This window comes from Equus przewalskii, chromosome 1, assembly GCF_037783145.1.
Source record: "Equus przewalskii isolate Varuska chromosome 1, EquPr2, whole genome shotgun sequence".
NCBI classification, from domain to species: domain Eukaryota; kingdom Metazoa; phylum Chordata; class Mammalia; order Perissodactyla; family Equidae; genus Equus; species Equus przewalskii.
In genome coordinates this window covers 182,427,028-182,499,116 of record NC_091831.1, presented here as the reverse complement: position 1 = coordinate 182,499,116, position 72,089 = coordinate 182,427,028, and the positions used below count along the sequence as shown (strand labels likewise).

The 72,089-nt window shown below is 40.6% G+C and overlaps 1 long non-coding RNA gene across 1 annotated transcript; it reads left to right on the top strand.

Moving 5' to 3' along the window:
- The first annotated feature begins 26,164 nt into the window (after positions 1-26,164).
- Positions 26,165-71,773, top strand: LOC139084876 (uncharacterized). Its single transcript, XR_011542754.1, has 3 exons — positions 26,165-26,314; positions 53,285-53,436; positions 71,406-71,773. It is a non-coding gene; the product is annotated as an uncharacterized lncRNA (long non-coding RNA).
- Positions 71,774-72,089: the final 316 nt, after the last annotated feature.

Below are 72,089 nucleotides of genomic sequence, written 5' to 3'. Positions count from 1 at the left end.
CTGCGATGAACATAGGGGTGCAAGGGACTCTTGGGATTTCTGATTTCAGGTTCTTAGGATAGATACCCAGTAAAGGGATGGCTGGGTCATAGGGTATTTCTATTTTTAACTTTTTGAGAAATCTCCATACTGTTTTCCATAGTGGCTGTACTTAAATTTATTTTATAAAAACAAATTTCCCTTACTCTAACTGTTATGTGCCATACATAAAAGGCAGAAATATAAATTAGATGCCTTCTGAGTACTTAAGAAGAGTTTGAAAACACATTACTGTAATATATAATTTAATCTACAATTATCTGGTAAACACATTGGGTTGATTAACTAAAAATTAATAAGCAAGTTTTCCGAATTTCACTATTTTCCCTCCTTCTTCAAAGTTGTGTGTAGAAACAGCCTTGGATAAGGGCATCAGCCTTGAGCACTCCATCTTAGGAACCGTGCCATCTGCCGCTCCTGACATGCTTCCTGATAGGCACTGCTCTGCACAGGGCTCAGGATTTGCCTAAGATGCCAGGAGTTATTTTAACTGTAAAACAAGTCTTCAGATCTAAATTCTTGTGTAAAATTGTACCAAATCCAAGCTAACGTAACATCATAGGAGTGAGATATAAACTTATATTTTCATGAAGTTAGTGCCAGAAAGTAGTCTCCAAAGCTATGTGGTATCATATACGGCATTAAAAGTTTAATTTTTAACATGAATTATTTGAAAGCAGTAGACAGACTGGAGAATTCAACATTTTTTAAAAGATAATTCAATCATGTTTATGTGAGCGCATATATAGAGCCAAGGAAAGTGAAGGTGTATCTTACCTGAATTAGAGAAAAAAACCTATCAAGAAGTGAGTATGTGTTCGTGCTAAGAAAAGAGTGTATCTGACAGTGTGTGAAACTGTTCTCTGCTTGTGGAGTGGAGAATGCTCACAAAGAGAATATTTGGATTTCAAAATTCAGCTGGTTCACTATCTTACCCAACTGAAAACAGCACAAAGGTAAGGGGGCCAATTGATCTGATTAGTTTGAAAGCCCTGGACATTCACTCCTCCTTGTTGTGAAGAGAATGTCCCAGTAGTTTTCTTGTTTCTGAATGGTTGCCCTCCTCACTATGAATGCTTTGGGTGTGATCAGCCATTTTGGCTAATTCTGAGTTCACTGGAGCTGATTAACAAATCTATCTACAATGAGCCTACAATGAGTCTTTTGCATATCTTCCTCCATGGGACACATTTAAAAAATAAGTTGGTGTTAGTTGCAAATCAGCATCTATACAGAAACTATTATGTATTTATGCAGCTTAGAGCATTCTAAGACAAATGCTGTTTATGAGGTTAATTAATTAATTTCCATGTGGTAGCCAACACTTTTGTTTACAGACTAAAAATAGGGTCTCACATGACAAATGGGATTATTTGCTCTGAAATCTACTACAGCTTACTCTATATAAAAGATGCATTCTCATTTTCAGTTTCTTTATCCTATTTAAGCTTTAAAGTTTCTAAAATCCACTTTAGGATGCAAAAGTCTACATGGACATCTTTATTTCTTTAAATTTTATTTCTAAATTAATTTTTTAATTATTTTTATCCTTGTGATTTCTAGAGAGTCATTAATTTTAAAGTGATGAAAAGCACCATATTTATTAGGATTATCCATTCTTGAAATAAACATTATTTAGAAAACTCTCTCATTTTTCAGTCGTAAGTCCTATTTGACATCATCCCCCTAGTCGGTTCGTGCAGCACACAAAAGTTGTCAGAGAAGATTGTGGAAAACTCCCTCACTGAAAGGTAATCTTTGATTCCCCCCCACCAGCCTTCCCTTGTTCTCTGAAGTGATTCTTCATGTGGAGGGCTTTCATTTATAGATACTAAAGCCGCTCTTCAGGCTAATGACAATGGATCCTAAAGACTTAGAGTTGGACAACCTGATAAATCCACTGGCTCTTCCGAATGGGCACTCTTGCTGGTGTCGTCGGTACAGCAGTCACATTCAGAGAACCACTGAAGTCACTCTTCCTGCGAGCATGTTGAAAATGGATGACATGGAGCCCTTTCTGAGGGCACTCGCTGTAACAAAATCTCAGAAGTTGTGTCATCTTTACAGCACAGTGCCAAAATCATGATGGCTGATCTCCATCACTGCAGAAAGAGTAACGCTCATGGGATATTCCTGAGTGCCGCCGTTTTGATCATATAAATGTGTTAAGCCCTCCTGTCTTTAAGTGATAAAGGACTGGGGGGTTGCATTTTCAAAGAAAAGTGCCCCCATGAAAATATGAGTGAGCATTCCAAATCCTCAAGAATTACAGAGCTAACAATTATGCTTGGAACACTCTCTGGGGGAGAGGGGATGGTTCGCTTTGTTCTGAGGTTCTCGTGTTCCTGTAGTGGAGCTGTGATCTGCCGTGTTTGAAAGTCTGTTGAAAGGCCTGACCTTCTCTTTCCTGTGATCCTTTGGTTAAAAGAAATAAAAGGACCTTTTCTTCCTAGTACGATTGTCTAACAGGCATTGGCAAGCTTTTTAATTCCTCTGTTGATCTAGGTGGGGCATGCTGGAGTAAGATATGTCCCTGCTGAGTAACCTTTACCTGTGACCTGACATTTTAAGCATCTCTTGTTCTATCCTCTGGGGCCCATCCCTATTTTCAGAGTAGAGGTGGAATCTGATAGAAGAAAATGGAGAACAGACGTGGATGGGAAGAGATACTAAGCCTGGATGGGTCAAGTGGCAGCTGGTGCCAGACCAGGGAGCCTTCCTATTACCTGCTAAGATACTTCCCCTGGATTGGACAAACCTGGGTGGAGAATCTGAGGTTCCTGCTTATTATTTGTATTTTTTAATTTATTTTTCTTAATCTGTTCTTCTGTGGCATATAAATCTCCTAGTTTATTTCCTTGATAATGGCATTCTGTGGTACGAAGAAAGTAGTGGTAATTCATCACCACCCCAAAGCTTTCTTATGTCATTTCATTGGTTAAAAACATTTGCTGTTTTCTATTTCCTGCCCTAGAGAGTAAGTTCAAGCTCTTTAGGTCCCTAACCCAAGACCTTTTACGATCAGCCCTTAACTTACCTTCTTAACTTCCTTCCTGCCCCATCTCTCCACCTACTCCGTGCTCCAGCCACAACGAGCCATAAGCAGACCTGGTTTAGAGTTAAGTTTTGTGCTAAATAAGTCAGAGCCAAAGTTCCTTTCCAGCATCACATGCTGGCAGTGGCTCATCATGCTCACGCTTATTTCAAATCTGCTTATCTCCTTGCCATAGCTCTGTCATCTCTTTCGCTGAGCGCTTTACAGTTGTTAGTGAATTGTTTCTGTTCTCAGTGTCGTCTGCTCCGACCTTCATATTCCTCATGACTTTTACCCTGTTTCCTTGGCCGTTTCCTTCAAGGTGGTTGGCTGCAGTCTCTGGCATTTCAAGGTCTGTGTCATCTTCCTTTGCTGTTCAGCTGCAAGTGTAGCAGTGTCATCTCTTGACAGTCAGGATGAGTCAAAGCGGTGTGTCAGAATACGTTAATGGAGACGCCACTGTAGCTGAAAGTAAACTATTGCCGTTGCAGATGCAGCCCAGGATTATCAACAGAGAGCTCCGTGGCCGAGTCGTCGCGTGGTGGTGAGCTGGCCCTCACTGGGAGTGTAAAGCAGATTGGTGGGTAGCTCTCGTTGGGAGAGGATATTGGAGGGGGCCCTGAAAGTGTGAAAAATTCATAAAGCAACAGCATGTAGCTGTGTCAATTTACGACCTTATGACCTGTATGACCTTCCCCTCATTTCAGGCAGAATGCCCAGGACAAACAGTTTTATGAAAAGTTAGTCCCGGGGGGACCATCACTAAACAGGATGTCTGTATTCTTGACACTCCCCCATATGCATTTTTGTTTCGGATCTTCGTGCTTTCTCCTGAGCTGTTTTCTTTATCTGGATACACCTTCTAATCGTCCTTTCGACTTGGTGAACTTGGTGACCACATTTCCATAGCTCTCTGAAACGTCATCTGTAAGCTTCTTGTTCTCCATGCCCCAGCCCCATTTCTCACACTTGCTTTTATGCTCCTATAACAGTGTGAAATAACTTTACTGTAAAAATTATCCTAATGGTTAGACTTCCAGTTTACCTGAGTGTAGTTATCAAGAGCATGCTTCTGTTCATAAGTTGCCATCATCTGATTGTCAGAAAGCCTGTCCAAGCCCAGTGAGAACTATTAAAACATCCACACACCCCTTCCAGGAGCTTTTCTTGAGCTGCTAACGACTAAGACTTGGTCAGTTTTTGGTTCAACTCCGACCTAGGTGAGTTTCCCTGCGCAGTTCGAGGGTCTTCGGTTGGGTGGGTGAGACAGCTTCCAATGTGCGTGGAATCTGGGAGGTTGCCCTGAGCCTAGGGGGAAGGGGAAAAGGGCTCATTTCAAAGGGACCCAGAATCTTCAGGAGTTTTAGGCTTGACTTCCATGGATTTTGGCAGATATCCAGCTTTGGAATCAAACTAAATAGAGTTAAGCCACGAGGGAAAGAGCAGGGTGGTGAAGGCTTCTCACGACCCTCGGGATATGGTGACGGAGGCTTCCCGCTGTTCTTCCCTGGATGGATTCGCACTTAGAGTGTTATTCTATGTGTTGATCTCTCTCTCTGGGCCACAAAAACCCAGCAAGTTTCTAACTTTGGGAGGCGCTCGTATTGGGACATTCCAAGTATATTAACTTATAGTTTGATCCTGCAGGAAGACAGCTATAGTAGAGGAAGTTTTATTAGATAATTCGTTGTTATCACAGGAGTGTTTTTGTTGGATTGCAGTCAAATGGGGAGAAAAATGAATGTCTACGAAGGAAGGATAACTAAAGTCACAAATTGGTGCTTCTAAGACTGGAAAATGTTCATTTGTTAGTGGGTGTGGATGAAACATGTTACCTAATCCCAAAACTTCCCACTTCAAGTTTGCTTGTTTATTTGTTTTGGCGAGGAAGATTGGCCCTGAGCTATCATCTGTTGCCAGTCTTCCTCTTTTTGCTTCAGGAAGATCGTCACTGAACTAACATCTGTGCCAATCTTCCTCTATTTTGTATGTGGGACACCTCCACAGCATGGCTTGATGAGTGGTGTGTAGGTCCATGCCTGGGATCTGAACCTGCCAAGCCAGGCTTGCTGAAGCAGAGCATGCAAACTTAACCACTATACCACCGTGCCAGCCCCATCAAGTTGGGTTTTACGAAGGGAACTAGTATCTGATAAGTGCCTCCATGAGCCAGACATGCTTCCAAAAGCTATCCATACCATATTTCACGTAATTCTCCTGACAACACTCTTTGGCAGGTGAGGAAGTTGAGGCTCAGAGATATTAGGTAATTTATTGGGGTGACACAGCAAGGAAGGGGTGGCCCAACATTTGGCACCAAAGTTCTCAGGTTCCAAAATGCTATTTCATACCATCTTTCAATAAAAATGACAGCAACAACAAAAAGATTTTTAAATAATATTTACTTTTGATGGTGCCTTACTTCGGGCAATCTCAAAGACATATGTACTCGTAAATAATTATTACAAGTAATCATAAACGTAAGTGGTTGTAACTAAAAAATATTAACAAAAAATTACGAGAGTCATTTAAAGAGTGTCCATCCTCTGTGTGGTTCTGGAGACGCAGAGGCATTGGTGACTTTGAAAGTGGTTAAGTTTTGGATGCTCACCTAAAGCAAACCTACAAACTTCTAAGCGAGATTTCCCATCACATGAGGTGACTGTGCCCAGGGCATCCTGCATTTGTGCCTATGGTGATTTTTAAGTACTTTTCTTCATCAGAAAGTGTGTTTCAGAAGAAGCGTTGTTCTGAATGCTATATTTCAATGCAGCCTCTTGAAATAGGCAAAATTCAATATTTTAGGAGTTGATAGGCCTGAGTTTGGACATTAAAATTTACCAGGGTATGATGAAAATTTTTTTACATTTGGTGGAATTTAAACTTTAATGGAATGATATGCCAGCTATAAATTGTCTAAAAGCCCTGACACTCAGACGTATACTAAAATACCAGTTTTCGTCTTAATCTTTAAAAAAATTATTGAGGTGGATGAAACAAATGCTGAAGGAAGGAAATGTATCCGGCACCATACGTTCGACCTTAGAATAATAAGGTTTCTATGGAGTTTTGACGTTTAACGAGGGATCTGGAGATGTCTCTGCCTCAAGGACAATTCTTCTACCAAAAAAAAAATAAAAGCCCTAAAGGATAATATGATTATACCTTTCTGAAGGGGCAATATTTTAGTCACATCTTCAAATGCAAACCTAGGATCATGGTCCCTCTGAAATGAATGTGCGTTGCTTTTTGTCAATCCTAGTGTATATCGTAGTTATTTAAAATACATATAGTCATTTGTCCACATTTCTGTGAAGCTTCTCTGTAGAAAATTAAAAGTGAATGTAACTTTGTTTTAGGTGCCAAGGATTTCAAGGTTGGTAAGAGGGTTTATGGTTCTTAGAGGTTGTTTATTTTTCTTTCTTGAAAATCTTATATTTATTGAATGTTTTCTGTGGAGCTACCTACTGTTCTTAAAGGTTTGCAGGAATAAACTCTTTAATCGTCTCTACAACCTATGAGATAGGTACTGCTATTGCCTTCATTTTGCAATTGGGAAAATACGGAGGTCTCATAATCTGCCCAGTGTTCCCTAACTTGCACTTGGGGAGCTGCGGTTTGAACCCCTCTGGTCTCCCAGGCACTGCTACCTCCCACTGAGGACGACTAATGCCCTATTTTTCTGACTCTGCTCTGTGATGTGCTGCTGAGATGATCATGGCTGCAGGCGACGTGAGGGGTCACTCCAAACTAGACATTTGTTGCTTGTTCTGCCGAGTTATTTGGTGGAATCTTCTATAAAATTGGATGGGACAGTGTGGGGGAAGGAGGGAGAGACAAGGAAAAGGAAGCTAATCTGTAAGACATCAGGAATCTAGAAACTACTGAGGACACACCCAAAGTGAAAAGCCTGCCCTGGCAGTAAGCAAAGAGAATCAGCTAAGAGGGAACCTTCATCTGGAGACAGCCGGATAAAGGGTAGAAAGAGAGGGCACACGTTTCTTTAAGGTGACGGAAGAGCTGATAGACACTTTCTTTAAAAGTTTGAGATCACTTTGCACATTAAACCAAACTGAAACAGATTCAGTGATTAAACGTTGAACAACTTCAAACAGTAAAACTGTAATGCTGTTCTTACTATTAGTACTGCTAGCCCCCATGTTAGACAGAAGAAAGAATGGTCTCCTGACCGGCTGATGTGCTCCTGCCTTTATTTTTTTTAATTTGCGTTCATAACAGTTTACATCATTGTGAGATTTCACTTGTACATTATTGCTTGTCTGTCACCACCTAAGTGCTTCCCTTCACCCCCTGTGCCCACCCCCCAGCCCCCTTCCCCTGGTAACCACTGAACCGTTTTCTTTGTCCATGTGCTTGTTTATATTCCACATATGAGTGAAATCATATGGTGTTTGTCTTTTACAGTCTGGCTTATTTCACTTAGCATAATTCCCTCCAGGTCCTTCCATGTTATTGCAAGTAGGATGAATTTGGCTTTTTTTCTGGCTGAGTAGTATTCCATTGTATATATACTACATCTTCTTTATCCAATCATCAGTCGATGGGCACTTGGATTGTTTCCATGTCTTGGCCATTGTGAATAGTGCTGCAATGAACATAGGGGTACATATGTTACTTTGGATTGTTGATTTCAAGCAGTTTGGGTAGATACTCGGTAGTGGGGTAGCTGGGTCATATGGTAGTTCTGTTTTTAGTTTTTTAGGAATTCCCCATACTGTTTTCCATAGTGGCTGCACCAGTTTGCATTCCTACCAGCAGTGTATGAGGGTTCCCTTCTCTCCACACCCTCTCTGACATTTGTTATTTTCAGTCTTAGTGATTATAGCCATTTTAACAGGCGTAAGGTGGTATCTTAGTGTAGTTTTGATTTGCATTTCCCTGATGATTAGTGATGTTGAACATCTTTTCATGTGTTTATTGGCCATCTGTGTATCTTCTTTGGAAAAATGTCTGTTCATATCCTCTGCCCATTTTTTGATCAGGCTGTTTGTTTTTTTTGTTGTTCAGTTGTGTGAGTTCCTTATATATTATGGAGATTAACCTCTTATCAGATATATGACTTGCAGAAATTTTCTCCCAATTGGAGGTTTGTCTTTTGGTTTTGATCCTAGTTTCCCTTGCCTTGCAGAAGCTCTTTAGTCTGATGAACTCCCACTTGTTTATTTTTTCTTTTGTTCCCCTTGTCTGAGAAGACATGGTATTCAAAAAGATCCTTTTTAGTTCCATGTCAAAGATTGTACTACCTATATTATCCTCCAGGAGTTTTATGGTTTCAGGACTTCAAGTCTTTGATCCATTTTGAGTTTCTTTTTGTACATGGTGTAAGATAATGGTCTACTTTCATTCTTTTGCATGTGGCTGTCCAGTTTCCCCAACCCCTTTTATTGAAGAGATTGTCTTTTTCTCCGTTGTACATTCTTGGCACCTTTGTCAAAGATTAGCTGTCCATAGATGTGCGGTTTTCTTTCTGGGCTTTCAGTTCTGTTCCATTGATCTGTGTGCCTGTTTTTGTACCAGTACCATGGCGTTTTGATCACTATGGCTTTGCAGTACATTTTGAAGCCAGGGATTACGATGTTCTTTGTTTTCTTTTTTCTCAGGATTGCTTCAGCAATTTGGGGTCTTTGGTTGCCCCATGTGAATTTTAGGATTCTTTTCTCTATTTCTGTGAAGAATGTCATTGGGATTCTGATTGGGATTACATCGAATCCGTAGATTGCTTTGGGTAGTGTGGACATTTTAGCTATGTTTATTCTTCTAATCTATGTGCATGGAATCTCTTTCCATCTCTTTATGTCATTATCTATTGCTTTCAATAGTCTTATAGTTTTCATTGTATAAGTCCTTCGCCTCATTGGTTAAATTTATTCCTAGGTGCTTTATTCTTCTTTTTGCGATTGTAATTGGAATTATATTCTTGAGTTTTCTTTCTGTAAGTTGGTTATTAGAGTATAGAAATGAGACTGATTTTTGTAAGTTGATTTTGTATGCTGCAACTTTGCTGTAGTTGTTAATTATTTCTGATAGTTTTCCGATGGATTCTTTAGGGTTTTCTATATACAAGATCATATTGTCTGCAAACAGTGAGAGTTTCACTTCTTCACTCCCTATTTGGACTCCTTTTATTCCTTTCTCTTGCCTAATTGCTCTGGCCAAAACCTCCAGTACTGTGTTGAATAAGAGTGGTGAGAGTGGGCATCTTTGTCTTGTTCCTGTGCTCAGAGGAATGGTGCTTAGTTTTTGCCCATTGAGTATGACGTTGGCTGTGGGTTTGTTATATATGGCGTTCATTATGTTGAGGTAATTTCCTTCTATCCCCATTTTGTTAAGAGTTTTTATCATAAATGGCTGCCAGATCTCGTCAAATACTTTCTCTGCATCTTTTGAGATAATCATGTGGCTTTTATTCCTCATTTTGTTTATGTGGTGTATCACATTGATTTTCGGATGTTGAACCATCCCTGTGTCCCTGGAATCAATCCCACTTGATCATGATGTATGATCTTTTTGACATATTGCTGTATTCGGGGTGCCAATATTTTGTTGAGGATTTTTGCATCTATGTTTATCAGTGATATTGGCCTGTAATTTTCCTTTTTTGTGTTGTCTTGCCAGGCTTTGCTATCAGAGTGATGTTGGCCTCATAGAATGTGTTAGGAAGCATTCTATCTTCCCTAATTTTCTGGAATAGCTTGAGAAGGATAGGTATTAAATCCTCTCTGAAAGTTTCGTAGAATTCCCCAGGGAAGCCGTTGGGTCCTGTGCTTTTATTCTTTGAGATGATTTTGATTACTGTTTCAATCTGTTTACTTGTGATTGGTCTATTCAGATTCTCTATTTCTTCTTGATTCAGCTTTGGGAGGTTGTAAGAGTCTAAGAATTTATCCATTTCCTCTAGATTTTCCATTTGCTTGGCTTATAGTTTTTCATAGTATTCTCTTATAATCCATTGTATTTCTGTTATCCATTGTTATTTCTCCTCTTTTATTTCTAATGTTATTTATCTGAGCTTTCTCTCTTTTTTTCTTTGTAAGTCTGGCTAGGAGTTTGTCAGTTTTATTTATCTTCTCAAGGAATCAGCTCTTTGTTTCGTTGATCCTTTCTACTGCTTTTTTTTTGTTTGTTTCAGTAGTATTTATTTCTGCTCTGATTTTTATTATTTTTCTCCTGCTCACTTTGGGCTTTGCTTGTTCTTCTTTTTCTAATTCAATTAGGTGTAGTTTGAGATTGCTTATTTGGGTTTTTGCTTGTTTGTTAAAGTGAGCCTGTACTGTAATGAATTTCCCTCTTAATATGGCTTTTGCTGCATCCCATATGAGTTGGTATGGTATGTTTTCATTTTCGTTTGTCTCCCGATATTTTTTTATTTCTCCTTTAATTTCTTCAATGATCCATTGCTTGTTCAATAGCTTGTTGTTAAGTCTCCACATCTTTGTCCTTTTCTCAGCTTTTTTCTTGTAATTAATTTCTAGCTTCATATCATTGTGATTGGAAAAGATGCTTGTTACTATTTAAATCTTCTTAAATTTATTGAGACTTGCCTTGTTTCCCAACATATGGTTTATTCTTGAGAACGTTCTGTGTGCACTTGAGGAGAATGTGTATTCTGCTGTTTTTGGATGGAGTGTTTATATATGTCTATTAAGTCCATCTGATCTAGCTTTTCATTTAATTCCACTGTTTCCTTGTTGATTTTCTGTCTGGATGATCTGTCCATTGATGTGAGTGGAGTGTTGAGGTCCCCTACTATTATTGTGTTATTATTAATGTCTTCCTTTAGGTTTGTTAATAGTTGCTTTATGTACTTTGGTGCTCCTGTGTTTGTGCATAGATATTTATAAGTGTTATTTCTTCTTGATGGAATGTCCCTTTGATCATTATATATTGCTCCTCTTCATCTCTCTTTTCCTATCTTATCTTGAAGTCTGATATAAGTATTGCAACACTTGCTTTCTTTTATTTGCCATTAGCTTTCAGTATCACCTTCCATCCCTTCTCTTTGAGCCTGTGTTTGTCTTTGGGGCTGAGATGTGTTTCCTGGAGGCAGCATATTGTTGGGTGTTGTTTTTTAATCCATCTCGCCACTCTGTGTCTTTTTATTGGAGAATTCAATCCATTTACATTTAGGGTGATTGTCGATATATGATGGCTTAATGCTGCCATTTTATACTCATTTTCCAGTTCTCTTGCATTTCCTCTGTTTCTCATCCTGTGTATTTTGGTCTACCAATTGAGTTACATAGTTTTTTATGTTGTGTTTCTTTGTTTTCTCCTCATTTATTATTATATCATTATTATTTGTGTCTCTGTTCTGCTTTTTTTGTGTAGTGGTTACCCTGAGCTTATTCAAGATTTTGTGGATAAGATAGTCTCTTTTCTGATGGCCTTTAATTTCCTTAAACTAAACTGATTCAGTATCTTTCCTCTTCCTCTCCTAAGTTGTTTTTCTCACATCTTATTCCATCTTGTGTTATGAGTTTGTGGTTGAAATGACAAGATTATCTTTGTTTCTGGTATTTGCCTTCTCTTTGTCTTTAATGCTATACTTGAGTATTTGCTCTCCTGCTCTGATTCTGTGTACCTTTTTAACTCCTTACTCCATGCTTTGTAACCTTTTTCTTTCTTTTCTTCTTTTTCAGGTATGAGGGCCTTCTTGAGGATTTATTGTAGGGGACTTGGTTCTTGTGGCTACAAACTCCCTTAGCTTATGTTTGTCTGGGAAAGCTTTTATTTCTCCATCATATCTGAAGGATATTTTTGCTGGATAGAGTATTCTTGGCTGAAAGTTTTTGTCCTTCAATGACTTGAAAATGTCATTCCAGTCACTCCTAGCCTGTAAGGTTTCTTCAGAGAAATCTGCTGAAAGCCTGATGGGGGCTCCTTTGTAGGTTATTTTCTTCTGCCTTGTTGCCCTTAGTAGTCTTTCTTTGTTGTTCAGTTTTGCTAGTTTGCAGTAGGTCTTTTTACATTGACATATTTAGGAGATCTGGCCGCTCTTCCACATGGATTTCCTTCCCTAGGTTTGGGAAGTTCTCTGCTATTATTTCTGTGAGCAATCTTTCTACTCCATTCTCTTTCTCAAATACCTATAATTCTTACGTTGCATTTCTTAATTGAGTCAGATATTTCCTGGAGAGTTTCTTCACTTCTTTTTAGTTTTAGTTCTCTCTCCACCTCTATTTGGAGCATTTCAACATGTCTATCTTCGATTATGCTTATATGCTCCTCTATGGTATCTGCTCAAGTGTTGAGGGAATCCATATTTTGTTTTATTTCTTCCCTTGTGTCTTTCATCTCTAATATTTTTGATTGATTCTTCTTTATAGTTTCAATCTCTTTTGTGAAGTAGCTCCTGAACTCATTGAATTGTTTCTCTACATTCTCTTTTACCTCATTGAGTTTTTTGATGATAGCTGTTTTGAGTTCTTTGTTATTTAGATTATATATTTCTGTGTCCTCAGGACTGATTTCTGGATACTTATCATTTTCTCTCTGGTCTGGAGATCTAATATAATGTTTGATATTGCTAGAGGAAGTGGCTCTGCTCTTTTGCATCCTGGCATTATTTGGTCCCAGTTACTGCCTATCACCACTGGGTAGGAGTAAAGAGCCACGTATTCTGAGCCCTCTGCCTTCAGCTGAAATCCCAGGGGCTGGAGCCATGCTGAGCAGTTGAGGGGAGGGGAGCTTTCTCCTGTGTACTCTTGGAGTTTCCTCCCTCTGTTCTCCTGGGGTGTTGGCTTGATGAGGTGACCCCCTGCAAAAGCTTTCATCCAGTAGAGGGCTTCTCTCTAGGCTGTAAGGGCCTTTGGGAGTCCTTGATGTTCCCACGAATGAAGGTCCCCTCCCCCATTCATTCCTTCTCAAGGCCACTCGTGGCCCAGGATTGCAGTCTTTAGGGGAGGGAGCGAAGTTCTCTCTTACCCCATTCCACTTCCTCTGAGGGGGGACTCCAGCCTCTCTTCCCTCCTTCATATGGTTGCGTAGGTCTTTCCAATGTTTTTTGTGTTGTTTGGATATCCTGTGTTGGAGTACGGACTTTTTTGGTTGTATATTGGAGCGGAAAGTTTTCTGAGAGACCTCACTCTGCCATGATGCTGATGCCACCCATGCTCCTGCTTTTTTTATTATCTGTTGAAAAATACACAGAGTTGTTTGCATTAATATGGATGATTAACTTTCATGTTACTGTGTAAAACCATGTAAATGTAATGCCATCATAATAAGTCCTACACAGTCAATTGCTGGGTTTTCTTGTGATAATAAACTTGATGAGATTGGCTTATCAGTTTGGGTTGACTTAGGGAAGCAGAAACTATGTAGACATTTCAACTACAGGGAATTTAATACTGGGTGGTTTAGACCTGATAAAGAAGAGTGGAATAACTCAGAGGTTAGCAACAGCAGGAAGCTGCTAATTCCCCTAGGGCTGGAAGGACACTTGGTCATCTGGAGGGAGCTGAGACTGAGGCAGGCACTGACAAGCAGAGCTGTTTCTGTAGGATCTGAGGTTATGGAGATATGGCCAATGCAGGTGATGCTTTGAAGGCAGAAACAGAGAAATACCTGTCTTTCCCTTTCTTCTCACTTTCCAATCTAGCCCGAAGTCAATGACAAGAGGGCCTGAGAATGGAATTAGTAGGAGAAAGGCTGGAAACATATCTGAGAGCAAACAGACAATGATATTTGCACAGTTGTCAAAAATGTATTTCAGAGAATAAGGGAATCTTTTGACAGGAAATAGCAAGTAAGCATTTGTGAGATTAAGTTCCCATGTTTCTCCAGCCCAGCCTTGACTGGGGATAAAGCTATCGTAACACATAATGGTCTCTCTAGCACAACCCCATGTATGAGCATTGTGGGAATCCAAGTCCTAATTCTAGTTCCTCCAAGAAAGTGGGGTGTTTTAGATGCTTTAAACATAGTCCTCTTGCCTAAAAGTTTTCCTCCTTTCCCTCTGCTGCTCCTGTCACTGATTGAGTGGCACTAAGCTCAAGTGATTGGGGCACTTCATGCCTCTAACAATGACCTCTATTTTCAGCTTCTACTGAGACTGATTGTATAGTGAATTTCTCTTTATTGTGTTAGTGATACATGCTCCTTGAAAATAAATTAGAAAATGAAGGGAAACCAAATTAATAACCCTTACCGAGTCCTCTAATGCTGCCATTGTTGATATATTGACATACAGCGTCATGTCGCTAGATATACTTATGCCATTTCTTCTTCTTATTTTTTTTTTGGTGAGGAAGATTATCCCTGAGCTAACATCTGTGCCAATCTTCCCCTATTTTTTGTATATGAGATGCTGCCACAGCATGGCTTGATGAGAAGTGTGTAGGACTGCACTTGGGATTTTGACTGGTAAACCCTGGGCTGCGAAAGTGGAGCGTGCTGAACTTAACCACTATGCCACTGGGCTGGCCCCATGCCATATCTTTTTAATGACCATACACTAACTTGTTGCAACACCCCAATATTTTAATCTGATATTGTTGTATAGATAGATGTTCACTATTGCTATATGTATATGTTGTTTTCAATCCTTTTCTTTATAGCTAATGTCATTATGGACACCTATGGAGATACTGATTATGTAAAAATAATCTCTCACCTGTTCTGTCATTGTTATATTGAGGGTTTGGGTGTAAAAGTGTAGTCTGAGAGCATTGAAGGCAAAGAGCCATCAACATGGATTAAATGATAATGTATCCCATAAAACCTCCATTCTGACAAGGACTCCCTTCTGGAAAAACTGTATGATGCCTTCTTTCAATAAATTGCTCCCAGGAAGATTAGGAAGGCTTCCTTTTAGGGTTAGTCCAGGTCCTCTGATAAGCTGATGACAAGACAGGATTAAACCTGTAATGAATTTATTAGAGAAACGCCTGTAAGAGAAATGGGGAGCAAGCTGGTTGAGATTAAGAGAGCTGCCAGACGGCAATGCGGGTCTGACCCTAAAATGAAGGAGAGAAGGAGGGAAGGAAGGCGGACTAGGGGTCAGCACATTAGACTGCAGAGCAGTCCTAAGAAGAGTCAGTAAGGCCATTGGGGCTCATCAAGCCAGTTGTCTTTCGGAGGAGCCTCACATCTCCTGAGAGCAGGCCAGCTTATTCAGATCACTGCCACGCTCCATCACTGGCTGGGAGAAACCCCTGGCAAGAGTGGCCTTAGCGCAAACATGGTCATGGATTTCAGAGCTCAGCAGCTGGGCCCTTGTGCAGTTACGCTCTGGCACTTGGAATTTAAGAGGCTCCTTGTCATGGCTGCCAACACCGCCCACTGCCCCTGCCGTAACTCTGAGTCTGGGTCAGGTAGCTCTTCTCTGAACTCCTTCCCTGAACCACATTTAGCGTGGTATTAGGTCCACCCCTAAAGTTTGAGGCATCTGGGGCAAGAATACAGATGGTGGCCCATGTGGCATATTGGTAGCTGACAAAAGCATGTTCATAATAACCTGATAAAGCCTGGTTCAAAGTTAGAATTCTCAGACCTCTCTGAGTTTCCAGCTGGAACATGGTAGCACAGGGAGAGAGCTGTCGGTTGTCCTGCCCCACTTCTCTTGCCATCCCCTCGCCACATCCCTCACCTCAAGGGGCCCCCTAGGAGTGCATGTGAACACTGCAGTCCACATCACTAAGCCTGTTCCTATCATCCTCCCCTCTGCCGGGTCTAAAGGTGAAGGTGATGCTCCCCACAACATGCCATAACCGAATGTCTCTGACTGCATCCCTCATGAGATCTTAGAGCCAATGAGGCCAGTGCTTGGACCCATGACCCACAGAAACTGTGAGATGATAAATGTGTGTTATTTTAAGCATCTAAGTTTGTGGTAGTATTTTTATGCAGCAACATGATAACTAATACACAAAGGGACTGTTAATTTGCTCATCTAGCACTTCGTTTGCAAATCAGTATTTCCTAAACCATAAGAATGAGTTCATCAAATGTTTTTTATGTCCCACTAAGTATAACAAATTCTTTTAACAGTGTCCAACATGAGCAAAGGCAAGAGACAAAAATCCTATTATACCAAGAAGTATAGGAGGTCCCCTGCGAAGCTGCTGTGGGGCATATGCAGCAAAGTATGGAGGCTGTGTTCCCAGGAGGGTAACACATTTCTCCTATTGGCAAGTGAGAGCTGGAGAAACAGAGAAAAGAAAACCCGACTAGACAGAGGTTCCAGGTCCAGTGAGCTGGCACCGAGGGTCTTCAGTTGTCAGAACAAGGAGGGGAAAGCTTCTCCTATTTTCCTGGGGTTTCGTCGGGGTTGTGGAACTGCTTTCGTGTGGCTCATCCTTGGTACCTATTTGCCAGGAGCATCCCTGCTAACAATACTTGAGAAAAATTGAGCCACAGAAAGCTGAAAGACCTCAGTTTAGAAGTTGGGGAGTTGTTCCCTCCAAAGGTCAGAAGGCTGGGTGAGGGTAATTGCTATACAGTGTATTTATTTAGTTGGCTAAGAATTTCCTAAGGATTAATCTGAGTGCCTTATATTGATATCTTTGACTTCATTTCTAGTCAGAGATATTTTTAAGCAATTATAAGGAATGTCTTGGTTTTACAGGCCAATTTGTGTGCTGATCTTTCACAATTTAAGATGTTGGGTTGAAGCCTTTGCAGCTGCAGCTGGGTCAGAAATATGAACTCTGAATGACTGAAGTCAGTGTTCTAACAGGAAGAGAAATAGAAATGCACTGTAGTCAATGAAAAGAGAGAGGAAGAAAGACCCATTGCTTCCTAACGGTGAGCTTGCTTTTTGTGGGAACGTCTGAAAATAACCTACTGGGCTCTGACTCCCATTTTAAGTTCAAACATGATGCTCGTGGTATAAATTACAAGGCTTTTATTGTGTCATTTTTATGAAGGAGAATGATACATATGATGCTTTAAATTATAGTAATGACCCACTTATTCAGAGGTGGAATTTCTGACAAGGCTACCCTTGGGAACTCAGCCCAAACTTAAGAAGGAAGAGAAAACAGCCTTGAGGGCTGACATAGTGGTTGCAAAGGGCTACACTTAGCTCCCGGGGTCAGGGCTTTATTGATTTCCCTTTAGCACGTAATTTTTAACAAGCTAGGTTATCTGGTTTCCCAGACAAGAAACCACAGACTGAAAAAGAGGCAGAGAAGAAACTGTTGGAGGCGCCATCACAACAGCAGTGACGGCTCACAGTCGGGCAGGAGCGGCAGAAACAGTGAAACTAAAAGGCAGACACTGGAGAAAACTACCCCCCACCCCCTGTCCGCCCCCCCCCCCCCCCCCCCGGCCAATGAGGATCCTACATTATCCAGAAAATGCACCGTTAAGTCAGCATCTCTGTTTAAGAAGGGAAGGAGTCATGTGTAGTGGTGTAATACTTTGAAATTAGATGGTGTGTTTCTCAATTCCTTCTACTTCTTCACTTCTCCTTATCACGGAAACATGGCCAACGTTATCTCCATTGCTATGCAGGGCAGGATGGAGACCGCACAGACAGAGGAGAGTCAACGTCTTGGCTTTTGGGCTCCTGTGCCTACTTTTATACCTCTATGGCAGGGATGAAAGTCAGTGCCCCCTGCTGCCTAGGTGAACCTTGGGGAAGGGGGTACTGATTAAAGTCTCACATAGATTTGGGGTCTGAGAGCAGTGTCTTCTGCCTGAGGCCATAGAACAGGGAACAGTGAGAAACCATGGCTCGTGGGGTAAGGTCCACTCAGTTATTGAGAAGTAAAGAACATTACAATTTTTGCACATCCAAGTATGCAGGCTAAAAAATTTTAAAAGCTTTTCCTTTAAGATGGTTAAAATGAAAAACAAAAAGTCTTGGCATTTAAGGGACTAAACTTCATTTATAAGGACTCACTTTTATAGAACATCTTATCTCCTCAAAATACCGCTAAAAAAGCCCCCAAACAAACAAATCCTCCAAGTATAAAATAATAACAGCATTTTTATACAGCTCAGCCCTTTTTTTCTGTGGCAAAGTCCAAAGTACATTGCCCTTGCAGATGCTGTTTTTAGAAGAGAGAAAAGCTTCCAGGCCACGAGAGGTGGAAAGCGCCTGTGGCTCCATAATTTATGTGATGTGAGTAGTAAGAACACGGATTGTGTCCTAGAAGGGAGGCAAGTTGTCCTCATTTTCATGTGGAGCTGCAAGGACATGCATCTCAGCCGATCTGCCCTGACACATGCCTCTGACGGCAAGGGAGGGCGTGTTCTGCCTTCCTCGGGGCATCTCCGTCCTCCTGCTCAGCCGCAGTTTTTCATACATGATCAGCACTCAGATAGGATTTTCCACATTAACCTTGTGATGTCTGATAGGGAGGACGGAGACCGATGCTGCCTCCTGAAACGTGTACACATAATCTATAACAAGTAACTGTGGCTCCTCAGTGACCACGACAGGGCATCACATGTCAGGTGAGCTCCAGGTTGAGGATGGTGCTGAGTCCAAAGGAGCGATATTTCACTATTTGGCTAAACATGCAATTTAAAACACCAGCAAAGTTCCTTCCTGCTTGGTCCAGCACAGGCCTCTCCTTCTGTCCCCATGGAGACCCAGCCACAGTGGTCCTTAAGTTCTCTTTACTTGGGGCATTGGTTTAGGTTACACGACGAGGTGTCCCCAGAGAGAGCCTCTGCCCAGCTGTGCTGTGATCTGGCATATGGCGCCTGCTCAGGTGTCTGTGACTTTCTATCCTCCACGTGTTCCAGCAGAGCTGTGCAGGCAGCGAGGCTGGGGACCAAGGTTCTACAACACCTGTAGGGGTCTAAGTCAATGAGCTCAAGAGGCTTGCAAAACTGCTGGGGTCTCCCAGGGCCTGGAAGGTTAATCATCAATGAAAACTTAATCCTGAATGGACACATCTTTATTTTCTGTTTTCCTGAAAGACTAAAATTAATTTCTTGAATTAGTTTGACTTTTTCCTTATCTGTGCGTTGATGGACTGAGCCTCAGGCTTTGCTGTATTTGTACTTGACTGTGGGCAGTGGTGTTTTCCTGGTGTGGAATTTAAGGCTTCTGAGTAAGTGACACAGCATTGCTGTCACTGACTCATGCCTTCTCTTTCATGCATTTTGAACGCTAACGTGGGGATCTTCACGTGTTACTGTGTGTTGAGAGTTGAAGACGTCCCTGGGGAACTGTTTTGTGGATGAGCAAACAAGATGCCCTGCGTTTCCGGTTCTCTGCTATGTTCATAACGGAGTTAAATGTAAATCAAAGTGGGAATCAAGGATTCTGTTACGGTGTTAGTGCTGATACGTTCAGATAGCATTGTTCTGTTTCAGTATTTCATCAAGGATGGTCCAATCCTACATCTTACCCATTTTTCATTACTGGTGCACTGTGATAGCTGATAGAAGATGGAGGAAGGTGTGTCTCAGACTTTACTGCATGAATCACACATGAATCTTGTTACAGTGTAGACTGACTCATTAGGTCTTGGGTAAGGGCCGAGGTTCGACATTTCTAGCAAGTCCCCAGGTGATGCTGATCTGGAGGACCCGGGGACTACACTTTAGTAGCAAAGCCATAGAGGCATTGTGCTGGAGAAGGACTGAGGAGCCTGTTAAGTGTTCCCACTGTTTCTTTCCAGTAGTCCTGCCTTACCTGTGGTAGAGTGTGGTCCTTATGACCCTGGCTTCTCCCTGTGAAGTTGCTATAATCCCTGATGCGTGGTACATATCTGCAGTATCTGATGGAAATGGCCCCAATTTCAGTCCTCACTAACGCTGGAATAGTGTGGCGGGGTCCACAGAAACTCTTTAGCTCTGTATACAAATCTGCCTAGGCAGAGTCCTCCCGGCTTGGAATCTCTTTGTTCTAATTTTTCATTCTTCAGCTGATATGCACATCGACACTCAGGCTATTAAAATTTTAACCTAGATTAATATAGAATTGTGAGTGAAACTTTTAATTCCTCAAAAACATAACAGAGGAAAGAGTTTGAGCACATTCAGTCCATCAAGCACTTATTGACTACCTTCTTACCGAACTCCATAAGTGCTAGGGCAGAAAAGACAAATGAAATACGGAAGATATGGCTAAACTCATATAACCTTATAAATACGTATTTTTATATTGATAAATGATGCGTACATTTACCCAATTCACTAGAATTTATATCTGGCAATAATGTTTATCTGATATTCTATGTAGCAATAACTGTGGAAATATAATTTCTAAATAAAAAAATGTTCATCCTCACCCTCATGATGTGTGTTTCCTCCATCAATCGCTCATTGGCTGTTGGAATTCAGGCTGAAGAATTTGCACATGTTAACTCAGATTCTTTCCTCTTCAGGTACAATGAATCTGCTCCCCTTCTGTAAAACTAGACTTAGTAAGTTTCTTGCCACTTAATGATCTAGTGTGTGCATGTGTGTTTGCATATATGTTGATGTGCATTTTTGGGAAATAGTATAAAACCACAGACATAAATGGGGCAAATAAACCATTATGTGTGAGGGAGGTGAAGAGTTGAACAATGTTTGAAATGACCTCATTTGTTTTCTACAAATTAATCCTTTGTGAGATATTTGGTAATCTCACCAGTATTTTCTGATGATGTCTACAATGTTGATGACTACTTTGAAGAAAAATATATTCAAATTGGTGTAATAATTCACATTTTGTTTTCAAAAAAGTCTTTCTGAATTGAATTTAATTTCAGTAATTAAAAAAAAAATAACTTCCATAGGCAAATCTCAGCTAGATGCTCCTTTAAAGAAGAGAAGGCGTGGATTTTCTTGCCTGAAACTGCAAAATTCAGTGACAAAATGATTCTAATGCAAAATGGAACAAATAATAAAATTTAGCAATGTGCTTGGGATTCTACAGATATGGAGACAGACAGCACCGGGATTGAAATGGTTGATCTCATAAGTCGTCTAGAATTCTAACGAGGAGGTTGGGAAAAGGGGACAAGAATGCCAAGATCTTGAATTGTGTTGTGAGAGAGAAAAAGAAAGGTGAGAAAAGTGAAAGAAATTTCAGAGGAAGGATCTACGAGGCTTGAGAATTTACTGGATATGAGGACGGGACAGGACATCATTGCAAGATTTTATGCAAGAATGCTTGGATGGATGTTGTCATTAACAGACCAGGGAAATCAGGAGGAAGACTTAGTTACTGAAGAGTGTAGAAAGTGCATTTATTTCATGTATTTGGAATTTAAGCTTTTTAGGACAGCATATAGTAGAGTTTGGAGCTCAAGAGAGCAGCCCCTGCAGAGCCACATCGGTACACTTGAGTGTCGTCTGCATTTAAGGCATAGCTGAACCTGTGGTAGTGTGTGAAGTCCCCAAGGGAAAAAAGCTAGAGAATTCTGAGCAAACATTTGGAGGAAAACTATTAAAGGAGAGAAGTTTTGATCAAAGATACGGATGAATTTTAAGAAGGAAGTGATAGGTGGTGTCAAACTTCAGGACCGAACACATTTGGCTCGCTGTGCTGATTGTGTCCTTGGGGTAAAATGCTGAACTCTGCCTTAGTGGAAGACTAGGTGTTTGTTTTCTGTTACACGAAAAGAAACCCTCCTGGTACAAAGGCTAAATAAAATTATGCTTGATTTAAGTTGTTTCATCTGAGATCATTTGTCTTTCTCCCCTTGCTTTTTTTGCCTTTCTGGGTTTGGATCTCTAATTCTAGTTTGGAGCCTCTGAGTCTGTAGGGCTGGCTGTAGTCTGTCTCTCACTCCCTTTTCTACTTCTGCAACAATAATAATCCAAATATTCTCGAGGCTCCACTGCCACCTGTATCAGTAAGAAACCTCCGTTCGGAATATAGTGCAGTGAGTTGCTTTCTTCCTTATTTTCTTTTATTCTGATAAAACACACATTACATAAAAATACCATCTTAACCATTTGTAAGTGTACATTACTGTAAACTGTTTTGCACACTTTTGTGTAACAGATCTCTAGAATTTTTTTGTCTCGGAAAACTCAAACTTTCTACCCGTTGAATAACAACGCCCCTCCTCTCCCGCTAGTACTCGGCAGCCACAATTCTTCTTTCTGTTTCTAAGAGTTTGACTACTTTAGATACCTCATGTGTAGAATCATGCAGTATTTTCTTTTTCTGACTGGCTTATTTCATTCAGCATAATGTCCTCAAAGTTCGTCCTTGTTGTCACACATAACACAATTAACTTCTTTTTAAAGGCTGAATAACATTCCATTGTATGTATATACCACATTTTGTTTATCCATACACCTGTCAATTGATATCTAGGTTGCTTCTATTTGTTTGCTATTGTGAATAATGCTTCAGTGAACATGGATATGCAAATATCTCTTTGGGACCCTGCTTTCAGTTCTTTTGCACGTATACCCAGAAGTGGGATTGCTAGACCATATGCTAATTGTTTTTAATTTTTTGAGGACCCTCCATACTGCTTTTCATAGTGGTTACACCATTTTACATTCTCATTAACAGTGCACAAGGGTTCAAACTTCTCCACATTCTTACCAACACTTGTTCTTTTCTGTTTTTTGATAGTGGCATCCTAATGGGTCTGAGATGATATCTCACTGTGGTTTTGATTTGCATTTCCTTGATGATTGGTGAGGTTAAGCATTTTTTTCATAGGCTTGTTGGCCATTTGTATATCTTCTTTGGAGAAATGTCTATTCAGGTCTTTGACCTATTTTTTAATTGAGCTATTTGGCTTATTTTTTGTTCTTGTTGCATTGTAAGAGTTCCTTATATATTCTGAACATTAACTCCTTATCAGATATATAGTTCATAGGTATTTTTTCCATTCTGTAGGTTGCTTTTCACTCTGTTGATGGTTCCTTGCTGAGCACAAGTTTTTAAGTCTGATGTCAGCCCATTTGTCTATTTTTGCTTTTGTTGCCTGTGGCTTTCTTCCTTTGTATAAGATGAGAAAGTGGTGTTACTACTCTAAGGCAATATTTAGACATTGATTGAGAAAGACAGACACTGATGTTGAACTTCCCGGACCCACAAGGCCTGATATTTCTCACCACTTGGTATTACATATTTAATTTTCCTTAATGAAAGTTAATTCATCAGGAGTGAATTCTTCTGTAAGATCCTTGGAAGGTCATTCTTCTGCTCATTTATCAAGATGGGATATAGATTTCTGCTGAGGGTATCGTTGTCTGTGGGGTCAGGACTGTCAGAAGGCTGTAGCTAATGTTTCTCTGGGCTGTAACATCTTCTTGTTACTTTCGACGTTCAGCAACAAAATTCACCGAGAAGAAGAACTTCTTCCCAAGTCAATTAATTGGGAAAGGCAAACAGTCCAGAAATCACAGAGGAGTTGCCTGTTGTCCCTCTATTGACAAGAGCTGGAAACAAAGCTGCTTACAAGGTTTAAGAAGTTGTCGTTGCAGGCAAGGTTTTGCTCAGTTTACTAAATGTATTGACTGTAGGATATAAATAAATCCCTTGCAAGTAGATTTAAATGCATTGCAGTGACAAAAACAGCTATCCATTTTCCTCTCTAATCTCAGGAGAGAGGGACTAACAGCTGGTGCTGCCATTTTCCTCAAGGAAAAAGCACACACAGCACCACCTCTGGTTCCCCCTTTATCATCTGCCTTTTAGCAGTGTCCTTTCCATTCATCACTTGATTGATGTGAAGAACAGGGATTATTGTCTCCTGTCAGTCACCGTTTCCCTATGAGAAGGATTAAAAGTTCTGAGGGTAAAATAAAACCCTCTAGTTAACCTTGCACATGATTAAGGCATGTCCCACAGCTTGGTCAGTCATCCTGCTATGTGACAAGTACACAGCAAGATGAGCGTATACAAGCAGATCGTACCCAAGCATCAACAAGGGGGCCTGATAAAGGCTTGGAGGTTCCAGCTAAAGGAATGACATTGCCACAGTCAACTGTATATCGAGACCATGGGCTTCACTTTTTTTGTTTAAGGTGGCCACTGAAAATACTGGTCCTATACCTCTTGACATTCTTTTACAAAGTATATCTTTAATTGAGCTCTGCCCTTTCACATCTAAAACATTCTCGTTCTGGCATCAGCCACAAAGATCTTGTTGCCTCCATAACTCATCCTTCTACTTCTTCTGTTGTCTTAGTCCATTTGGGCTGCTATAATGAAGTACCATAGACTGGGTGGCTTATAAACAACAGAAATTTATTTCTCATGGTTCCAGAGGCTGGGAAGTCCAAGATCAAGGTTCTGTAGATTCAGTCTCTGATGAGAGCCCACTCTCTGGTTCATACAAGGCTGTCTTTTTGCTATGTCCTCACGTGGCAGAACATGCAGGAGAGCTCTCTGGAGTCTCCTTTATAAGGGTGCTAATCCTATTCGCGAGGGCTCCATCCTCATGACCTAATCACCTCTCAAGGGTCTCACTTCCCAATGCCATCACTTTGAGAGTTAGAATTTAACCTACACGTTTTGGGGTGACACAAACATTCAGTATATAGGACTTGTCACCTGGCTGCTTTCATCTATTCGATGTTGACTGGCAAACGAAAGACATGGGTGCTCTTAGGTTCCCACCATCTGCAGGATGCTGGATAGTAATGTCCAGAGCATTTTAAATTGTTTAGGTGAGTAGTCATGCTCCAGCATATTCACAGATCTTACCCTAAAATGCCCCTATTCAGTAAGAAGAGTAAATAATGATTTCATGAGAAAAACTACCTGAAAATTTGAAGATACCATGTAAAGACAAAGAGATGACATTTTTCCATTCTTCCATTAGAGCATATTAGATTGGCTGCTGTGATACAAAAGAAAATTAATATTTGACCAAAAAGATAAAGAAATGTGATCAAGAAAATATGATTTGAGGAAATATTTAGTACCTGCTATAAAATCACTTCTCTGATGATGAAAACACTTTATGAAGAACAGAGGAAAGAAAATGAGTGCCGTAGTGAAATAGGAACACACGCGAATCTGCATTGAAACTCTATTAACAAGATGAAGTGCAGTCCAGGTGTCTTACAGCTGCCAACAGTGCAATTTTTCTCAGCTCTTGGAATGCTCTTTGAACACTCGTCAAACTGAAAACCCTCTGAAAGCAAGTTAGTAGGACTGTGAGGAAATTAACCTCTGGAGGTGACCTAATTCACGGCCCTTAGACCAGGGCTTGGCCCCTTGGTTTATAACTTAACCCCCATTGTTAATTTCAGTTAGGAGAAGTGTACCTTGGAGATTTTTTTTAACTTTTTATTTTGAAATAGTGACTCTTAGGAGTTTGCAAATAAAAATATAGGGAAGTCCCATGCATCCCGCCGCCAGCTTCCCCATTTGTTAACATCTTGCACGGGTATAGGGCAACATCAAAGCTGAGAAACTGGCATTGGTACAACCTACAGAGCTTATTCAGATCTCACCAGTTATACGTGTGTGGAGATTTTCCTAGAAAATTTTTACTATATTATTGTAATTCTTTAGAGGGTCGAGATCTAGAGCTTTAAACCTTAAAACCAAATCTTGTCTAAAATGGCAAAAAGCACAAACTGATATTTGTTGTCCTGAAAGAGGGACATATGTCCTGCACATGTTGTGCGTGATAACCTCGAAGAGTCCACTGCCAGGTCATCACTCAGAAGGTGCTGCCAGCGAGGCGTCCCTGGTTTGAGCCTGAGCAGCAGCCAAAATTGTGATAGCATCCTTTTCTTCCTTGGACTAAGTTTACTTCACTTACGAAGGAGAAAGGACAAGGAGTCTTTGCTAGCTTTTGGGGACTGATTTGTATGCTATAGTATTAGTTAGCCAGTTAAAATATTTTGGTTTTCATTTTTTAAAGATGTGTTCAAATTATTTTTACAGAGTGGTATGATGTGATGTATTTTTATTTGTTTGTGATTTGGTTTGGACGTCTGTTGTGACTGGAGGCTTCAGATGACCTCACCCATCCTTTGTTCTCTGTGTTCCTATTAGCGTTGTCAGATGTGTTCAGCCTGGCCCACATAGAAAGGCAGTAAATATTGCTGGAAATGAGTCACTCTTTTGACTTCCCTGTTGGCACCGGAGGCTTCATTTTGTTCTTTCCTAACTTTGCCGCAGCCACTAAGGTTTCTCCAGCTGCTGCCCTCAAGCACTGCGGGGCCCAGACGCACGAGAGGTTCCTTTGTGGTAACAAATGCGAGTGCCTGTGCGAACAGCAGCGTATCGTCACGGACTTTCTAGCTGTTCGTTGGTTAACTTATTTGAGGGACTTCTTTTGTCTTCACTGATTCATTAATTCCTTCTAGCTCTAACGCTAAACGTCTATGAGACTTTGGGTAAGTCACTTTGCCCTGTTAGGGTGATTTTCTCTTCTAAAAAGGGAGATTGGACCAGATAATCTTAACTTTACATTCTATAATTTGGTGATTATCTTATTACTTGCAACTCCTAAGAACAAAGATAAGTTCTAAAAATTTTCATCATTAATCAGAAATTGTCTTTATTGAATGGTTATTATATTTTAGAATAAATCTGTATACATACATATCAATAATATATACTTATTGAAAAAAATTTAAATACAAATCTTTTTATGCGGAAAGTGAAGTTCTTTCTCCATCCCCTCATTCCATCCTATTATCCACCTTCCGTAAATGAACGAAGATAACGCTATTGAGTAATTTTCCCCCATTTATCTAGAAATATCTGCATATATGCAATATATCGTGTGCAATCCATTTGTTTACAAAAAGCTGAATTCTGCACTATATATTTTTTTTTTGTAGCTTCTTTTTCCGTTAACAATATATATGTTTTTCCATGTCAATACTCTTTTTATCATCTGCATTATATTCTGTTGTGTGGTTATTCTACAATTTATTTAAGCACTTTTGTATGGGTGCACTTTTGGGTTGTTTCCAGTCTTTTTATCCATTATAAGCCCCATGTGCTTCATAATTTTCAAATATATGAGTCTGGTAGCTTTAGTGTCAGTGCAGCTGAGGGAAGAGAATTAAAATATTGCTACTTAGGTAAGAGAAGTTGAATAAATGACTTCCTCCAGCCCTCTCTCTCCATCAGTTAACTGCTTTTATTTCTCTTTGTGCTCTTTGTAACTTATATATTATTCCGGCTTCCTTTTTCTCCCTATCTTTCTAATCTCACCTGCTGCTGCTTATTTAGACAGAGCAAGAGCCAGGCATCCCTAAATTCCCAAAGTCTTAGTTCAGTAAAAGGCAGTTATGTTATTTAGTTCAGGTTTGTTTATATTTATTAATGTTTGTAGTTCCCTCCGTGAAGCCCCTTTCAACATTTCTAAAACTGAGAACGTGACTTGAGTTTTCTCTGCCGTTTCCTCCCAACGTGAAGAATCTTGGTAACAATGGTCTGGGAAAGTTACAGGATACAGTAAACCAGGGAAAGTCTGAGAGTTGAACAAGCAACAGTCTTACCTGTTGCTGTCTTCTTAGTGAACTTGAGCTTCTCCCTATTGTTAAAAAAAAGTATCCGAGGCTGGAAACAGATAATAAAAGAAGCACAAGTGTTGGCGGAGGGCTCTGGGAGATTATGGTTCCACTAAGCGTTGGTGGAGGGCTCTGGGAGATTGTGGTTCCACTAAGCGTTGGCGGAGGGCTCTGGGAGATTGTGGTTCCACTAAGCGTTGGCGGAGGGCTCTGGGAGATTGTGTTTCCACTACCAGCTTCATCTCACATGCTTTGTCCCATTCCTTCTCCGCTCTCCTCTCCCCAAAATTTCTGGGAGGAAGTTCAACATGATGGTTCAGAATGGTAGCTGGTGTCTTAGGCAAGTAAAGGGAACTTTAAGGTTCAATTTCTTCCCTGTAAATGGGTATGATGCAGTTTCCCTCTTGGTATTCTTAGGATTAAACATAAAGTGCAGAGCACAGTGACCAAAACATTGTAAGTGCTAAAAGAAACACTGTAAACGCTAAATTACTAGAGGCATATTAAAAAATGAATGACATATGCAATGTCCTTAAGGGGCTCAAAAGCTAGTGAAGGGAATAGCTATCTGTCTTTATATCCATTCATCTATCTACATTGTTCTAAAAAGAATTTGGATATATTAGAAAATGGATGAAGTGTTACAGAGACAGAGGAAAAAGTGATTGATAGAGCAGACTGAATAACAGAAGTGACATTTGCACCAGACTGAAAGATAATTCAATTTTTTCATAGAGAAATATAGTGGTAAGAGAGGCCATTGTGTATCCAGAGAACAGTATGATGTATAATATTGGGCGAAGATATTGGTACACTTGTAGACTGAGAGCAAGGATTCAATATAGAGGCAGAAACTGAGTGGGAAGGCAGAAAAAACAGAATTACATCCACAGGAGTGAGGAGAGTATGACATTAAGAAGGATGGGAAAAAGGTTGGCCCAGGCAAAAAGGAAAGGTCTTTCTCTGAGTTGCTAGGAAAGGAGGTAATTAAAGGAATAGCTAAATTTAGAGGTGGAAGAGAGGGAAATTGGGTGTCCATGGTCACATAAAATATTTGTTACTGTTTTGCTGTCCTACGAGATGAAGGCTGTGGGGTGGTCCTCAGAGGGCTTGAAGAAAGTGTTGAATATTTAGAAAAGCCATACAGGAAGTCAACCCAGAATGAGTGAAAAGAGAAGAGCAGTGACAATTTACTTGAGGTTATAAATTTCTTCCAGGTAAGGATCATTTCTTAATCCCATAGATTTCTCCAGTTAGTTTTGACATCCCTTGCAAAGGCCACTGCTTGAATCAGCTATCCTTTTAACAAATACTTATTCAGGACTTACTGTATGCTAGGCACTAAAATAACAATAGCTGACATTTATTGTGTCCTTACTATGTGCTAAGCACTTTGTAGCTGTTATTTAATCCTCCTAAAATCCTTTGAGATAAGGACTACTTGCTTGTCAGATTTTAGTTCATCAGAAGTCACTGAAGCCAGAAGTCAAGGTCAAAAAGTTATGAATGAGCAAAGCATGACCTGAACCCAGGCCATCCAGCTCCAGAACCTAGGCCCTGAACTTTCATGCTCGGCGTCCCTGCCCAATTCACGGTGAACAAAACTGATGGGGCCCCTGCCCTTCTGGGCTTATAGTATGGGGCGGGGGGGGGGGGGGGGGACACGTATATAAGTAAAATAACTACAAATTATGGTAAATCTCAAAAGGAAATGAGCGGAGTGGTAAGCTAGCTGGAAACAAGGGTGCAGGATGGGAGAGAGGTGGGGACAGCGAATCGGCTTTAGAGAGGGCTGTCAGGAAGCCTCTCCAAAGAGGGATAATTTAAGGTGAAATCTGAGAGTTGAGAGGAAGCCAGCCAAGAGAAAAGCTGGGGACAGAATATTCTAGGCAGAGGAAAGAAAATACCTGAAGGTCTTAGGATGGGTAAGAGCTTGGTGTTTCTGAAGACCTGAAAGAAGGCAAGCATAATGAGAAGGAGAGATGGAGAGATAGGTAGACATCATATCAACTGAGCCCTTGAGGGGCATGATAAGAAGTTAATATTCTAAGTGACCATGAGAAGTCACCGAAGGACTTTAAGCAGGGAAGTGACACAATCTGATTGACATTTTAAGTCAATCTCTCTGGCTGACTTCTGGAAAGAATGGATAGGCATGAGCTAAGGAGGCAGCTGGGAGACTGGTAGGTGGCTGCCAGAGCAGAACAGGAGAAAATGATGGTGTCCTTGACTGGGGAAATTGCCGAGGAGACTGGAAGAAGTGCAATGGTCCCATATATATCGTGAAGGAAGAATCAGTAGTCTTCCCGAGACGAGAGAGAGGAAACGAGAGGTGTTGAGGATGACTTCTGGGGTCTTGGCTTGAGCAATCGAGTGAAGAGAGGTGTAATTTCCTAATGTGAGGAGGCTGGAGGTACGAAAAGCTTTAGAGATATAAATCAAGAGCTGATTTGGGATATGTTAAATTTGGGAACTCTGTGAAACGTTCAAGTGGAGATGTTACATAGTCATTGGATATGCAAGCCTAGAACTTAGAGGGAATTCATACAACTGCTGGGTTCTGCGTTCTGCTGGGAAGTGGACAGCTGAAAAATGGTTTCGGAATCATAAATCAAATTTAGGAAGATTTGGTTTGTGGCTTTAAAGCAATTCAGTAAAATACATTTTTTGTTTTAATGATTAGTTCAGGGAGGACTTTGATTTCTTAATATTTTTCCATGAATCAAGTGAAATTCATCAACTTTACTTCAGCAGTGATGACTTACTAACTAGAGATGTGGAGCAGGTCTACCCAGTGCATATAAACGAGACCAAGTCACTGGCTGGCTACTTCTTAGCAGGAGTTTGAGGGCATGACCAACTCTGTTCCAGAGTTTCATACGCATCAACTCTGATCATGAGAAAAGATTCTCCACATATCATCCTGGCAAATATATAGTATTTACTGAGCCTGCATGCATGTACATTGTCTCTGACATTCTCAAACTACAAAACAGACCACTGATATTTTCTGTTTTGTTACTTTCTTTCAAAAAGAAAAATTACCAAACTGGAACAGTATAATATTATTCTGGCACGTGTATAAAGCCAGTATGAACCACTGGGGTGGAAAGGACCTGCCCTGTCACCTGGCATGACTATCTTCTATTTCTTGATCCTCTCTGCAACCCTCTTGCCAAGGGGCACCCAGACAATTCTCAAATACTTCTGGTGTTGTAGAATTCTCCACCTACAGAAGGAGTCCATTGTTTTACTGGGAAGTCGAAACTATTAGAAAGTTCCTTAAGTCAAGATTTGTCTCCTTATTACTTTTATACAACCATCCTTTTTCTATCTCCTGGGGACAAGCAGCAAAAGTTTACTTTGTTCTTATGTGAAATGCCTTCATATGTCCCCTCTGGTTCTTCTCGATTCTCAGCCAAACATCCTCATTTCCTCAACATTCTTCACATGATGTGTTTGTTGTCCCTTGACCACCTTGGTTGACGTCCAAGGGGTAGCGTATCTATAACCAATACATAATTAAACATAATAATCCATATGTGGTTTCATCAGTACAAAATAAATTGAAATTATTACTCCCCATATTGTAGATATTCCATTTCTGTTCATTCATCCTAAAACTGCATTAGTTTATTTGACAGATACATTATGCATTTACTTAAACTTTTAAAACGATAAAAATTACAACAATAATGACAACAAAAATACCATTGATTCAGTGTTTGTTATATGTCAGTCAATACACTAAGCACATTATATGCAGTATCATAGGAATTTGAATTTATAGCTGACCAAAACCCAATGTCTTTTTTACATGCTGCCACAAACCACATCTCCCCATCTATCTTTAAAGACATAGATTTTGGAATAAAGAGAGGACTTTGCACTTTTCCTTTTGAATTTAATTTTATTTGGCACATACTTTCAATCTAAATTTCAACTTAAGTTCATTTATATATTTGACAAGTATTCCTTCTCTACTTTGAACATTCTATTGATAAAAGAATTGAGCAAGACAAGGTCAAAGGTATTGTCATTTACCACATCACGAGAAACTTTCTAATAGGGTGGTACTAATCCCTAATAAGAAGCATTTAAGTACAAAGTCATTTAACTCTAGTTTTGTGCCATCTGCACCATCACAGCACTAAACTTGTTCCTTCCCCAGTCTTCTCTTATCTCTGTAAATAGGTTTATCATCCTGCCTCAAAGCTCAAGACAACAACCTAGAAGTCATCTTTAATTCAACTTAGAAGTCATCTTTAATTTCTTCTTTTCTTTTCCATATTCAATCTAAAAACAAATCCTCCCAAACGTGCTGTGAACAGATTCACTTCTCTCTGGTCTCCATAACCATCGCCCTTGTCTAGGCTGCCAACATTGCTGCCTCTCCAGCTTGGCTCCTCCCACCCAGCAGCATCTATTTGTCATGCTGCAACCAGTTATCAGGCTATATCTCTGCCGTGCTTAAAATCCACAAATACTTTCCCTTCTCACCTAGAATGAAATCAAGGTCCTTACCGCGTCTTAAGGCACTGTATCATTTGGACTTTGTGTATCTCCTTTTCCTTAAGTCTACCATTTCCTTCACTTTCTTTCTCTTCCTTGAGTAAACCAAGCTTGTTCCATCTCAGGCCTTCACTCTTTCTTTTCTTTCCGTCTGGGATGTTCTCTTTCTTGTTCTTCACGCGGCTGTCTGTTCCCCAGATTTAGGTTCTAGACCTGGCATTGCCTCCTCAGAGAGACTTCCCCAGATTATCTAAAACGCCCCCTTTCTACATGTACCTCACTCTTTATCTCGCCACTTTGCTGAATTTCCTCATACCACTTATCACTCTCTGAAATTATTTTGTTTGTTTGTCATCTGAATTCTTCACTGGGCTACAAGGTCTTCAAATATTGAGAGCAACCTTATCTATTTCATGTATCACTTTTTCCCCAGTGCCTAGAATAACTGATACGTAATAGGTCCTTAGTAAATATTTGTTAAAGAAATAACCAACTACTTTTACTAACAGCCAACTTCCGTCTTTTTGTCATTTGTCCACAGGAATATAATGAGTTTATTAAAATGTCTTGTTTAAATCAATATATGTATTACTGGCCCTTGTTACAGATCTACTAGTTAGAAACCTTCCTAAGGAAGAAATGATTTTAATTGGACATGATCTTTCTGAATGGGCTTGTTAGTCATGTCATGAATAAAATTAAGGGGGTTTATAAACTTGCTGAAACTGTATGCAAAACTTTGTTTGTGTTCATGTACATATTTTGGGAGGGTAGATATCCATCCTATACTGGATTTATCCATCTCATATTTGGGGGTGAACATATACATAACTTGAATTAGATTTCTTAAAGGGTCTTTTATCATTCATGAGATGTTACCAACCTCTGAGCTCGTGGTGCTCACACACTTTCCTTTCATAGTTGGGTCTTGCCTGGAATTGAAGATTGTACTAAGTATATTTTCCCCTTTTGAAAATTAGGATCACATTTACTGTCTCCAGTGTTATTGCAACTTTCACTTTTTCCACAGTTCTCTAAAGATTACCTACAGTAATTTGTCAACCTCAAGTGAAAGTTTGTTCAGTAACCTGAAATATAATTCTCAGGTCAAGAGATTCAAACTTATTTACAGCCTATGGCTGCTCCCTTACAAACTCTTCTCTCATTTTGAGCTTCAATTCCCAGGTAATCAATGTTTGTTCTATTCCCTCTAGTCTAAATATCTTTTCCCTTGACAGTGAATACAAAAGCAAAATAAGAGTTGAGAAGTTCAGTTTCCTTTTTGTCATCTATTAACGATACACCATCAGCTTCAAACAGCAGGTGTGTGCCTCCTTTCTGGATGGATTTCTTTCTTTGGAGAAACTTATATTTGTAGGTAGCACACTGAGAGGTATATAAATGAGGCTGAGAAGGAGAGGGTGACAGAAGCAGTACTGCTGCGGGCATATCTGAAAGATATCCTGGGGTAAATGATGGAGGGATGTGTTGACGTACTCTTGACACAGGTCACAGACTGGGACAGAAACAAGACATCTCAGTGCCGGGGTCTTCAGCCATTAGGACACAAGCCTGTTCACACGGCTGTGACCAGTAATCACTGTCAATTATCACTATCTTTCAGACTGAAAACTAGGAAGAAAATCTCCAAGGGTTTGAGAGAACTGTTCATCCTTCTCCATTCTAACTTTTTCTGCTTCTTGGGGGACACATTCTGTGCTTTCTAGGTGGTATATTTGTTTTGAATGACATAATCTTGCATCGGTGGACAAATATATACATTTGATTAACTGACTCTAATCGTTTCTTTTCTGTTCTCTACTTTTTCTTCAAGACCCTAGAGGAGAAATTAGCTCTGGGGTGAAGGGTAAGGTCTGGTGAGAAGGGTGGGAGATTTTAATATTGGGAAGGTAGCAACAGGAGGGATCTGAACCAAAAATGTGAGCTCATGATTGGTGAGAATGGAAAAAATGTTGACTTGAGAAATTTAAGTATATATGGCAGCCTTTGTGTTTACTCTTCCATCTTGTTTTAGGGCAATTAGCAATCTCAGCCACGAGTAGCAATGACAAACCTCTGATACCCATGAGGAAAACATGAGTCCACATATGTCCCCATGTTCCTCCAGAGCGGGGGCCTAACGTGTCGGGAGCATATGGCACAGTTCAGAAAAGGTCCTCCAGCCTCTACTCCTGAGATGGACCCAGGGAACTTTGCCATCTGGTTCTCTGTAGCTATGTTTGCCTGACAGTTTATTTGCATAGGTGGGATGTGGAAAATGGCTTAAGTATCCTGCAGCATTGGGCTTGAGTAAAGACCTGGACTATAATCGCCCCACCTCATTTTTAGGTTTCAGAAGGACATTTTCAATGTTCTGTGATGTACTCACGGTGTGACACATCCTTCCATATGTCAATGACGTACTGTCAAATAAGTGGTCAAATCAATGAGTTGCTGCAATCAGTAAGTTGTAGTGACACAGTTTAGACAGACCAGCCACTCCACAGAGGGTTTTCTCTTTTCATTGGGGTGGGTGGCACACTGTGACTCCAGGATTATAGTGCACACTGTGTACCTCACAGCCATCCCTGCCCTGCGGGCCTTTCCCATCGCAGTTCACCCTCCCTATTGCGATGGCAGTCTAGCAAAATGAATCTGACTTCGGCGTGTCCTTCCCAGCACTGAAGGACTCTGCTAAGTTAGTGCAGAGTCCGTTCCTGTAACTAAGGAGACAGGTGTGCTACCGTGAGGAGTATTTCTTAAATTATGCTATCTGTGGTTAGGGTTAATGGCTTTAAACAATTTAAAATATAGCACTTTAAATTAAGTCATGATAATAAATGCCCTGAGTGGCCATAAACAAGCAAACAACCATCCAGCCACCTAACCAACCAAACAAACCAATTAACAAACAGAAGAAAGTGGAAAAGAGTGAAAGGAATTAGAGAAAGAACTGAAAGAAAATTCATTTCACCCATAATCCTTTTCTGTTCAGTGTGGTTCTGTGGTGGAGGGTTTGTATATTTAAGGGGGTATTTGGGATACTGTTAATTAAGAAGAGGCTTGTTTGGTAGTTTGGTTACTTTGGGAGCAGATAAGACCAAGGCAATAGCATGCAAAAAGTAGAAAGACTAATGCTACAGTAGTTTGTTGAAGGTTTGTTGAATGCATTGGCTATATGGCCCTTTGGAAGGCGAGGAACACAAAGCTATTTTAGATTTTTCAGTTTATCTTGTTTGATAATACAGTAATTCACACATGCATGCACACCACACACACACACACACACACACACACACACACACACACACACTCACTTTTCTACTTTGGAGGCTCTCTGATTTTCATAAACACATTTTTCCCCAAAGATCTTGAAATGAATTTTATAGGACTCTGCAGTGGAAAACATTATCACGCTTCAGAATACGACTGACTTTGGCACCTGTAATAAATTTCCAGTGTCATTCTCTGAACCTGATAGACCTTGCTAGAATTCTAATAGCTTCCCCACATACCTGGAAATACAGCTGAAGTGTCTGTCACCTTTGGAAAATAATCATTCTGACATGCTTTATTCACTTACAACTCATTTGGCGCATTTTCACTTACGTTTAAATGTGAGCTTCATTTAGTCCCTTCTTTCACATAGCAAAGGTTAGGCGTTCATTACATAAGTTGTTTTCAGAGATAGAAAGACCCAGATCAACAGAATTAGAATGTAACATGAAAATGATATTCTTGTCAAATCTTCTGTGTTCAAAATATATTTGCAATTAATAACAAATGTCTCTAATGGGATTTTAGGCTAATGGAAATATCAATATTGACGGTATCACTACTCACCTGCATTCTTTTTCCAGAAAAACAGTCATTCTTTTGCTTATGAGGGAATATTTTATACTTGAAAACTTGTACTTTTCTGAAGGAAGGAGAGAACTGAGTCGTTATTCAGATCTTGCATTTGAAATCTTCAATTTGGAGTATTTTTCTTTCTATTTCAATTTAAGAAGGCACAGAAAGATTTCACATTTTGGAGGCATTGGGTAATTCATTTCAAAGCTAGAATGATTTACAATCTATTGAGGACACAGGCGGACAGGAACTCAACTTTCCCCTTTTTATTGAAAGGGAGTTTAGGGCCAAGGGTAACTCAGAAAGCAGCCAGAAGCTCAAGAATCGGCAGCTTTTTACTTTGTGGGAGTTGATTACTGCAAACCCTCGTCTCACGCTGCTTGCTGTGCCAGCCCTCTGGAGGCACATCTTGGAAGATGACTTGGGTGCTGCAGAGCTGACAGCTACTTGGTGGGTAGCTCTGTGGCTGGGGATTGTGGCTGACACTCAATTTACAACCTGTGAGTGTAGGCAGAGGTGATTTTGGCTTCCTCCAGATAGAGCACGGTGTGGTGAAGAGGACTCAGGATGGGATCTTGTCCGCTCTCCACCGCAGGCAGCCAGCTGTTTGCTAAACAGACATGCAAGTTGTTAAATTAATGAAACAAAGAGGCCATGAGACTGAGGATTCTAATACCTAGCACTCTATGTAAGCAAACCAAAACCCAAGCCCATAAATGCCTCAAGGTTAAGAAATCAAAACCTGGGAGCAAGCAATAATCTAGAACCAAGCAGATAGTTTCCTGGCTTTGTTGGCGTTTTCTCTATAAAGATCTTTCCCCAGCTCCTGTAGGTGGGGCGCTCCCAACTACTTCCGGTTTGGCACTGCCCTTTTCCAATTGATTTTTGCAAAAATAAACTCAACATTTTTAATACGCCTCAGTTTATCTTTGAACAAAGTGTATCATTTCCCTACAGTTCGCATAGCCCATTTCGGAGAAGGAAGGGGAGGAGGGGGTGGGGACGCCATGGGTCCGGAGACGCTTGGTCTTCTCCAGTTGCTGCAGGGAACGCCCGTCAGAGCACATCTGGCCTCAGCTGGCCGTGGAAATGCTCTCTCCGTTCAAGGTTTATGTGGTGCAAAGTTCTCCAGTGAGTGTGGGAAGGGTTCCCCCCTCCCAGGCCCAGGGTGGGAAGCGAGCTTAGAGCAAGATGGTTCATTATGAAGCGGTGCTTGCTTAATTCCGTTTGTACTGGCCTTTGGATTTTTCAAAGTGGCTTCATCTTTCACAATCTCTTTTGTCCTCTGAAGGAGCCCTGCGAAGGAGGTCAGGCAGGCGTTTTTCTCGGAGGCAGTTGAGGACTCTGAGACACCAAAGTCGGCCTTCTGAAGCTTGTTTACTCGTCGACACTGCTTCCCTGGAGGGGCTGTAAAGAGGAGAAACTGTCCTCTAGTGCACACAGGAGGGGCACATCATTTATCTGTTTAATGCAGAGCTGGCTTTAGTTTCTCATTTCTACCGCCGCTCTCCCCACCACCTCGCTCTTCCGCTCCAGTGCGCACACTTAAAACGGCATGGAGAATGGAACAACTGGGCATCCATACACAAAAACAAAACAAAAAACACCCCAAGCCCCCAAAACCTAGCCACACAAAATTTAACCAAAATGGATGGTAAATCTAAATATAAAATGCAAAACGATGAAACTTATAGAAAAAAATTCAGAAGAAAAATCTATGTGACCTTGGGTTTGGAAATGAGTTTTTAGATATAACGAAAAGCTTGCTCCATGAAAAGAAAATTGATAAATTAGACAGTATTGAAATTAAAACTTTGCTCTGTGAAACACACAGTTAAGAGAATCAAAGGACAAGTCACTGACTAGGAGAAAATATTTATCAATCACTACCTGATAAAAGGCTTGTACCCAAAGCATACAAAACTCTTAAAATTCAACAATAAGAAAACAAAACAATAATTAAAAAATTGGCCAAAGATCTGAACAGACACCTCACCAAAGAAGATATACAGAAGACAAATAAACACATGGAAAGATGTTCAAGATGGCAAATAAACACATGGAAAGATGCTCAAAATTATTTGTGTGTTAAAAGAACAATGAGATACCACTACATATATATTAGAATGGCTAAAGTCCAAAAAACTGACAATATCAATTGCTGGCAAAGATGAGGGAAATTTCATTGATTGCTGGTGGGAATACAAAATGGTACAGCCATTTTGGAATATGGTTTGGCAGTTTCTTACAAAACCAAACATAGTCTTGCCATACAATCCAGCAATTGTGCTCCCAGGTATTTATCCAATTGATTTGAAAATTTATGTCCACATAAAAACTTGCATTTGAGTGTTTGTGGAAGCTTTATTCATAATCGCTAAAAGCCAGAAGCAACCAGAATGTTTTTCAAAAGATGAATGGACAAACTGTGATGCATTCATACTGTGGAATAGTATTCAGCAGTAAAAGGGAAAGAACCATTAAGCTATGTAAAAACAAGGATGAATCTTAAATGCATCTTGCAAGGTGAAAGAAGCCAGTCTGAAAAGGCTTTATATTGCATGATTTCATTTATATGACCTTCTGGGAAAAGCAAATTCTGAAGTCAGTAGACAGATCAATGGTTGACAAGAATTTGGGAAGGGGAGGAGGATTAAGCAGGTGAAGTACAGGGAAGACTTTAGAGTGATGAAGCTATTCTATAAGATGCTGTGACGGTGGATATGTGACCCGATGTATTTCTGAAGACCCATAGAACTTTATAGCATATGGAGCAAACTTTATGCAAATTAAAAAAAATATTGAAGAGGTTATGGAATCCCAGGATGGAATGCAGAGTGTGATGAAAGAATCGAATTGCATTGAAAATGCCTGAAAGACTGTCAGACTAACAGCAAATGGAAACATGCGTAAGCACTGTACTCTAGTTGATAAGGTTGTTTCCTACTGGGGTATAGGTGAGAAATTCTGAAACCACTGTGCATGGATAGTGGAGTCAAACAATGGCAGATATTGGGAGCAAGCCTTTTGACTGTTGGAGCAAGAGGTTACAGACAAGCAAGAGGAGGAAGCCAGAATAATCCACGAACTTTTGAATCAGATGAGCTTAGATATCTGTGGTCTTGTCATGCTAGAAGGTAAGGCAGTACTAAAAGAAAAAACAAAACACCTACAACGATGGGAGTATGTTAAAGTGAGACAGGCCTCAACTGAAAGAGTTCCCAATGGCCAAAGCTGTAACGATTTGAGCAATGCAATAAATAAAGTAGTGTTAGATTATAGCTCAAAGTATAAAATAACTGTCCATGAGTGTATAGGGATATAAATAGATTATTGAATAACATATTGGGGTGAACAGGGAAATCTGTACAGAAGAATTCCAAATAATTTATGTAGATACTCTGTCCTCAGGGAGGAGGGTCATGATCACAATCCAGCACTCCTTCAGTGCGGTGTGCAGAATGACTTTCTCCCAAAGAGAACCTGTGTATGTTGAGGGGGGAGAAGAATAACTTTACAGTGGAGAAACCCGACACGCCCTCCTTCAGTGAGCAAGGTCAACATCAACAGTCATAAATCACGTTGATTGTGAGTATCCTTGATATGACGTGATGAGAATGGCACTTTATCTCTGTGGTTTTCTTTCTAAAACTCCGTACACCAATCAATCTTGACGAAAACATCAGACAAATCCCAAGTGAGGGACATTCTACTAAATGCCTGACCAGTACTCCTCAAAACTGTCAAGATCATCAAAAACAAGGAAAATCTGGGAAAATGTTACAGTCAAGAGGTGCCTAAGGAGACATGACAGTTAAATGTAATGTGGGATCATGGATGAGCTCCTGGGAACAGAAAAAGGACATTAGGTAAAAATTAAGAAAATATGCATAATTTAATTACTAAATATATTTAGTAAATGCATAAATTATTTAGTAAATAATGTATCTGTATTGGTTCATGAGTCATGACAAAGGTGCCATACTAATAGAAGACGTTAACAATCGGAGAAACTGGGTGTGGGATACATGGGAACTCACTGTACAAGTTTTGCAAGTCTTCTGTAAGTCTAAAATCAAAAAAAGAAAAATAGAAAAAACTTGAGAACTCCTAAAAGGAAAAAAAACCAGAGTTGAATAAATCTTATAGGAAGGGAAGAATATTTTGAAGTTCTCTACCCATCTCCCATTGGCCGCCAAGCATGGGAGTCGTCATAGCAGCAGAAAAGTTCAAATAATCACAAGTCTGCATGGATTTTTTTTTCACTCCTTCCATTATTCCAGCTAATTCATTCTCAAAATCTCATATGCATGAAAATTACTATTCAGACGTTGATCAAAATCATGCCTGCTGTACTTTATGATTGAGATAAGGAAACTTCGGTAATCAGATCTATGTGGTTTGGTCTTGTATGCTGACTTTGTAATCTAACCTCGGAATAAGATTCTATTCTGCTGTAACTCATCTCGCTCAAGGGACTTTGGATCCTTTGATGTGGACCAGTGACAATGGTGTGTTATGGGCAAAAGAATATAATTAATCTAGTTCTTTGCACTTATTTTTTTTTAAAAAAAGGAAGCGAAAAGAAAGAAAAGGAGGAAAAAAACCCCAGCTCTTCTGTTCTTCTTTCAAGGACAAATTTAACTGTGTCCTCTGAACTTCTCTTGATTTCCATAGTGGAATAAACCATTCTGTGCCTGCGAAGGTGGCAGTTCTGACAACATGACAGACATCAGCATCTGCTTCACATGCTGAAGTGTGACACCTAGTCTGAGACTCTACCTGGACTCTCCCGGGCAGTGGGACCTTGTAGCTGAAGGGAATGCCACAGTGAAGCTGGAAGAAAGCCAAGGAGAGAGTGCGTTATCTATGCCTCATTTTCTTGATCTATTCTTTGGGAGGCCTGGAGGTGAGACTGAGGTTTTCAATAGCAAATATTAGGTAATGCCCCCTTTCATTTCATTAAACAAGATTATGGATAATAAAAGCTACATATACTTAACTTAAAAATAGAAACTAAGTTGTAATTTAAGGGAAATATAAAAGGAAAGTAAGTTATAATAAAAGTAATATGCATTTCAGTATGTAATCTTCACTAGAAGATCAAAAAATTAAAAAAAAAAACCAGAAATTTCCAGAATACTCTGAAGGTGGGACAGCAGTGCCTCAGTGGGGACACTGAAGAACCCTGTGACCCAGGGGTACTGCAAATACAGATGTTTTTAAAATACGTCTTCGAGATTTGATGCCCCTCCTGCTCTGCCTGGAGTGTGTATGAGACCCTTTAGAAATCTTGACTGATGTCAGGTCCTTTTGCTTGTTTATTCCACGAAGTCCGAGCATGGTCACACTGCACTCACTCTACAAGCTCCAAGTTATCCTGGGCAAGATCAGTAGGTGGAACGTTCTTTTGTCCTTTCCTTTTATTTATTGGGGCTCATCCCAGGCCTGTCCTGTGGAGCCAAGTGGGTCTTTCTCTCTGTACCTTCTGCAGTCTTCCTGCCTCCAGCAGAGTGAGCTGCCCCTTGCCTCATTTGTGAAGGATGTGCTGGGCGTCTGACCAGCCGTTTCCACCTTGCTGGGTGTCAGAGCTGGAAAGAACATCTGTTTATTCATTCAATACACAATTTTTTTTCAAGTCCTACTGTCAGGGGTTGTGCTAGATGTTGGGGTTACAAAGATGAGTGAGAGATGGTTTCTCACGTGAAGGGTATTTGCAGCCACGGATTGCAGCACAGCATGAGGAATGCTTGGCATAGGTGAGCAAGAAAGGCTTCTTCTAGAAGACAATGCTTGAGCTAAACTTTGAAAGATAGGTAGGATTAGAAAATTGAAAAAAAAAAAAAAAAGAAGCCAAAATGTCAATATGTGTATTCACTCCAGTCCCCTGTCCCTAGGGAGCATGGTTTCGGATGGGAGCACCTTCGGTACCACAACATTCACACTGTGTCTTGCACTGTCTCCTTAAGACGTTTGCCTGAGTGGAGCAATTTCAGAGAGAATTCCGTGCTCGGTCAGGATTCTCCTGGAAGATTCTGACTGGTTACTGAACTGGTCCTGCTCCTCTGCGCTGTGGCGTGTGAGCCCAGCCGGCAGCCCTGGGCAGACTCCATCCCACAGGCTAAAAATAGTCCTAATGAGGATGCCTGCAGCATTTCCTCACAGCTGCTCCTGCGCTCCTCTGGTACAGGGGTGCACCGTGAAGACTGGTGATGTTTTAGGATAAATCCTTTGAAAGCCTTGAATGTGCCAGTTCACTGAGGTTAATTAGAATTCCTGGGGAGCATTTGTGTGGGTTTTCTGGGCTGCTGTGAGTAGCCAGAATCCTGAGTCTTCCTTCTCATTTTTGAAACGGGAATATTCTGTCCTGTCTATAGTGCCAATGCTTTCACCGGGTTACCCAGGTCGGATGCTGAAATGGAGTTTCATGGGGTTTCTGATTAATGCTGTTCGTTTATTTAATATTGTGGCCGGAGACCACACACAGAGTTGAGTAACCAGAGGGAAGTTAGCAAACTCTGTATTTTAAAAGCAAAAACAGCATATTGCCTAAGCTCTATAGTCCTTCTGATCCGAAATGAGAACGTGATAGGTAAAAGTATTGTCATCTTTTGAGTAAGAGAAAGTATTTGGAGGAGAGTCAGGAAATGGCCATTAGCTGAAAGGACTGAAAAAAGATTGTCAAGTTTCTGAAAATATGTGAAAACTGCATTTTTGGGGGATGATTTAGGGTTGTTTCTGTTTCACATACGTTGCAGTTTTTGAATGCTTGTGGGGTAAAATGACTTGATCAATTATTATGATAATGACACAGGAGTCAAATTATGAGTTTAATTATAATTACCATCTTTATACAAAGTTAATTAATCATAAAAGAGTACATTTTAAAATCTTTCTGTTTAATGAAATTCGTTATAGAGGCTCCCAAAGGCCTAAATATAGTTTTAAAGAAATTAAACTCGTGACTGAGGTTAAGGCTATTAATGCAAATGTGGTCTGGATTACTCACTAGAAAGCACTGAATGAGACGCAAGGCCCCCAGCGTGTTAAGGCATCAGACCTTGATGACATATCCTTTTCCTCCGGCAAACAGAACACATAATTTAGTGACTTTCTGAGCAGTCTTGAAATTTAGCGATAAAGCTGAGACTGTGTAATTTAACCAGCGTAGATGATACAAATGGCGGTCTTCAACACCTTGGTGTGGACAGAGCCACTTTTTAAAGAGTTGGACACATTTACACGTCTTGAAGAGGAATCTATCGAGGATGTGAGCTTTGCACCGCTGACTGTCAAACCCTCACAATCAGAGCAACAATAAATGAGAGTAACGTACGTAGTGCAATACAGGTATTGAGACAGAAAATGTTTGGAGAAGAAAAGAAAGAGAAGATACAGGCCTGTGTTCCGGGCAGAACTAAAGCCTGCTGCTCTGTGCGCAGAGGACTTTCTGCATTGTCAGAGGCTCCTAATCGGGATTTGTGCCATTCTGTTCCTTTACGGAGCTGAACAAATTAGCCTAGGCCCGGGATTGAAGCAGGATGAGTCACAGCGGAAAGGAATCAGGCCGTGGACCATGCAGGAGCTCATGGGCAGACCTGCGAGAGGCCGTGGGACCCGACTGTTCAGAGACAGGCTTGGAAGCTGTGCAGCTGCCCCCAGCGTGCCCAGCCCTTCTGCCCGCGTCCCACTGCGCTCTCTTTCCCTGGCTGGGGCCTTGCTTAGCCTTGTGTTTTGGGACAGTTCCATTAGTAGGTTTGCTTATGTGTCTGCTTATCGCTCTTCAGATATTTTTGTTTTGCATTTTTTAAATAAATATTTTATGATTTGGATAGGAATTCTTTATTTTGTGGTGACTTTATGGGCCTTCTGTTGTTAAAAATTTCATAGTAACCTTTATTTTGATTATAAAAAGAATTCATTCTGGAAAAAATAGAAAATAAAGATTAACAAAACAAAGGATAGTAATAACTAACACCAATATATTGCTTACGATGGTGCCAGCTGCTATTTCTAAGGGCTCCACATATTCTATCCCGTTTATCCCATGAGGTTCAAAATGGTTTTTAAAGATCAGTTACTCGTTTTTCGGGAGGCACAAAAGAGGTGCTGAATAAATATTTAGGAATGCTGGTCAAATAAGATCAACATTTTAAAAGTTGATATATATGCTTCCAGACTTTTTTTTACAAAAATAGGATCACAATAGCAGAGGGAGGAATAGGAAGTTATTATTTAACGGGTACAAAGTTTATGTTTGGGGTGGCGAAAAATTTCTGAAAATGCATGGTGGTGATGTCTGAATAACAGTGTGAATGTGCATAACGCCAGTGAATTGAACACTTAAAAATGGCTAAAATGGTAAATTTTATATTGTGTATACTTTACCACAATAAAAAATGCTGGAAAAGTTGGACCATACGATGCATATTATTTGGTAACCTATCTAAAAAGCTTACATGTTTTTAACCTATTGTGAGGTCAATAAATGAGTACAATGGATGAGTATCTACAGCGGGCACTCTCGTTTCTTTGCTCCTCCAACAACAAAATTTAAGATTTGAGGCACTCCTGTGAGAATGCTTCCTGTAGGTCGTGCTTTTCACAGTCAGCAGAAGGTGGGTTGTTAGAGCCACGTCAGTGACTCTGACCTGCTGAGACAGGGCACCTTCTTAACCCACTGACTTGAGACATTACACTTAACGCAGGCCGCACATTATTTTGGTGATGGCCATGTTTCAGTTTTTGGACTTTTCCCAGCTTTGGGGGAAACCATAAGATTTTAAGTGACCATTGATATTCTGGCGCTGAGGGTCCACCGTCCTGTGTAGAAGATGTTTGGTGCTGGTGCTGTGACATGCCAGAAAAGTGCGGGAGTCACCACCTGGTGGGACTTTGAAAGGCTTTCTCATGGAAGACGTACAAAGGTCAAGGGGAAAGAAGTCAGGATTCTCTTTCTGTCTACTCTGATAATGTCCCCTGCCTCTTAGTTTGGCTGGTCCCCTCCTATGGCCTGAATGTTGGTGTCCTCTGCAAATTCATATGCTGAAATCCTACCCCAAGGTGATGGTATTGGGAGGACGGGCCCGGGGAGGTGATTAGGGCATGAGGATGAAGCCCTCATGAGTGGGATTAATGCTTTTATAAAAGAGGCTCTAGAGAGCTCCCTAACCCCTTTCACCATGTGAGGACACAGCAAAAAGACACCATATGTGAACCTGGAAGCGAGCTCCTACCAGACTCTGAGTCTGCTGACACCCTGATCTTGGACTTCCTTGAGAAATAAATGCTGTTTACAAGCCACCCAGTCTGTGGTGTTGTGTTACAGCAGTGTGAAGGAACTAGGACATCTACATACCTGGAGTGTAAGTTACTGAGCCTCCCTGATTGTTGCAAACACACATCGAAGAGGCGTAGGCTGTCACGGTGATGGGGTGGATAATGGGAAAGGATTGGAAAATTAGGCAGGGTTTTGAGCTATGTAAGTTTCTGTAAAAGCTAGACATGATACATGACTCTGCCTAAATTGGTAATACTGGTGAGAGACAGGTTAATAAAACATCCTAAAGCTTCAGCCAGACAGAATTAAGGAGTAAAGGTGTAAGTTTTAATAAGATTCTGCAATCCTGGTATTTGAGAATTTACTGAGTGGGTCACCTACTGTATTAGTTTCTTAGGGCCACTATAACAAATTGCCACACACTGAGTGGCTTACAGCAATGGGCATTTATTGTCTCGTGGTTCTGGAGCTCAGAAGTCCAAAGTTAAGGAGTTGGCAGGGCCAGGCTCCCTCTGAGCCTATACAGAGAATCCCTCTTTGCCTCTCCCAGCCTCTGGTGTTTGCTGGCAATCCCCAATTCTTTGGCTTTAGGGGCACGGCTCCAATCTCTGCCTCCATCACATGCTGGCTTCTTCCTGTGTGTCTGTTTCCCTATATCGTCTTTTCTTTTTTTGTTTTTTGGTGAGGTAGATTCACCCTGAGCTAACATCTGTTGCTAATCCTCCTCTTTTTTTGCTTGAGGAAAATTAGCCCTGAGCTAACATCTGTGCCCATCCTTCTCTACTTTGTGTGTGGGATGCCTCCTCAGCACATCTTGATCAGTGGAGTAGGTCCACACCCAGGATCTGACCAGCGAACCCCAGGCCACAGAAGCAGAGCTCGTGGAACTTTAACCATTTGGCTGCAGGGCCAGCTCCTATCTTCTCTTTTTATAGAGACACCAGTTGTATTGAGCTAAGGGCTCAGCCTACTCAGTGTGACCTCATCTTAACAGAGTGTGACATCTGGTCACACTCTGAGGTATTGGGGGTTAGGATTTCATATCTTTTGAGGGGACACAATTCAACCCATGACACATACAAAGTTGGCTCCCAAATACAAGGTTACAGATTTTCAGTGGAGACAATGAAACTAGTAGAGGGGATCTAACTTTTATGAGGGATGAGCTGAGACCCAGAGAACTAAAGTGAACAGCCAAGGTCACGTAACTCCTTGTAGGCGGATAAGCTGCTCAGAGGGACTTGTGCTCTTTCTTGGACACATTGTATGTTGATAGCCACTCAATTCTGGGAAATGGGGAGGCTCTGACTGTAAACGCCTGTGCACAAGTTTGTGTGTGTAAGCTTCCACGTATGTATGTGAGTGTGAGGGCATGAGTTTGCACGAGTGTGTGTTTAGGGAGAATGTGTTTACCTATTCAATCTATCTGATGAGATTCTCACAGGTGGCAATGTTCCCTGGCCTCTCATATCAAACAGTGGCAGAGGGAGTCAATGGGAAGCAGTGAGTGGGCGTAAGGAACTGTGAATTTGAGACTTTGCTGTGCTACCGATTTGCTGAATGATGCAGATAGAGTGACCATAAAATTCATCAAACAAACTGGGGCATTTCTCAACGTGAAAGAGGGTGCCGTTAATAATTATGCCGCCAGGACAGCAGGCGTAAACCAGGCCTGTCCAGGCAAACTAGGGTGTGTGGTCACTCTCGATAAAAGAAAAGTTAATTGACCTCCCTGGGGCTTAGTTTCCTCACTTACAAAATAACACTTTCATCTCTAAAATTATCATGAATTCCAGACTTCAATTAAGATTTATATCTTGATGATAGGTTTCAGCGAGCCAAAGTTTCAACTGAGTTTGGGTCTTTGATGAAAATTGAATTAAAGTCGTTTTTGGATGTTGCCGTCTCAATAATCAGCTTTATAATTTAAATATAATAAAACTAAACAATTTTCAATGTTTTAACAGATGTATACAGTTGTCCAACCACCAAAATGATTTAGAACATTTCTGCCACTCTGTAGTTTCTCTGTGCCCCTTTGTAGTCAAGCCACAAACCTACTCCTGCCTGTGCACCCTCTAATTTGCTTTCTGTAACTGTGATTTTGCCTTTGTTGAATTTAATTTGAAAAGAATAAAAAAGAATTGGGATGTCTGGGTTGCATGTAAGTGAATGTTAAACATTATAAGATGCTGCCAAATGGCTTTCCAAGGTGCTCTTATCATTTTGCATTCCCACCAGAAATCCGTGAGCATTACAGTTACTTCATAATTTTGCAACACTTGATTATTGTCAGTCTTTTTAATTTTAAAGAGATATTTACTGGAACCTTAATATGGTTTTAATTTGCATTTCCCTAATGACTATAGACATTGAGTTTCTTTTTCTATATTTGTTAATCATTTGTGATCTTCTATGGTAAAGAGTCCATCAAAATTTTTGTTTGTTTTTTAAAAACCTGGATTGTTTTTCTTATTCGTGTTCTGGTTACAAATATTTTATCTAATATTTATTTTATGAATATATTCTTACAGGCATGGTGTGCACTTTTTTTTCTTTTTTTTTTTGCTGAGGAAGATTCATACTGAGCTAACATCTGTGACAGTCTTCCTCTAGTTTTTAGTATGTGGGCCACCAGCACAGCATGGCTGCTAACAGACTGGTGTATGTCCATGCCTGGGAACTGAGTCCAGGCCGCTGAAGCAGAGTGCACTGAACTTCACCACTAGGCCAGTGCCAGAACTTAACTGCTGACCTGAGAAATGTCTTTTGAAAGGCAAAAGTTTCAAATTTTGATGAAGTGCAATACATCATTTTTTTTCTTTGGCAATTCATGCTTTTAGTGTCCTGAAATTTAGTTTGTCTGATATTAATATTACTGTTTACATGGAATATTCTTTTCCGTCCTTTCATTTTTAACTTACCTGTGTCTTTATGTTTAAAGTAAATTTCTTGTTGAGAGCATATATTAGGGTCTTGCTTTTTATCGAATCTTTGAATTTTCCTTTTAATTGGAGCATGTAGATCATTTAGATTTAATACAATATCCATAAATGTGGGTTTGATTGACTATCTTGACGTTTGTGTTTTCATTTGTTTCAATTTCTTTTGTTTTTTTCTTTACCTTGACATTTTTGGATTAACTTTTCATTATTCCATTTTCACTTCTACTCTTGGCTTAAAATCTATACCATTTTATTTTATTTTCTACATTTTACAATATATGTCTCTAGCTTATTACAGTCTATCTTCAAATATTATGCCACTTCACTAGAATGTAAGAACCTTAAAACTATACAGCTCCATTTCTTTTCCTGTCCTTTGTGCTATGGCTGGCATGCATCTTACTTCTATATATGAAATGGATCCCAAATATATTGTTATTATTGCTGATGGGAATAGTCAATTATCATTTAAAGAGTTTTAAAATGAGAAATGTGTGCCTTTTATTCTTACTGACATGTTCACCATTTCTGTCACTCTTCAAATTTCCATCTGATGTCATTTTCCTTCTGCCTTAAGAATTTATTTTAATATTTATTGTAGTATGGGTCTGCTGGTAGTCAAATATTTATTAAGTTTAGCTTTTGTTTAAGTAAAAGAGTCTTTAGTTTGCATTTGTTTCTGAAAGTTATTTGGCTTGATGATAAATTCGAAGTTGAGTCTTTTTCTTCCTACTTTAAATCAACTGTGTTTTTATCTTCTTGCTTGTGTTGCTTCTGAGGAGAAGTCTGAGACCATTCGTGTGTGTGTTTTTCTGTACACAGTGATGTGTGAGGTCCAGCCTTTGCCAGCTCATAAGAGCCGATTGTGCACGTCATTCTGAACTCAGTGTTCAGGGACATCAGAGTGGTAACTGGAACAGGTCGAGTGGGAGTATTTATAGGGTAATCAGCAAATCTTGCAAGTTGTGTTTTTTTCCCCAGAAAGCATGTTGTTAAACATGTGGCAGCATCCCTTTATCTTTCGTAATCTGTCTCTTTCTTAGGCTGCTTTGAAGGTTTTTCCCTTATCTCTGATACTCAGCAATTTTATTATGATGTGGGCTTCCGTATTTTTTTTTTAAATTTCTTTTAATTTCAGGTTTGCTGATATTCTTAGATCTGAGGTTTTATACTTTTCATTAGATTTGTAGTTTTTATAGACATTATTTCTTCAAATATTTTTTTCTGATCTTTCCTGTCCTTCTTGGACTCTAATTACAAGTATGTTAGATTATTTGACATTATCCCACAAATTATTGATGCTCTGTTCACTCTTTCCTCAATGCTTTTTCTCTCTATGCTCTATTTTGAATAGTTTCTGTTGCTGTCTTCAAGTTCACTCATCTTTTTTTCCTGAAGTATTTATTCTGCAGTCATTTCCTGAAAACAATGCCAGATGAGATTGTTTTTTTCTCTCTGGAAGTTCACTATGCATTTTTTATATCATCCATTTCTCTCCTCATGTTCAGATTTTTCTCTACCTTATTGAACTATGGAGAGTATTTATAACAGCCATTTCAATGTGCTTTAATGCCAATTGCATCATCTCTGTTATTTCTGTGTCTGGTTCTATTGATATTTCTCTTAGTCATGAGTCACATGTTCCTTTTTCTCCACATTCCTGTTATTATTTTAATTGGAAGCTGGTCATTGTAAATGATATGTTCTTGGTTGCTGTATTCTGTTGTTTTCTTTTAAATTGTGTTGGGCTTTATTCTAGCATCAAGTTATGTTACTTGAAATAAGTTGGATTATTTGAAGCTTTATTTTTTTTTATTTTTATTTTTTCTGCTTTATCTTCCCAAATCCCCCTGTACATAGTTGTATATCTTAGCTGCAGGTCCTTCTAGTTGTGGGATGTGGGACGCTGCCTCAACTTAGCCTGACAAGCGGTGCCATGTCCTTGCCCAGGATGTGAACCCTCGGCCGCCGCAGTGGAGCGCACGAACTTAACCACTCGGCCACGGAGCCGGCCCCTGAAGCTTTATTTTAAATGTTGTTAGGGTGGGTCCAGAGCGATATTTAATCTAGGGCTAATTTAGCCCCACTACTAAGGCGATATCTTCCTCAGAACTTTATCTAACACCCTTCGTATTATGAGGTGTTGCCACTCTGTCCATTAAGAATATGAACAGTTTCCAGCCCTGTGTCAACTCTGCCTACCACTTCTCAGTGGTTCTTTCCCTGGTGGTGAGTAGTTTCCTCTCATACAAAGATTCTGCAGAGTTCTCTCTGTGCATTTCCCTCCTCTCCAGTATCACAGATGGAAAATTCGAGCTTCCTTGGCCTCCCCAAACTCCAATCTGTCTTCTTAAACTGAATGGGACTCAGATCTGGCTGAGTTCTCCTTCCTTACATCGTGGCCTGGAAACTGGCCCCAGGCCGTAGATGGTACAAGCATAGGACTCCTGTTGCTTTCCCTCTTTCTTTCAAGGGATCAGAGCCTGGTACTGCTTATTGCCCAGTTTTATAGTTGTAAATCCCATCCCTTTTATATCATCCCAATTGGCGTCAGAAGCTAAAGATTGTTTTTAATTTAGTCATAAATACTATGCAGAAAATTCTTTATTGTATATTTATTCTTGATTGTGGGCTGTAAGCAGTCTCATAATTGTTGGTCCCTGTTGAAAACACTAACCAATGTGGTGTTTAGTCCTTCCTTACTTGTTCTTCAGGGCCCCCTTCCTCCTTTAATCATTTAATAAACACTTATTCAGTGCCTGGAGTATGCCCAGGGCAATTTGGAATGGGTTTAAGCAGCGCAGTATTTATTCATAATATGTTATCTAAAGAATATTGTGAACACTTCTTGTAAAGCATCCCTGAAGCTGAGATTTTTTTTCTGTATAAATTCCAAACTTTCATCTTACCACCTTACTCATTCTTCTTTCATATATAAGAACTATCACTTCTGCCCTTTGAAGGGGAAAAAAGCAGAGGTGGTCTCTGGGAGTGAATTTCCACTATCTTAGAAAAAGGGGTATAAACTATGGAGAAATCTATTTCCACTTAAGACTGTAAAGCCTGGAAGGCAATGGAAAAGATATATTGTCAAACAGACACATTCTGATTTCTTACCTTGGAAAATGCACGGAAAGCATCATGAGCCCCGTAAGGGAAGGAGCGAGCCTGGCATGACTGGCCATGGCAGGAAAATCTATCAAATCCTTGGAGATAATAATTTCTTTTTGTAGGTAGTAAGTCAAGCTTTCTGTCCTTGGGCACTGTGTAGCAAGTGGAAGTAGGTAATGTAAAATATAGCTCTTTCTTCCATAATATACCTTCATACTTCTCTTTATTAGCCTAACCAGTCTGCTCTGTCTCTTGGTCCTTTTGCCTTTCATCCACGTCACTGTTTTCCCTTCTTGGAAATTCTTTTTTCTGCCTCTCTGATGAGTTTTATCTACTTCACTTCAAAATTAGCATTAAGACCATATCTTCTCTGGAAGACTTCCTAGGGCATATCCTCTTGGCTCTATTTCCCTCGACTTAAGGTCTCTTGTTGAGAATGACTGATTAAATAAATAGTATACACAGTTGAAACAACTGAAGTAATCATGGCTGACTATACACGCAGGCAAGGAACCTCGAAACGTGTGCTTCTGGGATACAGTATTTCTTTGATAAAATAAATAACAGTGAAGAGCATATAAGGTTGAGTTGTATCCTGGGAGTGAAGAATAAAGAAAAACCACTAAATTACTTAGGCTGATGTTGGTGCTTCCCCAGAACTTGATGTCAGCACTTTCCAGGCTTCCCTCTAACCGCCTTCTTGCACGGCAGCAGCAGCTGCATTTCCCCGCGGGTTTCCCCAGCTCCGGGCCTCTGCTCCTCTTCCTTTGAGACTACTTCGCTTCTGTCTTCCAGGCAGCAGCTCCAGAACAATCTTGTTCTTAAAGCCTTCCTAGCACCTCTCCCATTAGTCAAAACTTCTCCAAATCATGGGCGGCGGATTCAAAATTACAACTGCAATATCTTTCCACATCCTGGGAGAGAATATTCTAAGCCTCAGACATTATCTTGATTTAAATCATGTAGGTTTTTCCAGCATTTTTCAGTGAATTTTACTTTATCCATTGAAGACGATTTTCCTTGGACAAGAGAGGAGCAAAATCAGAGTCTTTGTTTTGTTTTAAGCCTGAAGCCGAGGCTTGTAAATTCAACTTCTACCACCAACGTCAACCATGAGCTCCTACAGCACTAAGTTTTCCTTGTTAAAATTATATTTATAGATCCCAGTTTTATTTCTGCAAGATAAAATTGTAGAAGGCAAATAAAGACTTTACCAGATACTTCTTTTTTGCAGTTTTATTACGAACTGTGTGGATAGTCAGGTCTGGTATGTTTGTTACTGTTTTCTATATTTCACCAAGTGTCAATTAAAATGCCCATCTATTTCTTTCATACAACATACGTTTATTGAGTGAGTGCTCATTAAACGAGAAATAACGTACAAAAACGTTTTTAAAAGTTTCATTTTTTGTGTGTACATTAACTCCGTCTTCTAGCTGAAGCTTTCATCTGCCCCCAAAAGGTTAAGATCAAGACAACAGGAATGAAAAGAGAATAAAAGGATTAATTGCCAGCTTCTGACAGTCAAAAAGGATTTTGTAGCCTGGTAATTGGCCGAAATCCAAACATTTTTGAGAGAAAGAGTTTCCTAAATTCTTTTCTCTCATTCTAAGGGTCATACACGGTTTGCACGCTGGATTGGGTGTGGGCTGTCTGCTATGGGTCTGCTCTACCCCGGGGAATAAGACACAGAGAGGGAGGAAACGCAGGCTGGAAGCGAGCTTCATGTGGCAGTGGTTCAGAGGGACCAGCTTGGGTGCCCAGAGTTTAGAAAAGCCCGGGGCGCTACAGGATCCTGACCAAGACCAGAGGGTTTGGGTTATGAGATTGAACAGCTGCTGACTTTAGGACCAGCATGCCACACGGCAATCTGAGCCAAGAACCGTGACCCAGACACACAAGGAGCCAGAGCACATTCCCACATCCTTTTTTTACCTCTAGACTCCATAAACCGCGCCTATCCCCATGGGCGGTACCCTGAAGCCATATTAAAATGACCGGGAGATAGGGACAGAAATTTGAAACTAAGCAGTCTTAAAAAGTGTGAGCATTCCCTAAATGGGGCCATTTGAGTATTGTATTGGGTTCGTCAGAGTGGACGTTTAGTGTTTTTGTTTGTTTTTTTCTTGGTATGTCCGCCAGTGGGGAACGGTGAGGAAAAGAAGATCAGATTAACATGAAGAAGGTGGACTTTTTCTACGTTGACAAGAAGTATGGAGAATTTTGTGACTGTGTCCCACTTGCTGTGCCCCAGGTCTCTGCTGAACTCTTGGACCAGCGTAGGACAGAGCACGGTGAGTGCCCTCAGGGACTTACAGTCTGTAGGTCAGGGGGACAACCAGCAAGATGACAAACAAATGAATACATGACTGCAAATTGTGACGAATTTTCTCTGGAGATGATGGTGTGGGTGAGGGGTGGCTCGGGGAGAACTGTCCTGAGAGGGAACTGAAGGGTGAATGGGCACCAGGCAGAAAAATGGGATTTCACTCCAGGGAGAAAGAGCAGCATGTGCCAAGACCCCCCAGGCTTCTGTTCAGAGACCAGGAGGCTGGAGTGTGTTCAGAGAGGGGTGGGATGTGACTGAGGGGTCCACAGACCTCAGATCAGGGCAGGTGGTGGGGGCCGCAGGGAGGAGTTCAGGTTTCCGTGTCAGTGCCCTGGGAAGGTTTGCGCGGATGAGTGAAGAGAGGAGATGGCTAACATTTTAAGAAGGTGACTGGGTGGATGAAGGGTTGGAGACAGAGAAAGAACGAGTGTCAAATTATTTGGGAGGTTTCAGCAGTCCTTGAGGCCAAGGAGGACAGTTGCTTGGACCAGGATGGTGACAGTGGGGAGAAGAGTGACAGACACATTCCGGAAATTCTTCTGCTCTGTGCTTGAAACCCTAATTGCTGTTTTATCTTCTCAGTCAACTTTGCTCCCTCCCCACAGCTTTGCCCTTTAAATGGATGCTTCTCATTTCTTTTTCTGGGGCATAAGAGGGGTGGGAAGGTAGAAGATTACTGTGATTTTCAGAAAACTGCCTGAAATTGACGATTAGCCATCGCAGGCTAATGGGAGGCCTTTGGTTATTGTCCTGAGGGCTCCTTTGCTGGTGCGCTTCTCCTGCGGCCCCGCTCGGCTGACATTCCCGGGGCTGTTCTTTGTCTTCACAGCTCCCATCCTAAGCTAGGCTCTGACGGCTGCTTCAGATGAATTCTAAAAATGACCCATTACTGAATTTTCTTAAACCAAATCTCTGTTTTCTCCAGAGACGAATGTCAGAGACTACCTAAAACACACAAACAAGCTTTTGCAGTAATTTAAAAGCATTTCCCCACGAATGTTCCATCAAGTGGGAGCAGGTGATACCTATCCAGCAGAATCGTTAGGATTAAAGGTTGCGTGAGTCTCAGCAGCTGGAGGAGGAGGATGGAAAGGGAAGCCGTGCCGCCACCTCCGCGCTAGTGATGGCCACAGGCTGTGATCGCGGGGCCGGGGGAGGCTCAGGGGTCCTGTAACATTGTCTCCATTCGATCGAGAAGCCTTTGTAGTTGCAAGAACCCACAAGTGACCATGGAGACTTGTGGTCTTGAACTGGAATGAAAAAACTTGTGGGTGGCTAGTTCTGCCATTTCTCCTAGGAATGACCCCCCCCCCCCCCCAACCAGTTTACCCATCAAGACAGGGCACTGTGACAGGATGCACAGCTCATTCGACTCTGATGCTTATGTGACAATACGTTATCTTGCTGTGAAACTACTGAACTATTTAGAAGACCCAGAAAATGTTATGCTTTTTCATTGCTTTCGGACTTTGTCTAGAATGCTCTTCCCGTGTATGAGACACCGACAGTTCTGCTCAGCTCGGCTCAGCCAAGCACTGCCTGCTCTTCTCTGCTGCACTCCTACTTCCCCCATATTCTGGGCGTGTCTTGTAATATTCCCATCATAGAACTTTTCACTTTATGCTGCAATTGTCTGCTTTGTCCTCCTGCTAGATTATGAACTCTCCAAAGGCAGTCTTTCCATTTTTGATTCCCCAGTGCTTCACATGATGCTTGACACTTAGTGGGCACTCAAGAAATATTGAGTGAATAAAGGAAATAAACATGTAGTTGTAGCTGGGGTTCCTACTGTGTGCTCACAGGTGAAATTTGTGGGGTTTCTATTCACAAGGCCCAAGGTAACCTGGTGTCTCCCCTCTGCTCCCTCTTCCCTTTTCTGCCTGATCTCCTCTTGGCTCACTCTGCTCAGCGGCACTGTCTCTCTGCTGTTCCTCCAGCACGCCAGACGTGCTGTTGCCCCAGGGCCTTGGTGTGGCCGAGCTCTCTGCCAGGCATGCGCTTTCCCTGGACATCCAAATGGCTGCTCCTCACCTGCTCCACGTCTCTGGTCATGTCACCTTCTCCATCATCTCAGTCCTTTCCCTCCACGCATACTGAGGTCCTCACCCCACCTCCTCCTTGTTTCCATAGCAGGGATTGCCTTTGAACATACGGATACACTTCCATTGTTCAGTGTCCCTCTCTTCTTGCTGGGATGTAAGCTTCCAGGGGAGCCGTGACGGTTGTCTGCTCTCTTCTCTGACGTTTTCCACTGGTGCACCCCTGATGGCGTAGACTAGAACAGTGCAGAGCGCTGGAGACACTCAAGGGATATTTGTTGAATAATGAGTGTGTGAATATTCAAATATGTTTCTTAGGGGATTCCCTCTTGAGCCGTTATCTTATATTAATAGTGTCTTAGTCCATTTGAGCTGTCGTGACAAAATCCCATAGACTGGTGGCTTACAAACAACAGACGTTTATTTCTCACAGTTCTGGAGGCTGGAAGTCCGAGATCACAGTGCTGGCAGATTCGGGGTTTGGTGGGGGCTCATTTCCTACATGGTGCCTTTTCACCATGTCCTCACATGGTGGAAGGGACCAGGGGGCTCTCAGGGGTCTCCTCTGTGAGAGCACTTGTACCATTCACGAGGGCTCTGCCCTTGGACCAATCACTCCCCAAAACCCACCTCCTAATTCCGTCACCTCAGATCAGGTTAGGAGGTTAGAATATCAACATGTGAATGCTGACGGGACACACGTTCAGACTATAACAAATAGCATAGTGCAAATTAGCCTATTTGCTCTCCTAATGGATGCCTAGAACCAGAAGGAATGAGATAAGGGCAGAGCATCTCACTGGAGTGAGAAAGGGGAAGGTTTGGATCCGGCCTTGTGTTGGGAATGGTAAGCCCAGGAAAGTTTCACTTGTGAGAATCCAGGAGGGGCCCGTGCAGAGCTGTAATCTATAGCCAGGGGGAAGCAGAACAGAGAGGTCATGCTAAGAGCAGGAGTTCTAGCATTTGTAAAACAAATCTAGGCTTTTGTCATAGGTTTGCTTAGGCGAATCCTACCTAAAATACTTGCTCTCATCATAATTTTCCTCTGAATAGATTAGCTGCATTTTTGGTCTTGGTATGTTGGACAAAGACCCGGGGTGGTCATTCTCACTCGTGACACTACCAAGTAGAAAAACCCTATTGACCAGCTTGATGAACTGACAAAGTATTATGAAAATTTTATTTCAGAGCAAGTGAACTCTGCATAGCAAAGAGGGCCCTAGGTAATGTGAAAACAGAGTTGGTGTTTTTGACCAAACTCTATGTAAGTATATAAAGTTGAGATAAAATAGTTAATTTATAATACGTAACACCTATTCTAAAAGAAGAAACATGATTAAAACGTATTTATTATGTTTATGTGTGTCTGTGTACTATTCACCACGGTATTGACATGGAAAATTAAAACTACCTCGATATATCAACATTTTTCCTTATTCTTGAGTCCATTTTTTGTCGTTTTTTACCTTTACAAGAATTGAGCAAAGATTTAGTATTTAACGTTCAGGAGTCTCTCCTTGTCACCTGTAGTATTTCAAGCATATGACACAGAAAACCATATTTGAGATGTGAAATTGACTAGTATTCATATCTAAGATAAACGGAAGGAAAATATATCAAAATGTATTTCAGTAAGCTGCAGCATGTGTTGATCTATGATGTTTTGACTCCCCAAAGAAAATTACATCTTTATCCTACAGGTTTGCGAACTGTATCAATGCTGCAGGTTTCAGATGCGTGAGATAGTCCCTCTCCCCTGGATTAACTTTGCTAACGTGTCTTATTCAAGACTACACAACAATCATGCCACTTGCTTTTTTTTTTTTACCACCATTGCAGAGGTAAAGATTAATATGATGATTTTAAAAAAGAAAGCCTTGTATCTTGGAATGCTGAAAGTTCTTATTTATTTTCTCTCTTGTTAATAAAAAGAAGCACTTTGGAGAAATTTATCTTTATACCTCAGGTCATAAACTGATGACATAATAAAGACATGAAGAAACATTTGCCTCTGAGGTGTGCTAAACAATCAGACAGGTACATCAAACACGTTTCCTTTCTCTCTTCTTAAATGTTGATTGTAGGGACATTTGTAAAGTGCATGCAGAATCGGGTAGAAAATGAATCTAGGATCAGAATTTTCTCAGTCTATGGAAGAGCTAAACCAGAGTTTGGAGTTCTTTTATTCCTAGTCAGAGTTTATATTCACGTTAGATGGTGGGTGCTAGGGTATCTGTAATCTACTTTACAATTCTGCTTCAGGAAACAGCGTGGCGTAAGTGTGCGTTCATTAGCTTTAATCTCCACTGGAGGAGCAGTCGGTGCCGTACTCCAGTATTCACACTCCAGGGGTGGGCAACTAGCATTTAATTAGTGAGGCCACACTCCGGAGCTCTGTGACAGGGGCTGTAGCTTTCTTTATCCCTAGCACCAAAGATTAGCTAATTAGCACATTAGCAATAGGTTTTCATTGGCAGAATTAATGGCTTGTTAATTAGCATAATGGATGATATAAATGAGTTATGGGGTGAAAGTAGTGGTTTAAAAATGTCAGATTGGCTAAAATATTTTAGAGGCATTCCTCACCTTGCCTAAAGAGGATGTAAACTGTGGTGACCGTTCTGCCCTTCATCTTTGGGAACGCCCTCCATCCTACTGCCGGCGTGGTCTGGGGGCTGGCAGGCCTCTGGAAGATTCTGGTTGCCTGAAGCCCACTCTTAGGTTAACTGGATTCTGCCTCTGGAATATGTTCATACATGCTCCCTCCATCCGAGAGAAGTTTTTGTACAATGTATGGTGAAAGCACTTAGAAAGTCAGAGAGCTGGGACTTTACTAAACTTACGGCACAGGTTTGAAGATCGTTTTGTGCCTGCTTACTAATAAATATGTGCATCTCTATGGAAGTATTCACTTTCTTTATGATCTGGTTGTGAGTGTAAGAAAGACGTCTAAGTCACCCATCCTTCCATTTACAGATTTACCTGTCCACATATTTATTCATTTAATGACTATTTCATCAAACAATTATTACACATCTACTACGTACCAGGCATTGTGCTTTTTGCTGGGGATATAAAAATGGACATGATGAAGCCTTCATAACAAGTGCATGTTTAGTGAGAAATACACACACACACACTTATGGATAAGTGCAGAGTGTTGCCTATGAAGCATTAGAGAGGGCGCTTTACCCAATAAAAGGGAATCAGGGATTTCTGGGGGCAGTGACAATTAAGCTGATCATACTAGACAGGCTGGAGTTGGCTTGTTGAGGGAATGGGAATGAACTAGGTAGAGAAAAACATGAGCCAGGAATTGGAGATGAGAGGCAGCACAGTGTGCACAGGGTAAAATTTCCAGAGATGAGGCTGCAGCGATGGCCCAGGACCTGGTCACGGTGGGCTGCGTGCTGTTCCTGTTAGGGAGCCTGTGCTTTATCTTTGGACTCTATGGAGCATCTGAAGAGCTTTAAGCTACAGAGTCACATGTTAGATTTACATCTTAGATATTTGAAGGCCGTGTGAAGGGAGACTCACAGAAAGGCACTGATTTAAGAAGCTGTTGTAATGACCGAGGCAAGAGATTACAGTAGGGATATCAGGAGGGGATGGACTTGAGTAATATTTATGAGATAAAATCTGTGATTTGGGGGTAGCGAAGGAACGAGAAAAGTTGTTGAGGATGTAGAGCAGGTGGTAACGGAAGCCATGAGGTGGTCACGGTTTCCCAGGAGGAGCTGTTGAGTAAAATGAGCTGTGCGTAAAAGAATAATGATCAAGGACCCCTGCATTGAAGACATGACAGAACAGGAGAGAGAAGAGGGGAAGCATAGCAGAGAGTGGCCAGTGCCCCTGACGGAACATTCCTGCTGGCTTGACTAGACTTTAAAGTTTCTTCCTGATGATAGGCTCCTGACCTTCCATTAACAACATCTGCAATTGTAAATGTTTTCTTTGTTCCTTTGAGATATAAATCTTCTCCCAGCTTCTTGCCACTTTTACAACCGAGGACTATCTTTCTCAAAGACCTGGGAGCCCTCGTTTGAAATGTAACCATCAAGAAACACAGTGTTCTTGCTTCCCAGTCCCCATGGGAGGGTAGGAGCCTAACTTCTACAAGCACCACTTGGCAAAGATCACGTTGACCAACATCCCAACTGAAGTCCTCCGGTACCTCAGCATTGAAAATCCCACTGCCTTTGGCTTTGGTGGAGTGGAGCTCCATCTCTCTCCCCTGTTGCGTAGTCTTGAATAAAGTCTTCCTTGCCTTTTAACTCCATTCAGTGCAATTTGTCTTGGAGACAAAGTAGGAAGAAAACCAAAAAAACAGGACGATCACAGAGACACACTGGAGTGGAGATTGATGGAAGCGGTCAACACTGTCAAAAACAGCAGAGAAGGTCCAGAAAGCGACCTGCTGAGAAATGTGAATGGATTTGACAATTACGATTTCCTGGGTGGCTAGGGGTAGATTCACTGCCAGGCTCTTAGGAAGCACTTGATAACTTTGTTGAGTGAAGGCAGTACCGAACTAGTGAATGGGAGGTGATGGAGTGGACACACAATGTGCAGACTTCAGAAGGTTGGATAAGGCATGGAAAAGATTATCTGGGTAGTATCTAGAGAAGCATGAAAGGCTCAAGGAAGAGTGTTTTTCTGACAAAGAATTCAGTTTGTTTTCAGGAGAGGGGAAAAACATAACAGAGAGAGAAGAAAAGAAGTTGTGTATAAAGGAGTCTGAATGATGATGATGAGCAAAATCCTGAAGGAGGAGGAGAAAGAGACAAGATTTGGGTAGGGAGTTTGGCCTTGAATGGGAAGAGGACCATTTAATTTTCTGAGAATAGAATAAAAGAAGCAAGGGTGGCTATGGGGTAAATAAGGAGGGTTCCCAGGTGGAAGTGGTCTTGTGGGATGCCCTTGACTCTTTGATTAAATACGAGGATTGAATCTTCCTAGGATTATAATAAATATAGGGTGGAAAATTAGATTGTTGGATGTTAAATTTGGTTTAAATTTAATAATAAATGAGATTTCATGGAAGTTAAATTTTCCTGGGATTACAGTAAACATAGAGTGGAAAGAAGACTTTGAAAGAATCCGAAGACCTCAATAAATGAGGAGGATACAGCTGTACATAACAGATGGATAAATCTCAGAGCTGAATAGACTTTCTCATAACATCAGTGGCTAACATGAGAGTGTGCCTGATGGTGCTCTAAGTGCTGGATATCTGTTAACTCATCTAATCACTTACAACCCTAGGAAGCAGGCATATTATCATCTCCATCTTTCAGATGAGGAAACCGAGGCCTGGAGAGGTTATATTACTTGTTTAAGATTACATAGCTAGTATATGGTGGAGCTGGGATTTGAACCCACTTATGGAGTCCGGCTCCAAACTTTGGTCTCTTGTCGCTTTGCTATTTTGCCTTCAGAAGAATGGAAGGGAAATGGCCTATAACGTGGCAGTGGGAGACTCTACCGTCAGCACATGGAACTTTTATGGCTTTCCCTGAAGAGTTAAACAGGGCAGTGGAGACTATTCTTTGTAAAGACTGAGTACATAAGAAGGCTTGTGTATAACAGAAAAGGGATTCTTGAAAGGCCGGGGGAGAAGGGGTGGAGTTTCAACATAATACATTGGTTATAATCTAAATGTCTTCCAGCAAGGCATTGGTTAGATGAACGATGGTATAATCGCATGGTAGAAAATGATGCAGTCATGAAAATACAGAACATTTAAGGCTGTAGAAATGCTTGGGGTGTATTCACTGAAAAAGTTGGTCATAAAACAAACCATTATGGCACCATTTTATAACAAAAAAGTTTGTATGCATAACTGGTTGTGCATATAACACAGTAACAATCATAGAAGAATAAAAACTCAGTGAAGGGGATGGGAATTATTGTAAAGATACAGTGAGCAGTTTTACGGACGCAAGGACTGGATTATTGCCACACCTCATGGAACCAGCACCAAGTAGCTACTAGGAAATGATGTCCTATTCTCTCTGCCTCTCAGGGACTGTATGGTCTCTTGTTTCTGGTTTCTGTGCTTCTGTCTCCTCCACCCATCTGTATCTGCTTATATACCACACAAATATCAGTGGTAACTACCGCTATCATCAGTCTTCCTGGATCTTAGCTCCGATTTTTGAGAGAGAGTGTGAAGAGAAGGAAATGGATTTTAGTTCAGTCCTGATCTAATCAGCTGTGAACAGGAGCGTGGGGTCAGGTGGTAAAGCCACACCCCTGATTCTGCCCCTGGCCTAGGGCTGTGCACAGGGGAAGTTTATAAAGGATATGATTCTGGATGAAGCAGGCAACAAACGTCCCATATATGTAATCAGTGTGTATCTGAGTGTTGGCATTCCTATGGATGACTTTTATTTTATTCTTTCTGATCTTAAAATATTTTCTCAGTTGTCTGTAATAAATACGTATTATTTCATAACAAAATTTTATCAAAAGAAAAACTGGGAGTATATAGGAGAGAGAAAGTGAAGAGAAATAGGAATGTTACCAAGAATGTTGAGGGTAAAGATGGATTAGAAGTAACTGTCTTCAAGTATGTTTGATAAAATTCATCTGTGAAGAATAAACTAAGGATTCCAGTTGATGTCTGATTACATCTCAGGGGACTGGTATCTTGAAATTTCTAAAAAGTGACCAGAGCTCTACTTAGGGTGAGGGTTGCAGGAATTTGGAGAAGGGCCCTCTCCTTATATGTCACCGGTGAAGATTATTTGTCTCATGGAGATGCTAAAGCTGTTGAAACTAGTACAAAAGCTCGCCTATGTAAACACATGCTCATATTCTCACTTTAAAGCATTTTATATCATTCCAAATCAAATTTTGGATTTTAAAAACAAAACATAGGCTTCTGCAAAATAAGAAAATAGACTTGAAGATCTGAGCATTTTTCATCAGGATCCCTGATGGTACACCATTTGGGACATAGGTGTTTCCATTTTTTCACTTATTTCTGCTGTGATGGTTATGCAGAATCAGCTGTGATGTTCCTGTGTGTGTGTGTGTGTGTGTGGGGGGGAACGTCACACAGGAGAGCAACATTTGGGAGGAGTGAAGTGGGAACTATCTTAATTGAGCAGAATAATTGCAGGATCATACCTTAGTAAGAATTTGAGAAGGAATGCTAGAGTCTCGGTGTGACTGGGAAGAGATGCTTTTGCAACCATAACAAATTTATTTAACACGTTGTAAAGCATTTTTAAGCCAGGATTCTTTAAAATTTGTCTTTTATCTTTGTACATTGGCATTTAAAAGAAGAATGCAAAGTATTCTTTCATTGCAAAGAATAAATACAAAGATCAAATCCTGTGTAATATTTTTGGATAGGCGATGTCAAATACTTGTATATGCTATTCCTCTTCTTTGGGATGAATACCCACATAGAGTCCCCATGCAACATAATTTCATAGAGTTACCTGGGTGATCAGATCTCTATCTGATCTTTGTCCCATTTCTTGGATATTTACTTCTTCCACTTAAGTCTGTCAGTCCTCTGCTTCAATATTAATTTGCCATCAAAAAACAGTTATTAAATACCTTTGTACTTGGTACTCAGGATGCAAAGATGCATCTTGGACTTCTTGACATGTGTAACTAGCGGGAGACATACATATGATAAGGATGCCTGCAATATGATGTGAGATTGCTAAGTAGAGGGGCATCCAAGTGCTATGGGAGCACCAAGGACAGGAGGAAGCAACTGATTTATCCTGGGAAAGCAGAGGAACTATTAAAGAATCTTCTGTGTTGGCTCTTAAATAAGGTAATCATGTTTCCTCTGTTGCCTCAACAGTCTGTTTAAGCTCATCGTCCCAGGGTAATTATTAATAGCTCCCTCTTTCACAATGGACAGTATCCTGGATGTGCCTCATACACATTAGGTCACCCCACTCTTAGAGGATGAAACGAAAAATGGTTGGATCCAGGTTACTAAAACACACATACACCTGAGTAAGTAGTTTGGCTTGTATCCCAAAGGTTTTGGGAGTGCTGGGTTTCAGTAGAAATGATGTTTTTGAAAGACGGCTCAGACGGCAGTATGGAGAAGGGACTGGAGGAGAATACTTGAAGAAAATTGTTTAGGTGGTTATTACAATTGTCCATGTGTTGGCAAATGAGATACTGACTTCAGACAGTGATTGTGGGATAGAAAAAAGGAAATAACGAACTTGAGATAAACACTCCCTTGTTGGTTACAAGATTATACCACTATCTGTAGTTTATCGTGGTTTAGAATGAATACTTCCGCTTTCTAAATCATAGTTAATATCATATACAGCCATCACTTTTGAATTCCTGTCGTTGAGACAACTGTTGGAGTGTGGCTAGCTGACAGTAAACTGCAGTTTTGTTTTGTGGACTACCAACTTCAACTCTACACAACACTTTTTAAAAATTATACATAGAAGGTTTATGATTTTTAACTCTCAGGATAAACCAGTGGTTTATTAAGGAACAACCAAAAGCAAAATAATTCAAAAACGTTTAATCCTTATCTTAAAATTTAAAGATCTATCAATTAATTCATTTTCCCTCCCACGTACTTGTATGTGAAGTCTCGCCATTTACCACTCTCAGTCGTCTCCAATGGCAGTGAGTAGGCGTCTGTTTAACACATTGATAGGAGTCATAAATCCAGCTGTTTCCATTTCCCATTACCCAGTTCCTATGGTAACCAGTGACATTCAGTGCTGACTTAATGATTCCCACCGCACTAAAACTGCATTTGCATTTACTCAGATGAGTTTCAATTGCTTAACACCCTCTAATTTCCTACCTTTTACATCTTTTCATTCCATATCCATCCTGTTCCAATCCATCCCCAACATGTTTCTTAGCTTGAAAATGTAGCAATCACGGTTTTTCTCAATGTAATCACCTAATTCAGATAAAGTGTTGAAATTCACCAAGCAGAAGAGTGCAGTTTTAGACCCCCGATTCCAACAGGTTAACCAGAAGAAATTCTCATAGCATGACTGATGCCTTAGGGTTTTAATATATCTTTTTAACTTGAATCACAGAAAATTTAACTGAGCTCTGTTGTGAGCTCGATGATCATCTATCACATTTGAAAACTTCCTTATTTATTTTGGGTATAATTTGAACTTCCTTAGGCATGATCTCTTACTATTTCATAAAAATTCTGGAATAGCTTTTCCATTTGCAGAATTTGTGTCAAGGATGTGGTACAACGGTTATGTATATCAGTACAAAAATGGTCTTTCACTCCGCTCACCTTTTTAAAAGAATTTCAGCCCACCCTTCCTAACCTACTTCGCAGAGGTGATCCTCAATAAGGTGACAGACTCTTTTCCCCTTAATCTAGTGGAATGGGTTGAGTCAGACAGGCCTGGCTTGAATGTGGACTCTGCCACTTCCCACCTGTGTGAACAGAGCAAGGAATAACCTTACTTCCTTCTAAAGAGAGAAAACTAAAGCGTGGTCCATAAAGCCCAACATGACTGGCCTCTGGTGGTTGCTCAGACCTCTCCCGATGGCAGCCCTACAGCTCGGGACTCCCTTGCTCACCCCATGCCCCACCGAAGCATCCTGCCTGCTGCTGGAACGTGCCAAGCTCCCTCTGCAATCTGCTTTGGACCGTCCCTCTGGCCTCATCGGTCATGTCTTATCTCAAATGCCTTCTTTTAAGAGAGATCTTTCCTGGAATAGCCCCCTCACACCTTTATGTAGCCACTTTGATTAATATAGGCTTGTTATTTTTTTCCTTATAATACTTATCGCTAGCCAAAATTATCTTACTTATTTATCATCTGCCTCTTCCCATGAAATACGAAATTTCCCTGAGGGGGAGGACCTGGACTGCTTTCTTCGCAGCTGCATCTCCAGGGCTCAAACAACACCTGACAAACGGCAGGTGCCTGTTGGATACTTACTTCCTTACTTCCTTACTGAATTAATGAATGAATACCTATTTTTACAGAATTGTTGTAAGTGAAGCGCTTAAGTCAGTGTAGCTGCTGAAATGATGGCATTTGTTCCTATTAACTATGCAAGTCTTATTTGCTCTTAAAAGTTATCATGTGGTTACTGCAGTGCAGAAATTAGCTAAGTTATTCAGAAATGAATGATCTTTGCAAATAAACCCTTCACTTGGAGTGTGTGTGTGTAGTATGTGTAAATAAACTCCTTCCTTGGAGTATGCCATCTGTTTCTTTTTGGAATCCTGACCAATATCCTCTTTGTTCATCAGACAAAATTGTTGCCTATTGTTTTTAACACTTTGCATTGTTTTTCCTGGTATAACTTTTCAGAAGCCCTTCTCTCCACATCCAAGTAGATATAACTACTTTTTCCTTGTTGTGTCCGTGGTTCTTATCTTCATCCATCACAGCACTTGCCATACCTGTTACTTATTAGTGCTAAAGTACCAGTGATCTTTACTAGGCCACGTCCTTGAGGAGAGGGCTTGTGACTTATTTGTTTTGATGGCTATAATGCCAAGTACAATGGTGACCCCTTAGTGGCCCCTCAATAGTTACTTGTTGAATGAATGACTCTGAAAAGTGTCAAGTACCATATGCATTCCAGGAGTTTGTATTTTTACCATGATTGCCAAGATGTCAACTCCTGGCTCACCATACTGATAGGAATTGTGGTGGATAGTTGACATTGTTCAATGCTGCAGTCTAAGGAGGGCAAAGGAAGTAGGTCAGGTTAACTCTGTGGTTCCAAACTGTGGGATTCACTTCAGCAGGGCCATTATCAGCAAGGAGGGAGCAAGCAGGGAAATAATCCGGCAGAGTTTGAGCAGATAACAATATGAAACATTTCCATCCCAAATGAATTGTAAAAAAGAACTACATACAGTTCTTTTAAAAGAGTGAACAAAACTAATTTAGGATTAACAAAAAAAAATTTTGTGCTAAAATATTGGTCTTTCTGGTTCAGAGTTAGATTCCAGTGCTTTTCAGAAAGTGTAAGCTTTGTCCTTTTCCTGAAATTGGTCTCTGCTTTTTTTCCTTTTACAATAGAAGATCAAAGGGCAAACAACCATGATGGACTGTGTTTTATAAAGATAATATGTTGAGTAGTTACAAATTATGCCCCAGTTTTACATTAGGTACTGTTAGACATTTTAGACAGAATTATCTTTACCTAAGTAAACTAGCAACAATTTAAATACAGTCATATGTTGCTTAACGACGGGGACACTTTCTGAGAGATGTCTCGTTAGGTGATTTCGTCGTTGTGCTAACATCACAGAGTGTACTTACACAAACCTAGATATTATAGCATACTATGCACCCTAGGCTAAATTGTACCAATCTTATGGGCCATTGTCGTATATGTTGTCTATCGTTGACAGAAATGTCGTTGTATGGCGCAGGACTGTATACTCTAGGTACGTAATTAATATCTTCATGTCCTTAACGTTAGTATTAGCAGGAATATACATTGTTCTTCATTGCTTTTGTAATGATATTAAAAGAGCAAATTAAAATTCACCTACGTGGCAGAGAAATAAGAAGAAAGCAGTTCAATTACTTGTTTAAATGTCTCATAAGACAAATTTACATAACATGTAATTCAAATACCCTCACTTAGTCATATCAAGTCTTCAGTGAAAGTCTTGTTACTGACTTCAAATCTCCCAGGCCTGGTGCACATTAATCTGTATAGGTTATTTTATTCTTTCTTCAAGGAATGATGACTACTCCAAAGTCTCGTAAGCATGTAATGACTTTCTTAGTCACTCACCGAAGGTTTTAGAGTCAGTGTTTTACAGAACTCTGAAAGTCAGATCTGTGTCTTTGAGACTTCAAAAGGCTAATACATGAGAATAAAGCTGGCCCCAGGCATGGAAAAGTAGAAAGCCACCTATGTGGTATGTTTTGAGGGAAAAAATAAAGGTCTACCAGCCAACACATATCTTCCCCATTAACCTAAACTGAAGTCTAAAATTTCTCATTAACATCATTTATTTTGAATTAAAACAACCTCTCCTAATAGACTGTGCTTTAATATAAACATTCAGTCCCTGAGAGTGAAACCCTATTAATGAACAAGCAGGAATGAGCTCATCAGCACAGGTTAGCTCACAAACGAGAGTGGCGCCCCTGGAATTCCATCCTTGGGCCTTCCCTCTTTCCACTCTAATTCTTACGCTTGAGCATTCTTTTTCATTTCTGTATAAATATTAGTATTTTCTATGAGTTCTCTGCAGATCACCCACGTCAGGATCACCCCCAGTGCTTGCTAAAATGCCAACCACCAGGACGCCCGCCAGGCCTGCCGTGTCAGAGACTCTGGGGCAAGATTGTGGCACATGCAGTGAAACGTTTTCAGGATTCCTAAGGAATCAATGGTCTACTTGTTGACGGTTCTTCGTCTATGTCTTGGGGTCCTAGCTCTTTCTCGTTTTTAAAGTTAAGATGTAATTCATGTACCATAAAATTCACCATTTAAAAAAGTGTGCAATTCAGTGGTTTTAAGTATATTCACAAGGTTGTATATCCATCATTATTTGGAAAAGGTTTGAGGCAAGTGCTGTGGAGAATTCAGTTATGTGGGAGAGTCAGCAAGAAATGAATTAAAATGATTAGACATATTGCTAAATGTTATGGATGCTCACGCTAGAATTGTATGATTTCTTCACTTTTAATAGTAACATTCAAGATCTCTCTGGGGAAATAGTACACAGTGGGGCTGGCAGTGGGTCAGAAGATAAGGACAGTTCAGAATTTACAAGAGTCCCCACTCAGTATAGTATCTTTGTTGTGTGGCATTTACACTGCACAACATATCGGAAAAGAATGAGGCATCCGAAACAGTACACTTCTAATGGTTGTCCCGGTGGCTCTCAGGACAAAGAGGCTTTTTGGACACTTTCCTTCCTGCAATCCTTAATACAAACTGTAGGGGGCTCCTCTCTGTGTTGTCAGGTGAAATTGGACCTTGTTCTGCTCAGTCTCTCCAGCGCTAACCACTTTCTCTGCGGACAGGAGTAAGACCTCAGCGAATGGCCTCCTCCCTCAATGGAGCTGAACGACTTTCTCAGTAAGAACTCTAAAAGCTCAGCGGCATGCTGTTTAAGTCCCAAGGGTTAAAAATGAAATTCTCACCCTCCACCCTCAATGATGCTGGTTTATATTTTTTAGAACTTTAAGAATATTGTTTACATATATATTTTAGTGGTTATCTGCTTCTTAGTATCTGCCAAATTTCTGTGGGTTTTCTTCTTAGTTATTTCCTTTTATGGAATTTCTCTTTTTAAAAGTTGGGATGACAAGTGGGTCAGGTGAATATAGTGACAGAGTTGCAGAGTGATACCTTTAAGCCACTAAAAGTTTGGGATTTTGAAAAATGCACTTGAAATTCTAATGGTTATTTTCAGGCCACAGATTAAAGTGAAGACTTTGGTATAGTCTGAGTTAGATTAATTCATGAATAAATAACTTGTATTTGATAAAAATTGGTTCTTAGGGACACAGATACTTGTTTTTTGTGCCATGTGTTGACAAACCAGTTAGAGACGTGTCAAATCTCCACTTCACGATCGAAAGCTACTATCTCAGGGATGCTCTACAAAAGTGCTCACTTTGAAAAAGTAAGGCTGATTTACTAAAACCAAATTCCAAATGTATGTTCATTTTTCAATCAATTACCAGACAAAATTAAACATTTATTTTTACCAAACTGATTTGTATACAAACGGAATTTAAATATTGAAAGCATCCCCAATCTCACTGGTGAATTACATATCTGCCCTTGGTATCTTGATAAAGGCTTGCCGAATTTTCCTCCCCCGTCTACTAGTAAATCATGTGTTTAGACTGAGATTGCAAATTCTAGGCTGAAGTGAACATTCTTTTTTTTCCACCCTCCCCAAGACTTATAAGTTTCTCAGGAGGCAGGATTTTAATGAAAGCACCTTCTCAGCCTTAGCTGTTGCATCCAGCCCGACCCCAGAATACTTGTTATTGGCAAGTTGAAAAATTTTAAATCATGAAAGATTTACATGAATGATGTAAGGTTTGAAATGCTTTATGGCATGTTCATTCACACTAAATCAGCCTTTGCCTTTTTAGACTTTTCTTTCAAGACACTTATGCAAATCCAAAATGACAAGAAAGGATTTAAAGTGATTTTCAGTATCTGAAGATTAGCAAAAAATGACAGACTCATAAAGTACTATACTTTTTCTGAGGGTGAAAACTTCCAGACATTGTAAGCTGGAGCAGACTGGAATGAGAATAGATAAAGAGGTTAAAGCTATTATTTCATCTTTGTTATTAAGCCAGCTCAATTCCTTACTCCCAGGATGCCTCACGTTCCTTCCATGGGCGTTGGGAAGTGATTCCATCCTTGGCACCCAGACTGCCCTGCTCAAAGCTTTGTCCTCTGTGTTCTCCTTACTGTGTGTGTTGAACTAAGCATGGAAGAGTTTTACATATTATGCCAAAGCTTTATGGCAAAGGGTAGAATAGTTATTTGATGAATTTGACACAATTCTCTGCAGAAGTTGAGTTTTCTCATAAAAGAGTAAAAAACAATTTTGCTATTTTCTTTTTAGTCATTTAATAAATAAGTGATTAATTGTATATATCAATCCTTAGAATTTGTTGTTCCCCCTTCATGGTTTCCAGACGTTGTTTTCGTTTTCTTATATTAAGTGCCTCTATCCATAGGATCAAGGGGAGTGAAAGGCACAATCGTTGGTGTTTAGTCATTTGGTTATTTGACACTCTGGTGGAGAATGTAGAAAAGTGAAGGCAGTTACAGTAACACGCTGTCTGCTGTGGAGAAGAGTACAGTTATGGTGGTTGTGGCAGATTGTGTGTGGTCTAGCCTACATGCTCGTCTGCAATGTGACCTTGACCTCCCCCACAAGGAGGTAGAGCCTACTTCTCCTGCCCTTGATTCTGGTCTGGCTGCTATGATACCCTTGCGTCCAATAAAATGAGACAGCGGTGATGCTGCAGGACTTCTGAGGCTCAGTCAGAAAAATGGGACATCTTCTTCCTTGGACTCCCTCTCCGGATGCTCCCTCTTAGGGTGTCCGCTCTCTGAATCCAGCATTCTGGACTTCCTTTTGACATGGGCAAGTGAGGCCGCTCTGAGCCCTGTGCCTCAGGGTGTGGTTGCATGTTGGGATGCCTTCCTTGGAATTCCCGCAGACTCTTCTGGTGCCTGGGACTTATTTGGGCTGGCAGTGCTATCTGGATAGGGTCCCTCAGGCTGGACTGGATCCTGTGTGGACCCCCATATCTGCTTTTCCCGTCCTCTGTTCTACATCTGGGTTAACCAGGTTCATGCCCATGGAGCTGTCCAGGAGCTCTGTGGCTGGGCCTCGTTTCTAAGGGGGCAGTTTGATGAGCAGTTCACTCCTGCTGGCCTGTGCTGTGTTTCTTTTATGAGATCATGTGAGATTGGGCTGTCAGAATGGTGCTGACATGCTGACTTGGGGTGACTCGAGCTCATGTTGGATACAAATGGGTCTAGGGCTCAGGGCTAATGACAGCCCATCACTGACTCCTGGACTTGAGTTGTCATGCACATTGTGACTGCAGTGCAGACTTCAGGCTATAGGCTATGAGTCTTAAGCTGGGCTGGATGAGTGACAGACGTTCCTGAGGCCAACGGAACTGCTCTTTTCACTCTGCCTATGGCACTTAGAAAATTATGAGAGAGATGCACATTCCACATGCATACATGCGCATGCACACACACACACAAGGAAAGGAAAAAACCCCAAACCATTGTCAAATGATAAACCAATCAGCAGAACAAGACTCAGAGGTCTCCACGAGGTTGAATGTTGAGTAAAGTATAAGTAACTGAGTGAGAGAGCTGGGAGAAGACATTGAACTTAGAAAAATGTTTGCATTTATTATTTCAGTGTCAAGGATGCCGCACTGTAGACTGAGGAACAGACATGGATGGCTGAAGCAGAGTGCAGTGGAAGTCACTAGAGTTTCTAAGGATGTGGAGGGACTCATAGTGGCTTTAAATGTAAGAAAGAACATTTAAAATAGAAACCAAAATTAATTATACATAACTAGATGTTTAAATATGTTCTTACAGCCAGATGAAGGATGTTTCTAGTGTGCCGATCATAAAAGAAATTTAAGGGAAATGCAACTAATAGCAAGAAACCTGAAATTCAGCAGGAAAAAGTGTTTTAAAAGGATTTTATTTGAAGATCAATGTATATAAATATGTCAGCTATGATTTAATTTTTGATTTAAATAATAGTTCTGTATTTGGAAATAAAAATAATATTAAGAATAGTGTTTTATTTCCCAGTGTGATTTTTGCAGTTTATACCCTGAAGATATACTTTTTGCAACAACGACGCTCCTTTCTACAGACCTAGCTTCCACCGCAGGGTCAACGTAATATTTCAGTTCATAAGTAAACCACTCTGTGTCTTTAGAAACTTCTGATACCTTAATGAAACCGTAGCATTTTAAATCATATTTTGCAATGACTGTCCCATATTTTGTTGTAATACTATTTTTTATTAAGAAAAAACAAATAATAATTTCCAAGCATCAACTTCATTTGGTAGCTAATAAGAAAT